Raw genomic sequence first — 51,991 nt, forward strand, 5'->3', positions numbered from 1 at the left:
GCACTGAAGAATTTATTTTCGGGAAAGCATGGACTGGTTTCTTGCAATCCAAAAAGCAGCTGCGGAGCCTCACGAGTGGCTCTCAAGACTAGAGCCGTTGTGTATGTTGCGGGAATTTTAAGCTGACGAAGCCAGTCTCGTGCTGGCTGACCACGACAGTGTCGTATGTATATAGCGTTATGTGTATTTTTGTTGTGCAATGTCATGAGCCAAAGCCAGGCAAGAGAAAAAAAAATGAAAGGCGAGAAAACAATAAAGCGGCGTAGGCAAAACTGAAACCGAAACAGAGTTGGTTCCGGATTCTCTTTGCATCACCGTTACAAGTCGGTTTTTGGGTGCCCCCGCATCGAAACAGAACTATAGTGCCTGGAATATATATCCTAGGCATATATTCTAGGCACTATAACAGAACAGGAAGCAGTGGAAATTTGGGCCGTGGTTTTAGGAACGGAACAAATGGCGCTGCACTGTAAATATTTGTGCTGCGGTTGTTTGATGGGAATATATTTTAACGAGAGTATATGCTAGCTTGCTATTAGCGTCTTTTCGACGCCTGCAGGCGAATCTTGGCTTCTGATCTCGAAAAAAGCCGTTGTCTGAGTGTCTGAGTGCGCGGCTCTCGCGCGCTGTGTATTGCACGTCGTCGACTTCATCAATTAACTTCTGTCCGGATGTATCCAGAGCATACCACTGTCGCAGCTGCAGCTAGTGCCCTTTTAAAGTGCGCGTTACGTGGTTCTAAAATTTTACAGTGCGTTACCACTGAGGCCCTAATTCACTGATTTCGCCGATAAAAGCATAGCCTCGACCTGACAGCGAAATGAAACGTGACTTGCTATCGCACATCGTTTAGCCAATTATTATTGGAACTTGGATCGACAGCAATTTTTTTTGCTCTCCCTCTCATCGGTGATGAAGGCTTGATCAAGCCCATGACGGGAAGTGTTCCGAGAAATATTGTTCAGTATTTCAGTCGGTGTTGCAGGTACGCGGCCGGGTGGTACAGATCTAGAAATAAGCATATATTTCTAGACACTACAGCACGTCTGTTGTCATTGATGTACATATTCCGCGAATTCGAACTTTATGCCTCAGCAGCATGTGGCATATATATTGAATTCAAAAGGAATTGGGAGCGCTGATTGTCGCGTGTGTGCGTGTGCGTGTGTGTGCGTGTGTGTGTGTGTGTAATATGCACACACTTATGAGAGCACTCAGGCAGGCCCGTATGCACGCCACACCTCGCTTATTGGCAATATGGTTTAAATTGCCAAATTGGTTTCTTGAGGAAGGGAATGGCGCAGTATATGTCTCACTTTATCTCGGTGGACACCTGAACCGCGCCGTAAGGGAAGGGAGGAAGTTGGGAGTGAAAGACGAAAGAGAGAAAGAGGTGCCGTAGTGGAGGTCTCTGGAATAATTTCGGCCACCTGGGGATCTTTAACGTCCACTGCCATAACGCATAGCACATGGGCGCCTTTTGCGCTAGCCTCCATCGAAACGCGGCCCGCCGCGGTCGGGTTCGAACTCGGGTACTCCTGATCGGTAGACGAGCGCTTTAACCACTCAGCCACCGCGGCGGCTTGATAAGATTCAAGTAGGAGATTTTGGGGCATGCCTCGAGCTCATAGCCAGGACCTGCATCGCCCAGTGATTTTTGCTCCTTTGTTCATCCGAATATATAACAGCCAAATAAATAACGAACAATCGACTGCACGTGCATATATCCGCCAAATATATATTTCTTTCTGATAAACGCGCGGATTCCAGAAAAATAAATCGGTGTTCGTGTGAATCCATCTTTTACAAGAGAGCACTTCTAATTGAACTGTCAGCATCAACTAAATTGTCTTCGAATGTGTTTGAATACGAAAAGGTGTCACATGTAGTGACGAAGCGTTCTTACATGGGCCTCTACTGCCAATAACACTGCGGTTTTTAAATGAGAAGGGAGACCCACTAGAAATACAAGACACTATGATAGACCATGTGAGAACTTATAAGTATCTAGGTGTATGGCTAAGTGAAGGAAAAAAATATCTGGAAGAGCACGAGAGGATTCTGAAAGATAAAGGAAAAAGGAATTCAGACATTATGAAGCATAGAGCACTATGGAACTATAATAGGTATGAGGTGGTTAGAGGCCTGGGGTATGGAAGGGAATCATAGTACCGGACCTCACATTTGGAAATGCAGTCCTGTGCATGAAATCAGAAGTACAGTCAGGACTAGAGGTCAGACAAAGAAGTGTAGGAAGGCTAGCCTTGGGAGCCCATGGGAACACGAACGAGGGAGTCCAGGGAGATATGGGTTGGGCGTCGTTCAAGGTTCGGGAGGCCATCAGCAAACTGAAATATGATCAGAGACTAACTCAAATGGAGGAAACAAGGTGGGCAAAAAAGGTGTACAAGTATCTGTACATGAAAAGTATTAACACAAAATGGACTAATAGAACCCGAAAGCTAAGAACGAAGTATTTATACGGGTGAGGGATGGGACGCAACAAAAGACTAACGTGAAAGCGGAGGTAAAGGAGACGGAAAGAAAGATGTGGAAAGAAAGAATGCAGGAAAAATGGGCGCTAGGCATATATATATAGGACACGAAAACAGGACATCAAAAAAGAGCGATTATTCGATAATTTGCGGGGCAGTTCACTGCTTTTTGAGGCTAGGACAGGGACTCTGAGAACAAAAACGTATAGGTCCAAATTTGAAGAAGTGGATATTTTGTGCTCTGCTTGTAAAACGGAAACGGAGACCATAGAACACTTGGTTCTGAGGTGCGCAGAACTCCGCCCAGCCCTCCCAGAAGGGGCAGCAACGACCATAGAGATAGCGCTGGGATTTACTGGGGAGGACGGGCGAGTGGATGGGAAAAGCGTGACATTGACGAAGGGGAGGTTGGAGGATTGGTGGCGGAAATCAAGGGAGGCGTGAATTTCGAGGGGAAAAGGATAGACAGATTAGATATTGTAAGAGCGAAAGGGAAAAGAAAATTAAATTAACAATGGGGGAAGTATAGGCTAGGTGGCGAAAGCTAACGCCCGGTACAAAGGGTAAATCCATTATTATTTATCCACCTATCTATCCATCCATCCATCCATTCATCCATCCATACGAGCGTCGTTTCGTACCAAGGAGGATATTCGTATTCGTCTCGGACGATCACACCAAAACCGAAACAACATCAATTATTTAGCGGTCTCATACATTTTAATGTCTTATGCATTATTACAAAGAAAACAACATGCAAACAAATGCATATGTGTACCGTCCTTTTAATAAAACAACATCAGCACTAGCACGCAAGAAGAGAACTCCACGACAGCGACAAGCATGGCGCCATGCTACGCCGCACGGCAGCCGTCTCGCGACAAAGCTGTAGCCGAATCGCAATCCAGGCGGGAAAGTGGTCAAAGTGGTCATTGCGTTGGCGTCTGCGAACGTGTTGCTCGGTGCTACGATGCTAGCATACGTGAAGTATGAGGACAAATTTCGGGCCGTATTGCCCGTTAATTTGATTAAAGTTTTCGAACCGATTAATGTTGAGGATTTTGATCCCAGCAAAAAAGTGGAGGCTTTCTGGTGCTCAGAAGACCGGAGCGTTCAAGGGTATTACCCGGCCTTTGTTCACGCCCTGGCAGGTAAGTTGCGGTAAAAACATTTCTCTTTTGGCAGTTTTCATTCTGCCGGCAGTCGGGATAATTTCTGGGCTGAAGTTCTCCCGGCACTCGCCTCTGACTGGTTACGAGAGGCGCTGTGAGTACGTTTTATTCACTTTTCAAAGTTCCGATCCTCCCACCAGCACAGCACATTTTAGCTAACGCTGCCAGCAGAAATACGGACTGACACGGCTCTTGCCATTGATCTATTACAGCTTGACAGTAGTCCCTTTGTTATATCTTGCGTCTCTTCTTGGCTACTGAATGCATTTGGGTGCTGTGGTACTGAAGTGAAAACGAGAATACCGCGGGCTCTGTCTCTGTCTGCTCGCGCGCCAACAGTGCTGAGCATAAAAGATCAGTGCTGCTCGAAACAACCGAAATCGGGCGTAATGAATAATGGTTAGCTCCAAGGGCGACAAAAAGTAGAGCTAAGCTTCATAGAGTTCCGCACCTCCAGCGCAGGTGCAGGTCTGACGCTCGCTAACTGAACCCTCTAAATTACGGTTTCGCGTAACCATGGTGAACGTTGCCCGTGTGCAAGGGTCAAATGGTACACATTATTGTCCTCCATCTTTTAGTCTTTTTGCTTTTAATATTATTATTTCCTTGAGTACGCACTCGGTAAACTGCGCTTCTTTCGACTTTCAGTGCGCTAGAATTCCTCTCCGCGAATGCTGGTTATTATCCGGCTCACATGGTCTGTCTCAAAAAGCAAAGATACGTGGCTGCCTGCAGGCGCTCGAGACCCAAGAAGCAATGAAGTCTCTTTCGCTGAAAATTAGCTGTTGTGACGCAAGACCTACCTGTCTAGAGCGCTTTCTTTCCTGAACGACGACCGCGAAAGTGTCAAGTATCTGTTTTCGTGGTGAAGGGTCTCCCGGTTCCCTGTACCCAATCAGAGGTGAGCGCGGGGACAATTTCAGAAGGTGAATTGTCCAGGCTGCTGGTAGAATAGATACTTCCTTTCCTTTAAGCTTACATACGTGGGACCTTAAGCAACTGAGGGGGCCTGGTACACTTTTTATTTAAAGCGCTCCTGCTGCATGCACCACAGTGTTAGCGCTAAACGTGAATGCTGCTTAGATACCATGCGACTGGAAGCAACTTACGTATCTGGGTGATAGTTTTGAGGTAACCCACATTTATGTGTGCCAGATATGATCTAGCGCACCGGGGCGATGACTTCGTGGCATTTGATTTTGGCCCATCAAAAATGAACTAAGCGCACTCCATTGCGAGGTTAGCAAGCGTAAGAAGACTAAAGGAGCAGAAGAAAAGCATTGTAGGCGGGTTCACCAGGAATCGAACTCAACACTTGACAGCAGGTCGGTGTGGTCAGCACATCACTATGGAGCTTATCATTTTCTGCCATCTTAACAGAGCTTGGCTTACCCTTTTTTGCTGCCCTTGGCCCAAACTATCATTCATTGCTTCCGCTTTTGGCTGTGTCCGGCAGCTTGGATTCAGATATTTTGCTTTAGACTCTGGTGTTGTTGCTAGCTGAGAGGGGGCCACATAAAATAACAAAGGGACTGCTATCAAGCTTACAGTGCTTAAGCTGTATCAAAAGTAAGTACTTGACTTTGATGGGGACAAAATGAACAGTACCAGGAGGATTGGTGCCAGGAAAAAATGGTAAAATTCATCTTGTGTCACCCTAAGTACCCATTCAGAGGTGAGTGACAGGGGAATTTCACCCTGGAACCGTGAAAATTCTGCCAGCTGCTGGTAGAATAAACGCTGCCATTCATTTATGGAGTTCAGAAAACTTGAGCATGGAGTCATGTTATGATGGCAGGTTTATTAATGTGCAGTGATATACATGGGTTGTTTTCTGCTATAGGACCTGCTATTTAATGCACTCATTGTGTTGCTGTTTTCTATCATGTTCATTTCTGCTAATGCAAAGTGCCGTGTTTTGTGGTTGTCCTCCAGATGATCTGCAACTCATGCATGTAAAGCTAAAGAACATGCGGGAGCCATTTCCGACACTAATTGATGTTGATTTAGAGCGCGGCAGCAAGTGTGTCGGCAAGAGAGGGGTGAGTTGTTTCACATATGGTTTAGCATTCTAGTTGATTATGGTTTTTAAAAGTACTTTGGCATGATAAGCGGCATAATAATGGCTTGGAAGATATTACATGTGAATTCATTCTTTTTTCCTTCGCAGAAAGTGCGTAATGACAAAGAGGCAAAACGATGCAAAGCTATGGCTGTGGATCTCATAAATGAGGAGATTATAGAGCACAGCGAATTGGAGGTATGAGTCTTTTGAATGAGTATCGCTGTGCTTTGAGGGGGTATTCGCACGGGGGAGCTCATTGGGGAAGGATTTGAAATACGTAGCTGGCCGTCCTCCTCCCCTTCGGTGTCAGAGCCAAGAGGGGACCAGATGACTGTGGCTTGGTGCACTCACGGAGACTGCTGCAGCTGAGTTGTATTAGCTTGTGCACCCAGTTTCTTGGTTTGCCTTTTCTGCCAGCCAAAACACACTAGGAAATACTGCTTAGATGAAGGCTGTCTGCCAAAGTAATGAGCATTTGTGCTGGCCGAGCAAAAGCTGTACACTCCTGGGGAGGTTGGTGTTGCCGTACTTCCACCCAAAGTCATCACGTTTTTGTGATACAGTGCGCTCCTGTGGCAGTGGCGTGGGGTTCTCCCCGCTCTCAATACCCTATTATTGCTGAGCTTATGCCTATCCTATAGTAAATGTGTCCTTTCGACTGAACTCATTGCCTATTATGTATTTTATGCTTAGGGTCACGGATATGGTGAACAGAGGATAGAGAAATTGCAAAGAAAACTTTCATTGGAAAACCAGACATAAAACACATGCGCACCTTTGCATGCATGAGCAGTTGAGGCAGACTGGGCTTTTTGAAAACAGTGCATAAAGCTGCCTTTGCAGGGCACAGTGGTTGTGCAGGGTACCTTTCTTGTGTAGAAGGTTTTCATGAGCTTGCAAGCCTTGCAGTGAAGAGCAAAATTTGCACTGCTACCTTCACGTTTTCAGTGTGCTTCCAGTCTATTGTTCATGTAACATCTTATCCGGCTTTTGTGCAATTCGCTGCATGTGTAGAGAATTCACAAACCAGTTTGTTTGTTTCTTCAGGCATCTAGGTGATATGTGAGGACACAGCTGTGCAAGCTTGCTCGGTGTTGAAAGAACTGCATATTATTCTGATTAGTCACCTTTTTGAAGTTACCCACTACGGTGGCTTTGGTGTTTTATCCCAAGATCGCTAGTTTGATGCTGCAGTGACTGTATTATTGATATTTTGATGGAGGTGAAATACAAAAATAACTATTTTGCTATGTCAGTGCACATTAAAGAACCCCAGATGGTCTAAATTAATCTGGAACCCTCCACTACAGTGTCCCTCATAGCCCATTTGTTGCTTTGGGACGTTAACCCCCGCGACTTAGTTTTGTTTTGCCTTTCTGATGCTTTGGGTAATGCTGTGAATATGCAGCTCTAGCCTGGCATTACCCTTTACAGTCCTTGCTGCTTTGTTGCTTGTGCCAATGTTTCCCTCCATGAGACGGATGCTCTTGTGTGTTGATAGGCGATTGATCTGGCTATCTGCAGCTAGTTTCTGTGAATTTGCCATGGCAGAAGCACATGTTAAGCCAAAGACAGATACGGGCAATAAAGCGGTAAGGGCTGTGAAAGAATCAAGTTAATTAGAATCAAGGTATATATTAGAATCAAGTTGATAATTAATTAGAATCAAGTTAAGGTCTGATCGAGGTTAAGCTGATCTGATGTGTTCGTTCCGAAGGTGTAAGCTGATAAAGACGACGGTGTACAATGCACGCAGCGCAATAGTGTGTTACATTTTAGTTTTTTCCTGTTTGGGTCTGCACGCAACCCTGGCCAATTTCCCACCGTGGTTATGTGCGATCGTTTTTGAGGCAACAATAACAAGAACACGAGGCGTGATCGGCGGCTGCGATAACACGGTGCTCTCGTGCAGTGGCCAGCGAAGCTGATCCGATTGCGCTGCCGGGGGTTTGAAATTTCCAGTCGCGGCAATATTTATTTTATTTCGGCACCTTTAAATTCAGGGACGCCACAAGATTCTTGGCTAGGTTTGACCCCGTGGAGTGGTGCGAAAGCACCAGCACCACTCCACGCTGTTTGAAACAGCCTGGGTACAGCTGTTTGAAACGCAACATCGTCACAGACTCGTGCCCAAGTACGCTGGTAGGCATTTGAATATCCGTAGGACAGCGCCTGGCCTGACTTTCAGCTTCTCGTGTTGCGGCGACACTGCTTCTCCGTTGATCACAAACTCGTGAGACCAGAGCCGTAGGGAAAAATGCCTCTCGCCGACACGGACGTGCTTGGAGTCGAAGCTAAATCCACCGCTTTCCTGTCGGGGTATAGCCTGCTTCCATATTTTACGCTGCTTGACGTCGCTCGGCAGACAGAATAGCGAGGCCTTTTCCTGCGTACCTCCATAGCCAGAGCGGCAACCTGTCATGCAGCAAGTATTCGGCATCACAGGCTTGCGCGTTACGTGCACTGTACTTATTTTGCAAACGAAGGCAAAGTGAGAAGAGAAAATTGTTGCCGCACCGCCGGTGTCCCATTCCACCCGTAGACTTCCGGCTGTAGAGGTGCTCGTTTCCTCACGCCGTTGCCTCCACATGACTCTTAGCGCCGCCTCGTGGAAGGCGCGGTTAACATATGAAGCTCTCCCATAGCGTTACGGAGAAGTTTCATGACCCTAAAAGCATTGAAGGACTATGGTATACCGTACCAGTTCTCCCAGCCTGAAGCAAGCGTGCAGAGCTGTGCCCTCATGTCTTTTGAAGAAACAAAAGCTGAGATGCCTGAAGACACATGCTAAGTGGTTTTGTAATTGTGTTGTGCATGTCATGCATGAAATTTTATAAAACTGAAGCTATAATTGCAGAAGGCCAGATTGGACGCTATGTTGATGACCAACTGGGAAGCGCACGGAAGGCAGCAGTGCAAATTTTGCTGTGGTCATCCTGGGCATAAAAATGGACCAGGCAGGTATCAAGCTCATAGAGGCCTTTTACACTAAGGTGGTGGTCAACTGCATAAATGATAAATTGTGCTTTCTGGTGCAGAAATGCGGGTCTGTTTGCATCCGTTTCAATAGGTGCTATTTTTTTAGGCTTCTGGATGCCATGTAAAGCTGCGGAAATGCTAGTGTGCGTTCATGACCTTTCTTTCTGGCTTTCTAATAAACAGTTAAGAGAAGCATTTGTGTCACCTCCTTTTGATTGCCTGTATTGTTGTGCTATAACTATAGTCCTAAATGCATGGTGTTTCAGCAGAATGAGGCGGTACAACAAAATAAGGGGGGTGAACTTCAAGAGGCTTTAAGCCGCAAAGAAAAGGAAGTGAAAAGGCTGCGGAAGGAGCTCCGAGAAGCCAACGCATTAAACCAGCGCCTTACAAGAGCCCTTCTGGATAAGATCGGTGAGCATGCACTCGTTTATTTTTTTTTTATGTACAAGTAGCATAGTAATATTTGCTCGGCTCAGATTTTAGGCATCAAGTGCAGATTACTGAGCCTGATACACTGGTTGTACCACGTAACTTTACTCAAAGATCAAAAATATCCAATGCGAATAATGCAACCTGGACTGCGGGAAAATGTTTTTGCCATTCTATGCCACTTTTGCCAAGCTACTGAGGCTATGAGGGACGCCGTAGTGAAGGGCTCTGGAAATTTTCTCTTGGTGGTCTAAACTTGTAGCTCTGAAGTGAATGGTGCATTGTACTGTTCACGAAGCGACCTGCAGTATCTTTCTGAGTGCAGTCCACGCCCCCACATAGGGAAAAAAATTAAGCTTCTTTGTTCCCGTGTTTTGAAAACTTCTGTGAGAACATACACATTTAGTGCAGGTTGCATTCTGTTTATTCTCCCGTCTGACACTACAGCACTGGCTCGATGAATCAACCGAAATACAAAAGACAAAGACGAATTTGATTTGCCATGGCCATTGCTTTTTGCGAGGCAGTAGTTTGCAGCAGCGCAAACAGCTTGTAGCAAAAGAACTCGTGTATTTTTTCTGGGCAGGTGAAGCATCTGTGTTTTGATTAGCTGTGGTACTTGAGAATAAATTCCTAGCAGTGAAGTGTACTGCAGATTTGCACCGGTGGCGACAGAATGTATACTAAACTGCGCCTTCACCACCCACTCTTACTTCTACTGCGTATCTGTCGGTTCATAATTGGAGAATTTTCGGCTGTACACGGCTCGATTGGTATGCTGAGGCACCAACGCATTCTTCTCCATGTCTCTAGGGAGAAAAGAGAATGAGCACATGCAGCTGACCTAGCGAGAAGCACCCTTATGCTGCCGTCTGGTTGCCTGCAGTACCCTCTTTCTGGCACCTCGTGCTCTCACCGCCAGGTGGTGATACAATCTACAGACATTGCGAAAAGTTACAGCAGTGGCTTAGTAGTGTCGAAATCTTTTTCATGCCCAAGCATGTTTAATGTCTGTGCATTGGGGTGAAAGCACTTGGGATTTTACTATTGTGTGCACTAATGTCTTGACTTAAGTAATAATGGTGTTCATTTCTGACTTTCTTAAAGAGGTTGCACGAGATACAACTCAACAAGGAGGCACTATCGTTGCTGAAGTTGTTATGGCTTCTTCTTTGGATGCGGGTAAGGCTTTTATGCCTCTGCATTTGTTCATGTTGAAATACAGTGGTAATATAGCTTATTATGGCTTGCTTGCAGGTAGTGGCCTTCCACAGGAAATGGTGCCAGGTGTACCCAGTAACACAGGTATGTTCCTGAATGGAACTTTGAGACGGGGGCTTCTTGCACACCTGGAACCTGGTTGAGCTATATTAGCTGTCTTTCTTGGAACAGTGAATAGCAAGGTGTTTGTGATGGGCAGAAGATTAGTCACAGATTAAATTGCTCACATGTCTGCTGTCCTTGCAGGGAGTAACGCCACATCATGGCACAGTGGGTTGAGTACCATTGCCAGAGATGTGGAGGGGGCTCAACATAGCGGTAAGTGTGAAGCATGCTTTTGGGTGCTGTGAGGCTGCTTGCTGCTGAACATGACAGTACGTATGAAAGACGTTCTCGATTGTTCTGTATTGCTTGAGGCTGCTGGCTGCTGAATATAACAGTGTGCATGGAGCATGCTTTTGGATGCTTTGAGGCTGCCTGCTGCTGAACATGACAGTACGTATGAAAGACGTTCTCGATTATTCTGTATTGCTTGAGGCTGCTGGCTGCTGAATATAACAGTGTGCATGGAGCATGCTTTTGGATGCTTTGAGGCTGCCTGCTGCTGTAATTGCTTTTCTCCTACGTCATACTGAAAACTTTGTTGAGCTCTACTCTGACCTAGCGGTAGGGTTTCATACCACAGTCAGTGTCAAAGTGTAAAGTGCTTGAGGGCAGGCAGTAGAAAGTGAAATCGCACAACAGCTTATTGTTTTCAAGTAGGTATGTCTAGCTGTACTCCTTTCACGCACGAGGTACAAAAACACCTCTGCGACAGGATGAAGAAGGAAGGAGAAGTGCTACTAAGAACTGAAAGATTATTGGAAAAGGAATTTTACAACCAGCAGCGCATTCAAAGATATATCAGCTAGCCCAACTTTCGATTTGATACATGATGTAGAACGCTATAAAATGTACGGAAGCGGGCCACTTGAAAAGTAGGTTTTACTCTGCGCTCTTTTTGTGGTTGAGTGGTCAGGGGCATAACATTAGAGGAGGCAACAGCGTAACTTTGAAGAAAGCAACAGCGCATTTGGAGTTCGTAGGTTTGAATCTGCCTTGCAATAATTTTTTTTTGCATTTTTTCGGCATTTTTATTTATTGTCATTTCATTTTAAAATCGCTTTGTTCAAAGAAGAGTTGATTGTAACAGTATGCAGAAGTGAACTGCATGTATTAGTTTCTTTCACGCATATTGTATCCATATGTCTAAATTGAAGCGCTGCATATGTACTTTGAATGTACTTTCTATGTCGTAGAGAGGCAGAATCGCCCTTAACTGCATGCTGTGCCCTGTGATACGCAAGTAAAAACGTCCCTCTCATAACGCAGTGTTAAGGATTATCACAATCACACTGCAGGTGCTGTAACAGAACAAAAAAAGCCTATTTTATAACCTTATAACTTTTTTAAATGCTACCTCTACGTAGAAGGTAGCAATTCTTTTCATTATATATGGAATTTAGTGCTTAAATGCTAAACACTACCTCCACATACATTTAAAAAGAAAGCTGCTACAGAAACCTTTTTGAAGGTTGAGCTGCTGCAGGCGTGGCTTTCAGACAGGGAAGATGTGATACTAAATAAGCAAGACTTCCTTTAACCCTTTGCAATAGCTTAGGACGAGGAAAATGTACCGTATCATATATGGTACACTATGCATTCAGTTGTCAAGGAAGCATGTGTGAATCTTTGCTCTTAAACATTAAGTAGTACTTTGGTCTGTTTTCACTTACCGATATTGCATGGATTGCCTAGTAATCTGCATGTAGATTTCTCTCAGATCTTGAAAGATTGCTTGTCTTGTATCACAGCCTGGAGTATGTGTCATTTGTTGTGAATCTTCTGGAATTATGATTATTTCTCACTGTGGTGTCCTAGTGAACACATTCTACTAGAATAGCATGTTCTTGAGCTATGAAATATGACAACAGCCCAGCACAACAGAAAGCTGGGCTGGTTGGAGGCTGTTCACGATGTATTTTATGGGTGCAAACTTTACAAAGATGCAGAGGGAAGGAAGGAAGGCACTGTGAGTCCTGTGTCTTCCTTCTGTGTCTTTGTAAAGTATGCACCTACAAATACATCATGATTTCAATTCTTGTCTGAGTGTGCGCACTTTGCAGAGGACAGCCATGGAACCGAGACTGCTGGACCGTCTCTTGATGAAGGCAATAGGGAGGTGATTGAGAAGCCTGTGGCCTTGTTTGAAGCTGTGGATGGCCAGGTGACGTAGGACAGTACTTTATTTAGTGGTATGGTACATGGGCCGTAATGTCTCGAGGTGACACAATCTGTGAGATGCGTAGTGGAGAACTCCAGATAAACTTAGACCGCCTGGAACGCTATGTGCACTGGTGATGCATAACACAGTTGCTTTTGCATTTCACTGCCATTGAAATGTGGCCCCACCTGCCAGGATTCAGTCACGCATCGTTCTGCTCGTCATCTGGATGTCATAGCCACCATAGCTGCTGGTGTTTTATAAAGCTTGTGCGTGTTGCAAACAATTTTAACAAGTGCCACTGTTGAGCACATAGTAGTCTGCATTTCACAGCTGTTGATGAACTTCGGAACATGAAAATTGTGGCAGGTATCTTCCTGGTTGGGGGAAAATGACAGAGGAAACACTGTGACATGCTCTGACCAGTCTCATGAGAGAGCCGATGCTTCAGTGCCAACGTGCCATCTTCAGGGTTGACTGGGTGAAAGCAAGAGAGACACTTTTAATCTTTGGCCCACTGCCATCACCACTGTGTGATTTGACCTGGGGTACAAACAAGCCGTGTTCGTGGGGCGATGGGGTGTGGATTATGTGGCGTTGCGAAGGCCATGCACATATGCTGGTGTAATGGAGCCTTGGGGAAGATTTATGCTTCTGGGGGTGCCTTTTATATGTGCAAGGATTCTATAAGCTGCCGCTTGAGTAAGTTGGGTTCAGTGTCAGCTACTCTGGTGTGCTCGGCTGATGTGATGGTTCAATTGCTCGTTATGCTCTACGATTGGACTGCACTTTCGTTCGAAGTTTCACACAGCATTCTTCTGCTAGTGAAGCCTTTGTGTAAAATTCTTCCTTTTGCCGATGTAGCTGGTGGAACAGTAAGTTCAGGGATTTAGTAGATGATGCGGGATGCTCGTTCGATGCGCAATCTTTCAGCAGAAGCGGGAAATGTCCAATGGTTGGTGATGCACCTGTTCCCTGGTTGCGACACAGGCAGGCTGATGTTTTATTTGTGCCTTTGCCATTCAGGATGGTGGTACGGGTTGTTGTGGCTTTGGCAATTTTTTATTTTGATTTGTGGTCAAGCTGTTGCGCGAGCTGTCAGAAGAAGTTCTTGTAGCCGTTGTGGTGGAGAGCAGTCTTAACGCTGTCCTGCTGCAGCTTGTGGTCGATGTCTGAGAAGCAGATTGTCTTGGCAGTCGTAAAGACCATGGTTGCTTTGTGGGTGGTAGGGTGATTTGAAGTGAAATTTAAGCAGCAACCAGTGCAGGTAAGTTTTCTGTTGACAGAAAGTTGTAGTTTAGCTCCTTTTCACTTCACTAGCGCGATGAGAAACAGGAGGCTGTTGCTTGTCTCACATTGCAGGGTAAACTTGAGGGCCGGCTCATCAGGCTTGAAGTGTACCAGAAACTCTTCCACCATGGACTTCTTCGGGATGGTAAAAGAGTCATCCACGCATTGAAGGGATACCTTGGGTGTGTTCGTGAACGAACACAATCAGCTCCATCACCAGGTTTGCAGGCATCACCGTGATTGGCACTCTCACTGCAGCACTGCTGGTTTGCCTGAAGAATTTTTTAGAAGTATGTGCCACCCCATGCAAAACTCCAGCAATGTGCACTATTCTGCACTGAAGCAAGTCCTTTGGGCAAATCGGCGGACTGACTTGCCTTAGCATTAGCCGAGTTATGCCAACTCCTGGAGATTTGTTTGGGTGGCATGTACTTCTCTTTTACAGGAGAATTCTTCAGGCGATCCAGCAGAACGGCAATCAGAGCACCACTCACGATGGCAGCTGCGAACCTGGCATTAGAGGTGACTGAGCAACAAGCACTGCAGTATCCATGAATGGCTCCAAGGTATTCCTTTCAAACATGGACAATTGTTTTACCATCCTGAAGAAGTCCACGGCAGCAGAATTTCTGGTGTACTTCTACCTTACTGGACCGGCCATCAAGTTCAACGTGGAATGCAAAACAAGCAAAAGCCTCTTGTTTCTTGACGGGCTATTGATGTGAAAAAGACTCCACAAAAAACCATCCTCAAGGGACTGCTTAAATTTCTTTTCAAATGAGCCTACAACTCACAAAGCAACCATGGGCTCCACTCTCCTGTCTAAAGCCAAGACAATCTGCTCCTTATACATCGAGCACAAGCTGGAGGAGGGAAGCATCATGAATGATCTCCACCCCAATGGCTGCACGAAACAGTTTTTCCAACGGGTAGTCTCACGAGAAACCGAAATGACAGAAGGCAACCGAAGCCACCAAGCAGCCCACATCACCATCCCGCATGTGAAAGTACAAGTGAAATGCTGGCCCACCTGTTTTGTAAGCAGGGAATAGGTGTGTCACCAACCACCACCAACCAGTGGGCACTTCATGCCTCAGCCAAAAGACTGCACATTGAAGGAATTTGCACAGCATTGCTTACAAAACCCCCGTACTGGTTGTACCACCAACCACATTAGCAAAAGGAAGAATTTTGCACAAAAGGTTCACGAGCTCAAGAATGGTGTCTGAAACTTTGACCAAGAGCGCAGTGCAATTGCAGAGCATTCTTAGGACTTGGTTTATGTATAGACTGATCATGCCAGAGTAGTTGACACTGAACCCTACCCAACCTATTCAAGCAACAGCTTATAGAATTCTGCCATACACAAAACACACCTAGAAATATTTACCAGTCCCAAGGCTCCTTTCCTCAGCGTACATACATGGCCTTCGCGATGTCATAAGGTCCGCACCCCACAAACACATTGTTCTTGCATTAGCTAATGTCACTCACACTGTGGTGATGGCATTAGGCCAAAAGGTTAGAAGCACATCCCTTGCTCCCACCCATTTCACCCCGAGGAAAGTACCGAGTCTGCGTAGAAATGTTGGTTCTCTCCATGAACTGAATTGCATGAGTGAAGTACACAGAATAAGCTAGCATTCTTTTTACTCCATATCTTTATGTAGCCTGCTGCAAAAATCTGTAAAGTGAGAACAGCTGATGATAGCAGGAGTGCCATTTCAGGGGGCAGTGGCTCCTCTTGTCCTCGTCACTGCAGTTTTTTGGTAACGCAGTGAGGCACTTTTTTTTCTCTATTTTTTTACAAGTCTAGAAGAGTGTGGTGAGGGGCTAGTTGGTATGACATTATGAGAACAAAAAGTAACTGCGCAAAAGGACGGGACAAGAGAAAGAGAACCACACGGGACAAACGCAGACTGACAACTGATTTATTCCACCAACTCCTCTTTCCTTCAGCAGCAAAGCGCATGCGCACCAACCCCCAAAAACAAAAGCCATGCTCATCTCGTGGAATCAAGGAACTCGAACTCCTTGTGGTACAGGTGTACTTAAGCATCGCTAACACACTTGTCAGGCCCTAATCTCGCGATTTCCAAGGCCTCGATAGTTTTCCCTTCTTTCTTATCCCTCGAGCGTCCGATAATCTTAGTCCTATTGAAAAGCGGATTACAATTTTTGTCATCATGCTTGCAAGTGTGACAATGCTTTGGCAGATGCTGCCCCCTTGAATCATCTACGGAATTTGCGTGCTCTAATAATCTAATGTTGACGCAGCGGCCAGTTTGCCCTGTGTAGAACCTACCACAACTCAGGGGAATCTGATAAATTACATTGCATGTACACTGTACGAACTTATTCCTGTGGTTGATGCCACACACAACCTTCTTTTGCTTATCTTTTCTCGCCAAATTGCACAAACGCGACAACTTGCAAGGTGCAGAAAAAATGACCTCAACGCCGAATTTTCCGGCGACCCTCTTCAGGCCGTGCGAGACCCTCTAAACATAGGGCATAACTTCATACTTCCGCCTCTCCTGTGCATCCGCCCCCCGAGGTTTTGAGTTTGGGCGGAAGGACTTCAACAGGGACTCAGAGACAGCCTGAAGAAGGGCCAGCGGAAAACCAGCAGACCTAAGGCGATCAACTTGAGCCTCAAAGCTAACCTGAACCTTATGTGGACAGGACTTGGCTAATGAAGCCCTGAGGCAAGTTGATACAATACCCCTCTTGACCAGCTTCGAATGGCACGAGTTAAAGGGCAGAAGTGCCTTTTTCGACCTAGGCATGTGTGTGTCAGCCTCTTGAAGTGTGTCAGTCTGGGTTTGTCCCGTGTGGTTCTCTTTCTCTTGTCCCGTCCTTTTGCGCAGTTACTTTTTGTTTTCATAATGTTTACAAGTACCTGAAACAGTTTAGCCCATGCCTGTTTTTGTTTTTATTTGATGTGAGGGGCATTGCGATGAGACGTAATGGCTACCCAAAGTATAAACCACCTTCTTCCTCATCATGAATGATCTCCACCGCAATGTAAGTTCATTGATGAGTGCTAAGCTTTTCCTACAGTTCTCGAAATTAGGAAGTGTGCTGTTGACAAATCGGATCTTATCATTTGCCAGATTACGTCCACTGGAGAACAAAGGCCTTTCCTAATGCTTTTCATCCCAGTTTTCTGGGATTACCTCTCCACGTGGCTTTTGGATGCCTCTGGCTGCATTTCCTTTCATGGAGTTTGCTGTATTACCCCCGTGAGCATTGCTTATCTGTTCCATGCATTTCAAGTTCTCCCCCAGTCCATCTTTTCTGTTGTGCTTGGTCAATAATTGCCGTGGTGGCTCAATGGTTATGGTGCTCGACTGCTGGCCTGAATCAAGCGGGTGTGATCCTGGCCACGATGGTGGCATTTCGATGGAGGCGAAATGCTAGAGGCCCCTGTACTGTGCGATGTCAGTGCACGTTAAAGAGCCTTAGGTGGTCGAAATTTCTGGAGCTCTCCACTGTGGCGACCCTCATAGCCTGAGTTGCTCTGGGACATTAAATCCTGTGAACCCAACCTTGGTCCCAAATTGTGCTCGCAGTGCTATTGGTACTTTTATCGAATGGTGCAGGTGCTAATAGGGCCACAGCTGTGGATGCCCACCGAAAAGTGGGCGTATGTAATGAAAAACACCAGCGACGCAAGGTGTTGCTTGGAGCTGTCACGGCATTTGTGGTCACCGATTGAAGCTGCCGAGCGCAGCCTTACTGGGCAGCAGTGCCGCTCCATGGCTACTGCAGGCAGAAAGCTTCCAGCCACTCCGGAGAAGGTGGAGGTGATAAAGAGTAAGTAAATCGAGGCTGCTCACTACTATTTTTTCACTTACAAGTTGCCCTATATTTCACCCAGTAGTTGTGGGATGCTGCATTGTTGTGTTAAACCTGGTACACGCTGCTACAAATTGGTGGTTTTTGATGAAATTGTGCTAAGGCTGCACCAAAGTACTTTTCGAGCAACTAAGAGCTGTGACAAATGCGAAGACGTGGAGGCTACCGCCTGTGTAGACAAACATGACCCTGGCTGCTTCTACCAACATGCAACGTGAAAGGTGGCCTGCAGAATCCAGTGCTGTCCCATTTTGTTTCCTAGCCCTTAACTGCCTACTATTTATATGCACATGGTATGCTCACGTTTTGCACATCTGTTTCGGTGGTCTTGCCAACACTGTCCAAAGTGAAGATGGCGAATGAACATGCAAAGAAAGAATTGCTTTGAGAAGGCTCAAGCAATGCCAAATTTGGATCCTGCTAGATTTCTCTAGCTTTTGTGGAGCACTGTTGTGTGTATGTTAACTGTAGGACTGTATGAAACGTTTGCGAACGGATGACTCTACGGACCTCATTTATGCTCGCTGTTACAGCATCGTAGGCATCCGAGCTTCTGGTTTGTTTTTATAGTGGAACCGCATTCCAAATTTCAGCATTAGAAAGTTGGTTCATATAAATAGGAATTCTAACTAAACTGAGCCACTGCTAATGATAGGGTGGCATTCTCCGTGGGTTAGCATACGATGACCAGATCCCTGTGATCTCGCATGCCCATATGCTTGCTTGATCACTAGCTTGTGTTTTCTGCCACGTGAGCTTGAATTGTTACGGTGCGAGGAAGGTCGAGCACAGTTTCTTCATCAGAGACTTCAGGAATCATAGACGTATGTTGGAAGCACACGGCAACACCGGACCCCTCAGTGGAGAAAAATAGTAGTGCTCCTTGAGAAGACGGCTTCAAGGAACCTAGGCTATGCCACGATACAGAGACAGTGCAGTCACACTCCTGGTGCAGCATTATCTCTCTTAAAGGAGCATGGACACCCATCTTTCAATTGATGTGTTATACATTACAATATTGGTTCACCTCATGGTATTCACCTTCGACTGCTAAATACCGAAGGGGCTTTGATTTGAATTTTTACAGCTTTTCGGGACGTGCATGACTCTCATATTTTGCAGAGGTTATCTTTGATGCGTCATCTGTGCAGCGGGTTTGTTTGTCTAAAATGTCCAGACCCCTGGTCAGTGGCCCTTGAAGAGATGGAATGACAGCAAACGACATATCAGTGGTTATATTGCAGTTTTTTCATACCTCACGTGGACTAAACACTTTAAATGCATCACAGCCATTGTTCGGTTAATGAAACTGAAGCAGCAGTGGTCCTAGGCAAATACAACGGGGTGAAATTTGTATTCTTATGTCTGATGCATCGTTTGAAAGAAGAAAACATGCAACTAAATTTAATATCTGTGGTCCTTCAATGAAGTAGTGAGCGCTCTAATCCGGGAACTACCTCTGTAACCAGTGGTCTGTTTATTCATCCTTGCTTTCTTTCCTATACTGACCCTTCAATCGGTGTGCATTTGAGAACATTGAAATGAATGAGTGCGGTCACACGCTAATACTTAAATCCCTCCCTGTCCTAGGTTTAAAAAGAAACCATGCAAGCTAAAGTGGTATTGAAGAGGCTGAAGCGATAGTGAAGAAGACAACTAAATCTGTTTGAAGACATTCCCTGCTACTTTTGCTGAAAAAATTTGTGCTTTTGGGTGCATTTAAAAAAGTGTATGCACACCTGCCCAATACGTCTATCCTGCACTGTTCAAATCTGTGCAACATGTCATTTTTTAAACCATGCTACAAGTTTGGTTGAAATTCCCTCTCCTGTGTATTCGAACTTTTACCTTCCTTTAATTCTCACTGGTAGAAAGCATGAGGTAGTTGCTCCAGATTGAATGTTCACCTGCTAGAAATTTCCAAGTTGCAAAATCCTTTTGGCTATTCTCACCTGAGCACTGAGTGAAACTGATTAAATTCTCTTAATTTTTCAGATTGCCTGTCTCATTTTGTTGAGAAACACCCTCTGCCGGAACCGCCGAAGGACCATCGAGTGGCTGCCGTGCGGAAGCACCTGCGAAACTTCTTCACTGAGGCAGGCCGCCAAGGCAAGAGGGTGCGAGGTGCTGCTGCACAGAAGCCCCAGCCAAACCCAGCCGAACCAGCTGTTGCACAGGAACCCCAGCCGAACCAATCAACTGAGGCAGGCCGCCAAGCAGAGTGTAACTTAGAATAAACACTCTGCTACCATTCAACCTGAGGTTTTAGGCATTTACTGCAAACATGGCATTATAGTGCCAGTTTGCCATGATGCATTCATACTGCACGTACTACATGCCGTAATTCTGCTGTGGGCTCCAGTCATAAATTAGCTTTCGATTGCAGACACATCAGTCATGTCCAAGTGGTTATGCCTTTGCCTAATTTTGTTGTAACCTGTGCATGATTTATACTCTATACTGGGCGTGCATGCTCATCATTAAGCAAGCCCGCTACCCTGCACACCTGTTACCCTGCATGCCCACCACCCTGCATGCCCACCACCCTGCATGCCCACCACCCTGCATGCCCACTACCCAGCATGCCCAATACCCTGCATGCCCACTGCCCGGCATGCCCACTGCCCAGCATGCCCACTACCCGGCATGCCCACTGCCCAGCATGCCCACTACCCGGCATGCCCACTACCCGGAATGCCCACTACCCGGCATGCCCACCACCCGGCATACCCACTGCCCAGCATGCCCACTGCCCAGCATGCCCACTACCCGGCATGCCCACTACCCGGCATGCCCACCACCCGGCATGCCCACCACCTGGCATGCCCACCACCCGCCATGCCCACTGCCCAGCATGCCAGTACCCAGCTTTCCCATCACCATAATCCACTATGATGCTGGATGCCGGGTTCCAGTATGCCCAGTATAGTCATTTTTCCAATAGGGTTGGCTGAAGTGGAAAAGCTCCTGCCGGAAGCACTGGCGTCTGTAAGCCAGGAAATGTGGTAAAACTGTTGTGTTCATGTGGAGCAAGTTGAGGCTAAAGCATGGCAACGCGATTTGATTGTTGACGCTGAAAGTGAACCGGCTGTCTTCCGCATTTCTGACTCGTGCAACTCCTCCTCTGATGAGTCGAGCACTGATTTTAGTGATGAAGATTTAAGTGGCATCGAGGAATTTGTCTGACTTGAAATTTATGTGTAATACACATGCTACAGAGGAAAGAGAGAGGACTCATCGGCATGCTGTGATCACCTTTGTGCGTGTGTGGGTGGAAATGTGAAATATCTGTGCATGTGAGTGTGTGTGTGTGTTGACCAGTCTTCCGAGGAAATTGTAAGATTTCCACCAAAAATTGTAACATTTCCATCAAATCATTGCATCAAATTCTATCGGGCAGTAACTTGTAGTGTAGGTGGTGAGGAGGTCGAGTTAATAGTGTCTGTATAGAAGTAGAATTTGTAAGGGAGTGCAAATAGTACTTTTTCCAATTAGAACATGAATACTGGTACACGTCGTCAATGTGTGCCGTTTTTGGAAGATTCATTGCAGAAAAATACGGTGGAGCTTAATCAAGCGTTGTGCCAATTATTCGAAAAGTATCTGAAATTTTAGAGCAAATTGGATTCATTTAAAATAATTTTGAACATGTACTCTTTGATTCGTTCAACTAACTGAACAGAAATTTATTCAATGTGCTGTCCAAAAAGTTCGAACATTCGCAAACCCCTAGGAATGGGCCCCATTTTGTGTGTGAGGGTTGTAAATGGTATGTAGGGGTGTCTGATCTTGATGTCCTGAAAAGGGAGTCCTGGTTTGGCGTTGTTTTGCATTACTGTCAATCTCTGGTCGTTATGACATGTTATGCCGTACCAGTGTTGAGGTAGCCAGTACTGTGTGTTTTGTTCTTAATTTTTCTGAAGTGTGAATAATTTAAAGCTGGCTCTTGCTCAGTTCAGTGTGAATTTGTTTCTTTCGAGTCATGTCTTTGTTAATACCTTGGTCAGGTTTTCGTTTTATCAAATTGTGTTGTTCGATGGCTGCACATTTTTTTCCCATTTTGGAGCACTTCACTCATTGTGTGTTCGTGTACATCCACTGCACGTGTCCTTTAATTTGTATACACTGTGATCCATGCCAGTGGCTGTTTCCAGAATAAACCATTTGTCACAAACACTGCGAGGTCAGCATTCTTTATTGTCCTGTCTCATTTATTGTTTGCTCTTTCGAAATATTTTTTCCTGGTGTTGTGCAACTTTTTCTGCATTCTTATTTGACGCTCCTACAGCTTGGAACTCTTTTTACCTGGCTGCAGGAAAATCCTGCCTGAGCAGCTTCTGCTCTTCTAAGAGAGCAGGGAAATCGAGACAAGCTGACTTACCTCTGTATTGCCTTCATATACATTTGTGCACGACAACAAATCTGTAACTCTTAAAGGGCAGCTGCACCACTTTTTTGACAATCTCGCGATATTCAAGGATTCAAATCTATATAGGATGTAGGTAAAGCATGCCAAGTGTTTTTGCACTAGCATTTAAAATAGTGATGTAATCGACGATTGAAATTTGCGCTTCTCCTCAATGCACCGGAGGAGTGCAGGAAAACTCAGCGTGACGTCACGGAAGGTATGATTTCAAATTACCGCTGTCATCAGCCACACCTTGCCCTCACACGTTAGACGCTGCCAAACAACTCTCAGCAGGGTTCGCCTTCGGTGGCGTTGGTTTTTTTTCTTCAAAGCAGGTGTTTGTCCGTTGGAAATGTACCGATACCTTCGATGACGTCATCATGCGCCCCCCACTTGGCATTGCGTGCTGCGCAGAAGCTTGAAGGGCGTCCGGATTTTAATCGGCGATTACTTCACTATTTCAAGTGCTAGCCCAAAAAGACTTCGCATGCTTTACCTCCAAGTTTCACACATTCGACCCTCTTAAGCTCGTTGATTTCTAAAACCTATGATGTTTCCCTTTAAGGCAGTACTGTTTTCTCTCACTGTGTGAATCAACACTATGTTCTAAATTTAACACAACACAGGAAAGAGGCCATATCGAGGTGGTGTGTGTAAAAATATTTTGACCGATCAGTTTAAATATACTGCTCTTTTTCCGCATATATTAGCCAAGTTATATAGCTATCTTCAATGACAAAGGAAACCGCGCTTTGCTTAAAAACGAGATACCTTTACAAAAACATAAGAATTGCAGATATGCACAAGAATGTTACGCATACACAGTCAGAAAATAGGCGATTAAGAAGTCTAGATTATGTTTTCTGCGCTCCTGTATTCTAAATTCTAAACCAGCATTCTAAATTAACAGACATCTTGCTTCTCAACTTTGCGATCAGTAAAAAATAACTGCTCTCGCCAAGTTCTTCGGGCAACTCTACAGCACAGTGCCAAAGTCGGTCCCAGACTCTTTTGGCGAAGACTGGATCAGCCGCTAACCGGTTGCTCAGAACAATTCATAACATGCCAGATACCTTAAGAGAGGCCAACAAAAGAGTGGGCTCCTCGGCAACGGCGAAATCGAAAGTTGCAGACGGCCACTTGTTAATCGGGCCACGGCGGAGCACTCACCAGTGTGCTAATTAATTAAACCCGAAGAATGAACGTCATCTTTCGCATAAACCTCTCGCTTGCATCTAAAAAGTATAGTCACAATGCTGCAGAATCGGGAAGAAAACCGCCACTGCTGACCAAAAGCCGGTGGGAGCTCATTGACAACGAATTTCGGACAGCTAACATTACCGCGGTATGCATCAAATGAACAGATGCATGCAGTTCATTTCAGAACACGGCATAATATTCAAGCGATTCTGAACAAAACGAGTTTTCTCATTCAAGTCACGCGAAATTCAGCTTGCGATGACAAAAAAATGTGCGAAAGAAAAAAGTTCCACCATGCGGGATTTGAACCCACGCACCGTCATCGCCTGTCGACACTCCGGAGCGACGCTTTAGACCACACGGCCACCGAGCAGCGCGAAGTGATACACCTCTCTTTATTTTTTTTGCGGACTATTTCCGTAGCCCTCACAGCGTTGCACATGATGTATGAAACGGAGTATATAGCTGCGGCGTCTCTAAGCCTAAAAAGCTCCGCCGTTTTCAAATGGATTGCGTTGGATTGGATTCGGCAGAGCCGTCCTAACCATCGGCCTGCTACGAATTGCCTGCTCCTGGCCGACGTGGAAAAAAAAAACAAAACAAAATAATACATTTCCTTATTTAGTCACCAGTAGTCGTTATTGCGTTTTGCGAAGTGCCGGTAGATAGATAGAAAGTGCCGGTAGTTAGAGTGGAAATCGCATGAGCACTTTTAGTTTATCGTATGCCGACCCAAACGCAACGATAACGCAGGCCGCAGTAGCGCCGTCTGGTGTTAAGATGTCATAATATTTTGCGACATGTTTTTCGCACTTAGCCAAGGTTATCCAATTCACATCGCGTAGATATCCAGTTCCATGGCCAGTTCAGTCGGGCCAGGGTCTAATTTCTGTTAGATAATAGAACCGAGCAAGGTTTTTAATAACATCATGTCTAGTTCTTTCGGACCTCTCTTTCTACCGCCGAAGCGGCTACCTTTTTGGCAAGACCATGACTACCTCGGCGTAAAAATCCAAATAAAGCCAATCCACAGTCGGCGGTGTCTTGTTAGGGTTAAGAACGGCAGAATCGTTGCACAGAATTGAAAATATGGCAATTTTATCCCTCATTCGTTCTATTTAAACGCAATGAATATGCCTAGAAACCCAAAACATTGATGAATTCCCTCCGAAGCGGGTGACGTGGGCGCCGCCATGTTGACAACGCTATTTTTCCTAGCGTAAGCACGAGCACGCGCACTAAATTTGAAAAACAGCGTACGTAACGCGAACGTACGTTAAACATTGATTTGGAATAGCGTTTGGCGCATGGGCAGTACGAAGGACGCTATTTTATAGCGTTCGCTATGCCTTTGCGTAAGACTGCGTACGCTCTACTAAAAGCCTCTATGGGCATAGACATAGAGGAAAAAAAACTAGGAGGGAGCGTGACGTCAGAATCCGCAGCGTTCTGTGGGTTCCGCCATTTTCTTGCGACGGTGGCGCCGTGGTGCGAGCATTGGCAGTGGACTGCGGGAACCGCGGATCGTTGCACTGGCGGAAGCAGGAGCGGTGGCAATGGCTTGTTCTCCAGGCTGTCCGTTGACGATAAAAATCGGTAAGCCGTTGTTTTTTTTTCACTATTGCATTATGTACGCATGACAAACGCAGTAGAACATTCATATGATCGATATATTGCTTGGTTTTTAGTAAAGTTTTGTGTTATCGCGACAGCAATGATGCCGGCGCATTTGGTATACATTGGTTTCCGCGCGTCATAAAGTGAAACGTTTTAATAGAGTAAGCGTCCTGGCAAGTTCCCAGTGAGCAAGATACAGCTGCATACAACGTCGATGTGCGCTGTTACCACGACATGGCACTGTGCAGCGACGCACCTTTTGTTATTGCTTCAAGTAAATATCTACCTGCTTATCGCTAAAAGGTACCGGTTTTTAAATACCTTTCTCTGTGCCCCTTAAGATCGGATCAAACGGGTAATGCTATGAAGATTGTTTCTCTTTTTGTTTATCGCCTTTGGAAGCTTGTCTTATCGCCTTGTTGGCTGCACGAGACGTGAAGAGGACGCACTGCTGTTAGGGATTAAGGATCGGATCGAGCGAAGAATATTGCTGTGAAGCTCATTTGTGTTTGTTTTTCGTTTACCGTCTTCGGAAGCTTGTCTTATCGTTTTGTTGGCTGGGCGAGACCTGAACGGGGCACGCGTCTGCTTATTGTCTGAGATGCTTCTCAGTATTTTAAGCACCTTGCACAAAAGTTGGCTGCTAAATTGAGTCCAGCCGAGAGCGAAAGTCATTCTTCACCGATGACCGTGCAGTGCACTTGCTGCTATCGCGCCGCCATCCTGTTAATGTCTGTTTGTGGGCACATGCTCGGCCAATAAGCAGTTTGTCGTCAAAGCTTTGTTCTATCTATCTGCGTGTTTCCATGTATAATATTGCAGTTAACTTTGCGCGTATTTTCTTGTTTTGCTTCCACACCGTAGGCGACCGGGTTCTGCCTCATCCCCTCTCCATCGCGGCCAACGAATGGAAAGAAGATATGAAACTCTGGCCTTCCCTGCAAGAAAACCACATTACATATTACCTGCTCAAAACAAAAGCCTGCGATCTGGAAGACGTCCAAGCCATCAAGAGTTTAGACTCTTATAACTTTGTAATAAGTGGGAAAGTGGGTCAGCTTCTCATTTACCAAGCTGACAAAGAGACTTGTTTCATTAAAGGGACAGTCTCACCTTCGCAAGCTGACTCTGACCGACCGTACCAAACATGGGTTTGCATTACAAGTGATTGCCGCGTTTTATCCGGGTCCTACTCCTGCAAAGTCGGCTTGACTGCCGTGTGCAGCCACGTCGGTAAGTGCAGTCATCGGCATTATTAATGCGTCAGCGTTACAGCAGACGTTCGAAGGAAAAGATTGAGTGTTGTCACTAACGCGGAACTTTGAGCTAGTTGGTTCACGTGTTGTCACTAGTTCAGGATTGGCCTAGAGGGTTGTCACATCACAAGTTGACCTGTGGAATGATAGTGGCTAAATGTCTAGTTAAATTGTGACTATGAGGCCGTAACATGACTGAAATGTCAATACGACATGAAACAGTATAAGGTAAATTAATTATGCTGAAAAGATAATTGGGGTAATAGTTGGGAATCGAGCCCGTGACCCATGGGTTGAGTCAGACACACTACTCCTATGCCATTGTGCATGCCCCTCCTACACTTAAAGGGGACATCGTGTGTCTTGTGGTGCCTAGCAGGACTGCTGATGTATGGTAATGAGTGTAATTAGAGGTACTAACTAAGAAGGTACCAAATAACCATTAAAGCTATTGCATTATACATAGCCTTAAGGGGGAGCTTAAATGTCCTCTTAATTTTTGCACTCCCTCCTGTTCCTAGAGATAGCTTAAACTACTTGTCTCATAGCTGTAGCTTGTTGTGTCAACCACAATTTTGTGATCGAAATAAACTGTAGATCATTTATAACCTGCATGTGGTGCATGCAACCTCTCAGCTACCTCAGCAAACGACACTAAACCATCGTCATGCATTCTTGTTGCAGCTGCTTCCATTTATTAGCAATACTTTCTTCATACAGCTGTTTTGTTGAAAAATGACTCCTAACTGCACAAATTTGTCTGAGTAACATGCTATGCACATTTATGCTTTTCTGCATGTGTAAACAAGCTGTGTGGCCTCTACCTTCATGAAAAACTATGCAGGCTGTACATCTGCACCTATTACGTGAAAAAAGAAAAGAAGGTTGTGCAGAAGTGAGTGAGCCTTATTATGGACTCATCATCATCATTATTTATTGTCCCTTAAGGGCCCTGGGTAGGGAATTACATAAGGGGGGAAGCAAGAAAGTATGTTAATGGTCACATTTTGATACAAATGAAAGTAAACAAAAATGCATGGTAATGTTACACATCACTAGGAACCATACATAATGAAAGTACAATGTCAAAAGCAAATGAGCGACAAGAACACTCGTGATTCATGTCCGTATACGCTTACAAAACAGTTTTACAAGCACAATATGCACAAAATAGTATATAAGCGCAGAACAAAAGGTAGTTTATAAATTACACTAAAAGGCAGCATCAAGGCAGCACATCCTATAAAGGCTTCTTTGCCTCTCAAACAGTGATCCTCGTGTTTGCTCTCTGGGCTTTGTCTTGGGTCCGACAACTATGAACTCACTTTCACATGCAGTAGCATTATTCATTGTAGCCACTGGTTCCTTTCAATTTTTTTCTATCTGCTTTTTTTTCATATAACAAGGTGCAGTCCTGTGGAAGGTGGAGTTTGCCAGCCGAAAAGGCCTGACCGGACAGAGCTGCACTGACAAGAGTGCCATGTGGAACCAGGGCACAAAGAAAAATGTTAAGCCATCACAAATAGATGCCATGGATTTTAAGATGCGAAAGGAATGCGAAGACATGCAGCATAAAAGGCAGGAGGTTAATACAAAACATTATGAGACCCATGAGCAATATGTGAGAGAGATGCAGCAGTCTCTAATAGCACCCCTTCTTGACATAAAAGGGAGCCTCCTGCATCAGACTGTTGTTGCAAAAGTGTCGCCCACTGTGCTGGCTAAAAATATTTTAAGGAATACAGCCCCTGAGCTCACTCATGGTCGACATGATGATGACGAGCTATTGGCGTGCGACACCTGCTCAGACTTTTATAGTAAATGGGTATGTATTAAAGAGCAAATCAGGTTAAGTCTCATGGAGCTCACGCGCCAGCAGACTGGGAAGCTTTGGGAAGCTAGCCGCAAGCTGCGTCTCACAGCTTCTAATGTGTCAAAGGTTCCACGGAAGAAAGAAACGCCACCAGATAAGTTTGTCACATCATGCCTTTTCAGCCAGTTTCGGGGCAACAAGGCAACAAGTCATGGACAAAGGTTTGAGCCTGTTGCCAGGCGGATGTTTGAGAACCATCGTGGTGTCCATGTTGAACGTTGTGGCACAGTTGTTAGTGCCACGCATCCATTTTTATCGGCAAGCCCTGATGGCTTAGTTGGCACAGAGAGCATCCTAGAAATTAAATGCCCGTATGTAGATGACTGTCGGCCGCTTGTAGACTCCAACAAGTATGATGTCAAGAAGGACTCGAATGGAGTCCACTTTCTTGATATGAAAGGAAAAAATGGTTACTACTATCAGGTGCAGTTTATTATGTTCTGCACAGAGCGTATACACTGCTACTTCTATGTGTGGTCAGCCATGAACTCTATTTTAGTTTAAGTGCCCTATGATGTAGATTTTGTTTGCCTTCATATTTCAAGGCTGTCAGAATTCTACTTCAGGCACTACTTGCCCAGGCTTGTTGATGCTGTTCACAGCAACAGCTTAGACATATCTGAATACAAGGCTATCGCTACACCAGCAGAACAGACTGAACAATAAACACTGAATGACCCGAGTTTTACTTTTTGTGTTTTGAGTTTTATTATTACTGCTTGAGACGTTGATGCAAAAGAAATATCGCTGCAGCAATCAGTGTATATCTATATACGAAATCCTGCAAATATGACCTGTAGCACTCATGTCCGTGTGCTTGAATACACAAAAACAAAGTTCCAGAGCATTACTTCTCAAGCACTTGAAAGACCAAACAACACAGTGTGTAACCTTTAAAGAGGTACAGACACAAAATTTTCCCACATAGTAGCGAATGATTTGTTTCATGGGTGCAAGGAGATGCCTTCTAGCAAGTTTCGCTCGCAGGCGTTGAGTGGAACATACGATTTTGAATGGTGTCTGATGAGCCATTCGGCCTTTCCACTCGTATCCAGTGACATCAAGGTGCACTTGCCCAATTACTGAGACGTTACCAAACCTCGTAGTAGTTCACAGGAGCAACCAGTGCTTGCCAGCGACACAGTCGTCATCAGTAATATAGTAGCACAGGTTGCCCAGTCGACTTGTACGTCAAGCTGCAGTTCAGTGCTGGCACTAACAGAAACAGAAGCTGCAGGTACAAAATTGTTTGTAATTATAAACTCTGTGCACAAGAGTTTTGAGCTCATTTTCACGATTACTGGGCCCATATGCGTCTTTCTAGGAAAAAAAAACAGATACTCGAAAACTTTGTGTCTGTACCCCTTTAACATGATGTAATAAAGTGGAACAAAATGGTGTACAATACTCAGACAATCCATCCAGTCTCCTTTCACAGCATCAAAAATTTTAAGTGTGCCCTAATGCTTGTCATGGAGCAATGGTGCCTTGGATGTCGCCCATTTCATTCTCACTGTCATTTTCCTTCTCTTCCTCTTCGCCGTTCGGATCAACTATTAGTGGCCCTTTCAGATTGTACAACCCCGCACAAACTAGAACAATGCTGTTCATCAACTTCTTGTGATGAATAGGCAACGAATTCTTTAGAATTCTGTACACCTTAATACGATTAATTGCACGTTCAACATGAATTCTAAGGTGTGAGATCCGTCTGGACACCGTAGCTTCTGCTTCAGGAAACTGAAGCCTGCCTTTTGAGAAAGCTGGAGTGTTTAGTTTCACGCCCTTTTCCTTCATGGCATTGGTCAAACTAAATCCTCTGTCAGCCATGATTACGTGGCCTTCAGACAAGTTGTCAATAAATCCAGATTATTCAACTATGAACTTATCTGAAGCCCGTCCACCATAGGTGCCAGAAACAAACATTACGAAGCCACTCGGTGCAACTGCGACGAGAAACTTGATAGTGTTACAGCCCTTGTAGGAGCTGTATGTCTGCCCTATTGGGTAAAGTTTCTTCGGCCGCTGCGTATACACTTCAGTGCAGTCTACAATAACAGTAGTGTCAGCATATTGGCTCTTGGCAAACTGTTGTGGCATTGTTGCGAAGATTGTATCAATTGGCAGCCATGCAACAACATTTGTCATAATGCCATGCAAAATTCCTATCATTTTACGAAATATTCTCCCTGTTTGTGCCACAGATGTGCCAAATCTCAGGGCCAAGTCAAAGTACAGGAGTCCCAATCGCAGTCGCATGAGAGTTAGCAAGACTTGGTCGCCAATGGTCATGTTTCCACAAACCTTACCAAGACCAGCCACTGTTGTCAGGAGTTTCCTAAAGCCATCGAGGCCAAGGCCTGTGTAAAAATTGCACACTGCCTCAGAAAGGTCCTCAGAAGCTGGTCTTGGTATGGTTTGTGTTCCTGAGCACTGAAATTTGGTTTCCGTAGCTCCATATGAGTGCTCAGCATGTATGAAGGAATATGGGTCTTCCCACTGAACACCAACACTGCAAACATGCGCCTCTGCTTGGCAACTCTTGTTACACTTTTGACTTGCTATTTCTTCTTGAGTCGAAGCAGAACCACGGTAGCTGAGATCAAGGACACTGTTCTCGGACTCATCTGAGTCTGGAGTCTGCTGCGAATGGTCTGCTGTGTCCCAGGTTGAACTTGAGTTAGAAGATGTGGCTTGTGCAGGTGCCACTGCTGAGACAGGATGCTCTGTGGCCTGCACATAAAAATAAAACAAAGCATTGAAGGAAATACCAGACGACATATAATGCGTTCATGCTCTCAAGCCTCCACTTAACGACACATTTTTTTTTCATGGTATGGAAATTACAATTTATACCACATTTAGGTGAGTTGATTATGTTTGAGTGAGACAGCTTGACTACTTGGATGAAGACAAAGCAGAGACATTACCTGGCTATCCATTATTTGCACTGATGAAGGATTGGCCTCTGGCTGAAGGGTTCTCAGGATTGGCCTCCTTCGACGTGTCACCTATGTAAATGCACAGAGATGGTTCATGAGAACCGCCAAGCTCGAAAAAATGGTAACAATCCGGCACTTTTCTTATTTTCTCAGTATCCAACGTGTACATTCTTTACCAATTTTCAGATGTGGCTTGTTAATTGCAACCACATGTTTTGAACCCCAACATGTTAGTAACTCTTCTACAATTACAGCACAAAAAGCCACCGCGGTGTCTCAGTGTTTATGGTGCTCGGCTGCTGGCCTGAAAGACGCGGGTCCGATCCCGGCCGCAGCGGCCGAATTTCGACGGAGGCGAAATTCTAGAGGCCCGTGTAGTGTGCAATGCCAGTGCTCGTTACAGAACCCCAGGTGGTCGAAATTTCCGGAGCCCTTCGCTACAGCGTCCCTCATAGCCTGAGTCGCTTCGGTACATTAAACGCCCATAAAAAAACACAATTACAGCACACTAAAAAAAAGTCTGTGTGTGTTGTGTCTGTGACGTAGCGCAAGTCGTACGCGGTGTCATACGCATTTGAGCTTGCCTGTCACTGGGCGAAAAGCTATGCAGGAATCTCGAATGCGTCAACGCCAGCGCTTGCCGCGCCCATATCTAAGTACAGCGCACCCGGTATCTGTTTGACGTCGGTTATCGCTGCGTTCTAGCTCCGTAACGCGCACGCCTGTAATGGGTTGATAACGCCAATGGGCGTATGGTTCAACGGCAAGACAGGCATCGGCAGCCTTGAGCTACCAGTTAATTTCTCGCTCTGTACGACCACGACTTCCAGCACTCGGTACGAGGCGTTCTTGGCACAGCAAGATCGGTTGCGGGTAAACGCGAGGCCCACACGCATCTCGTGTAAGAGCGCATTCATCACGATTTCAAAACAGCCATTTCCACCTCATGAAAGCATGAAAGCTGATCTTCACGACGTACTCACCTTTTTCGCGTAGCCAAGTTCAAGCATTGGGCACGGATTTAGGGCGGTAGGTTTGCCGTCAATAAAATGAACGGAACAGACCTGTAATAAACGAAAAAAAACGTGCAACGGCATCAGTGGCGCGGTGTCTCTCAGCAGAATGTTCACTACCACAAGTGGGATAACACTTACACGTGCAAGTTTGCTTGGCTTGAAGTTTTTGCGGTTGAGGGCGATTTCCCATTCCCTACACTTCTCAGGCGCAGCCGGAAACCTGTGCAACGAGTACACGCCGCACATACACACGCGCCTCTCGCACTGATGCTCGGAGCAGTTTTCGTCCATCAGAAGCTTGCGTTTACGTTGGTTGTTCTTGCAGTCAACGACGGCACAGTGCCGCCCCGACGAGTAGCTCTTGTACATCGTAGCTACTCACTCAAACCACTAATTAAAGACACAATCAAACGCCACGCAGAGTAAACACGAACATTCGCCTGTACCACACCGCTTATCCCGCAGTCCACGTCGAGAGGCGTCCTCTGGTGTCGAGAGTAGGAGCGCGCCTGCAGCCTGCGTGCGAGGCTAAAAGAATCTGGTCTATAGACCTTTGCAATGAGGCGCTCAAGGGAGCCGCCATATTTGGACTACTGGCGCCGTCTAGCGTCTGCTTGGCGGCGGCACCATGTTGGACTGTCGTTGCTCATCCTGGCTCAGCGCCAACAGCCGGCTCAGCGCCGCTGTTGTTACTGTATCGCTGTTTTCTGCATCTTCCGTGTTCACAGCGTCGTCTTGCAACTTTTGTGCTAGCCTCACCAGTGTCGATAACCATCGCCGACACGTCGAGAGACACTTTCTGGCTACCAGCGTCCGTGCGACTGCCGGATCGCGTCGGCGCCGGCAAGCGTTGGCTCAGCGCTGCTGTTGCGGTTTGCATTTACGTTTCCCTGTGTCGTCTTTCTCCGCAGCGTCGTTGTTTAGCTTCAGTGCTAGACCTGCCAGTGTTGAGAGGTGTCGGCTTACGCTTCGAGGCCAACACTTTCTTGTTGTGGCCGCCTGAGGCTGCGAATCCGTCCGCGCGGCTGCCGGATGGCGTCGGCCTGAGCCAGTGTCGGCTTGCCGCCGGACTCCGAGGCACCCGTCGATATCGGAGGTAAGTCATAGTTTAAGCCATCCAACGATTGCTACGTGTGCGGCATTGACGTTGAATATAATCAACACCGTTCTGTACAGTGGTACCGTTTTTGACATGCGGATAGTGCATCGAGGGTCGTGGTTGTGTAAATTCCTGCCAGGCAGTAACGACGGAGAACTTGTGGGGCTAGTTCGTTCATAACAGATTCAAAGAAAGAACTGCGTGAACGAGACATGGATGGTGAAGGGAACTACGCTTTTGTTTGCCTCTTCACCGTTCATGTCCGTCTTGTTCGCACAGTTTACTTTGAATCAGTAACATCTGGCTTTCGAAGCATTGTGTCACTGCACGATATGCACCGCAAGGAGCTACTGGGATCTATGATCATGCTCGCACAGTGCAGTTGGGATCCAGATTCACCGACTATGTGTGACGCTCTGCCGTCTAGAGCAAAGCGCTGCCGCAAAGCAAAGCGCGGAGGCCACACGATCGCTGTTTCCCTTTAACAGCGGACTGTACTGTACTTCGTGTAGGCTACAAACACATCTAAAACACGCTTAATGTTTTCGGCCGTCCCTTCTCAAGTTACGTGAAGATAGCACGCGGAAATGCATTCAGATCAGTGTTTGCGCGTACGCCGCGGCTGAACCTGACCTCCCGACTACCGCTGCCAGGTCAGCATACGCGTTCACTCAGAATAAATTGCCAAATCGAGGGAAACTGTCGAGTGCAATAATCTGGCGCGTATTCCGTTCCTTCCTTACAAAGCATGAATTCCCGACACTTTTAACAGCAGGCAGATGAGATTCTTAAATGTTATTGCCATCGCATATGCAATCTGCCCTGCTACATTCAATACTCAATTTTGTTTTTTCTGTGTGTGCGCATGCAGGCCAACTTACACCCAAATTTGCTTCACTTATGAGTATTTTTCTGTCTTTTTGTATGAAAGATTGAAACTGATTAACATTGGAGGCATTTTTTTGTTTGTTTCAGACAACCGCACATACAGTCACCCTGATGCAGTCACTGCGTGGTCAGAGGACATTCGTGACTGGCCATGTGTGAATGCTGCAGACATCATCTTCTATCTTGTGGACTCGAAAGCATGCGATTTACAACAGATGAAGAACTTTCGGTCTCTTGAGTCATACAACTACTTTCAGAGTGGATGGGTGGGGAAAGTTGTTACACACAAGATATCCAGTGATCTGTGTTACGTGAAAGGCACAGTAAGCCCATCTCAATCTGTGAGTGCAACACCAAGGACTGCTTGGGCGTCTGTGAAACAACAAGGTGAAATCGTAACGGCTGGTTGTACTTGCATGGCAGGAAAAGGGAAAGCATGCAGCCATGTCGGTGCAGTATTGTGGAAAATCGAAATGGCTGTTTCGAAAGGCTTAACCACAACATCTTGCACTGACTAGGGCTGCATTGTGGAACAGTGGCACAAAACGCAACGTCCAACCAGCCATGCTTGATGACATAACTTTCAAGGTGCAAAGACAGGTTGTAGATGATCCTCCCTCAAAGCGCCAACGACCATCATTTATGCCAATGACCCGGGAAGAGATCCGCAAATTTCATGCGGAGTCACCGTTCCCCTACCTGTTTGATACCCCAGGTAATTAGAATTGACAATATCCTAAATAGCTTTAACACTTTCTAAATTTATTGTCAGTATCTGACTTGTCTCTACACGGACTTGTCTCTACACGGCCTTGCAATTAAAAAGCTCGAGCACTGCTGAGTGATACCAAAAAGCACAAGTGCAAGCATTTGTCCTTTCTTGTTCTTCTTTTGATATCTCTGGCCGTCATAGAAACTGAACTCTGCATGATAAATTTTGTAATAGTTGCTGGTTGAGGTCTCGACAACTTTGTTGTATGAAAACAAGAGTGCTTTTTTGAGAACTGGTATGTAAATAAAATATATCCTGTAGTTTCATGATCACGTAATACAGCAGGAAAAACATTCACCCCACTTAAGGCTAAGGGGTATAAAGCGCCATAAGAACAGTATCTAAAATTGATGTGAATTGCACCTCAAGAGTTGCTCCACTAAAAATTATTGGGAAACGACACTCAAACTGGTTCCTTGACATATGCCTTGACGGACAAGGTGGAGAGGAAGTGAAGTGGTAGGCTGCTGTATAATTTCAACCACATAGATAATTTTATGTGCACTAACACTGCACAGCACACGGTGCCTTTCTGCAGTCTGACTCACCACAAACTAGTTTTAGGGCATGTTTTAAGGCTTAATCTACAAGAGGATGAAACTAGTTGCATGTAGCTAAGTCTCCCATATTGACGATTGCTTGCCTGTTTGAGAGGAAGTCTTTAACGTAGTTGTATGCTCTTTTGCCCGGTTTGATAGCCTGTAACTCCGCTAGCATGGCTTCGTTTTCTAAATTGTCGAAGGCTTTGGTCAGATCCGACCGCTCTAGTGTCTTTAGCCGGGAGTATTGGGGACCAGAATGTGTTCTTTGAGCTGCAGCATGACGTCCTGCGTAGATAGATTGGGTCTGAAGCCTACCATGGTTGCTGGTAGAAGCTCGTTTCCCTCTATGTGCTTTGTGAGCCTGTTTAACACGCAGACGACATTAAGCTATGGATAAAGAAAGGCAGCGACGCGGAGGTAGAAGAAGCGTTAAAAGCATTGGCCAACATAGTAACCGAAGTTGCTAAAAAAAGCTGGACTGGCCTGCTCTCCTTCCAAATCCGAGCTGCTCATCATCCCCCCCCCCCCCCCCCTGGGCAGGGAAAGTCATCAAAACATCAAACTAAAGATAGACAACCTTGGCATACGAATGGTCAAAGAAGTCAGGATCTTGGGAATGCGACTGCAAAGCAATAGGCAAAACTCTACCTTCATCAGAAATATGACTAACAACGTTGACCAAACAGCTAGGCTCATCAAGAGGGTCACCAGCAAAAACAAAGGACTAAAAGAAAAAAGAAACGATAATGTTAGTGCAAGCCTTTGTGCTCAGCCGCATATGCTATGCACTCCCATATCTCAGACTCACGCAAAAGGAAAGAAATAGGATAGACGCTCTAATACGCCGGGCATACAAAACGCCTTTGAGACTACCACCCAACACCCCAACAGCTAGGCTCATGGGTCTAGGTGTAATAAATACGGCGGAAGAACTCATTGAGGCGCACTTGACAGGGCAGATAACACGACTCTCCAAAACTGCAGCCGTCAGAAAAATTCTAGAAAGTGTCAACGTGAAATGCAGGCCGAACTCACCTCAAATCATGGATCTCGATGGGGAAATAAGGGAACGTATTATAATACCACCCCTTCCAAAAACATGCATCCCTCTCACAACAGCACAAGGAAAGCCCGTGCGGCAAATATGCACAATAAACTTAAAAGACGACAGGTCAGCGCTGTATGTCGACGCTGCCGAGTACAGGCACAAATGGCATATGTTGGCATATGTTGGCATATGTTGGCAAATGGCATATGTTGTGGCTATAGCTGACCACAAAGGAGACTGCATAGCAGCTGCGACCATACCAGCGAAATGTCCGGAGAAAGCAGAAGTAGCAATAGCATATGCCATGTGCATAAAAGTCTCGCCGGAAAAGACCATAATAAGCGACTCAAAAACTGCGATAAATAACTTCATAAAAGGCAGAGTACATTCCCCAGCCGCAAAACTAATTAGCAAATACCGCCCAAAAACTCGAGTCAAAATAATATGGGCCCCCGCACATTCAGGCCTCCCAGGAAACGAAAAGGTCAACAACATAGCCTGAGAACTAACTATCCGGGCAGGACCAGACGCGTTCTCAAACCACGGGGCTAGCTCAGCCAGGGACCATCCACTCACTTTTAGGGAAATCACGACTTTCTATCAAAGAAGCAGATTGGAATATCCCCCTCCCAACCCCACGCAAGAGCAAGCAACCACTCTCAGGCAGCTCCAAACGCACACATTCCCATGCCCCGCAATATTAGCCATAATTTATCCAGATACATGGTCTGTTCTGAAAGTAGTAGGACTCATTTTTTAAAACAAAATTTATTCAAGAGAATAGTACAAACGATTACAATTTTTCAAGGTAGCACCCTTCCGCACCTACACGCTGCTGCCAATGCGTTTTACAGTTTTCGTACGCCTCCAGGAACGCCTGGACCGGTATGCTGTTTAGCTCCCTCGTCACGGCCTGTTGAACCACCTCAACCGATTCGTGATGTTTCCCCTCGAGCGTCGATTTTATTTTCGGGAATAGAAAAAAGTCTGGCGGGGCCAAGTCGAGGTTGCAAGGGGGCTGAGGCAGCGTTGCCGCCTTGTGCTGGGCAAAAAATCGGGGTCCTCATTCACATGAAGAAGATCCTACCGGTTGGCCTTTTCCTCCTCTGACAACACTCCCGGCACCAACTTCGCGCAAGCTTTCCTCATGGATAAGTTTTCTGTCACGATCTCAAAAACTTGGGTTTGAGGAATGCTCAAGTCATCAGCAATCATTCTGATACTCATCCTACGATCACTGTTAAGTAAATGTTTCACTCGCTACACATTTTCTTTGGTCTTGCTGGTCGAAGGGCGTCTGGAGCGGTCGTCTTCCTCCACTCTTTCCTTACCTTCTCGGAAAAGCTTGTGCCACTAAAAAACACCTGATCTACCCATGGAAGCGTCACCGTAGGCCTCCTTAATCATGTTGTGAGTCTCTTTGCCCGTTTTACCAAAATTTACTCAAAATTTGAACGCGTATCGCTGATCCAGTAAACTCTCGACGATTCTGCGTGACGAGACGTTTCGACAGGGGTTCACAGTACAAGCGACCTCCTCTCTTCAACGGCCGAGAGCCGACTGCCGATTTTCCCCAGCATTCCCAATATCCCCCTTCAACGATCCTGCACGCGCAGACCACCTCTCGTCCGCCCGTTCGCCCAGGAAAAAATCAGTCCTACTACTTTCAGAACAGACCCTGTATATACTCTGCAGAATGCAGAAGCTGCGGAGAGTATGCTACCCTTAACCACATCATGTGGGCCTGCAGTAAAAACCCTTTAAGCGGAATAACCACAGAGGAGCAGTGGAAGACCGCGCTGCGCAGCTCGGGCCTGTGGCAGCAAAAGTTACTCACAGCGAGAGCTGATCAGGTCGCCGAGATCCAAGAGATCAAGGCCACTAAGCGACAGTATAGCCCGCCTGCGCCAGAAGAGAGCCTTCCTCTTCAAACAATATAGATAAAGTTTATTCTTCTCTCTCTAGTTGCATGTAATTGATTTGTGATGTCTTGTATTTTATGCAGGCACTCTTACGTACGAGACATTTCCTCCACAAGTACAGGAGCAAGCGCCTCCACCACCAGCCAGTGATGGAATTGAACATGGGGATCACGGTAGCGAAAGCTGCACGGTGTGCAATGATTTCTATAAAAAGTATGTGGTGCTGTCACCCCGTGGTGCTGAGGTGCTACAGACAGAAACTGCTACACAAGCAACGCCGCTGCGGTTTTTTTCCCGCAAGCTGCGTTTAACTGCGTCCAATGTCAGCAAAGTTCCGAAAAGGGAAAGCACAGGATGCGAGAAGGCAGCAATGAGGATGCTTTCGCCCAGTTTTTCTGGCAATGCTGCCACCAAGTATGGCAAGCAGATGGAGCCTGTTGCCCGTAAACAGTTTTCAGAAAAGACTGGGCTGATTGTAAAACAAACAGGGACTGTGGTGAACACTGAGCTGCCGTGGCTTTCTGCCAGTCCTGATGGAGTTATTGAAGGCATGGATGCCATTCTTGAAATCAAATGTCCCAACATGAATGACTGCGTACCACTAATCAGCAGTGGCAAGTATGTACGTCTCAACAAAGAGGCAGAACTTGTGCTCCAAGACAGTGGGCCAAATGGCTATTACAGCCAGGTCCAGTTTCAGATGTTTTGTACAAAGACCCGGGTATGCTTTTTTTATGTATGGAGCGTTGAAAATGACGTTATTGTTGAAGTGCCTTTTGATAACAAGTACATAACACAGACTTTACCACGGCTGAAAAAATTTTATTTTTCAGAGCTCCTTCCTCGATTGTCAGATTTGCACGCCAGTGGTAGAATGGATGTACTTCATCGGTACAACCATATTTGCTCACTCTAGTTAAATGCATACATCTACACCCTTTTTAAGGAATACATGGCCCAAGGGGTTTGCTTCTAACCCATGTTTTGGGCTGTCTAGCACATTAAGGCATTCCAGGTTCTTGGTTTGGTTTATGGTGGTTTAACATCCCAAAGCAACTCTGGCTTTGTGGGACGCCATAGTGAAGGGCTCAGGAAATTTCAACCACCTGGGGGTTCTTTAACATGCACTGACATTGCACAGTACATGGGCCTCTAGAATTTCACCACCATCGAAATTCGAACAGTGCAGCCGGGATTAAACCCACGTCTTTTGGATCCAGAGCTGAGGGCCATAACCACTGAGCCACCGCGGAGGGCCAACCTCTTGAGGGGCGACGACAAGAGCTCCTCTCCCATTTGAGCGATTTGTACCTCTGTCAACGCAAAACAAGTCATGTTGCAATGTGCAGAAGCAAATATATTTTGGGCCGTGTTTTTTTTTCTTGAGTACTGTGCATGGCCTTAGCAACTGTAATAATTTTTAGATCCGCCGGTCTGCTTTGCTTCTCTAGGTTGTCAGTTGTGTTGTGCAGTCCATCTCCACTGTTAGCATGCTTTTGAATCAAAAGGTTGGATTGGAAGTGCTAACATTACCAAATGAGATGCAAACACCAGAATAATGGCTACTGGTGAACCAATAGATACTAGTTTTGTTAGCAATTCTGTGTGTTGGTCTATGTGTTGTGAAACTGATAACAAATACTCTGCTTATTCAGTCTGTCTGAAACGAAATATTGTTTCACTGTTTGCACTTCAGTTGTTGAGCCCTTTACTAAGCGGCACCATGACAGTTCACTCCGCAGTTTATTTCCTTCAGTACCAGCTCATGAGCTGGCTCACAGATATGAAAAATAAGTGTGTTTACATCTCGATGTAAACAAATGTAATTTAGGAAATAAAGGAATTTCCATTAGACAGCATGCACTAAAATTATGCTAGCCTGCAGAGCATTGGAAGAGTGTGCAGCATACGGTCAATGCACACCTGGTATGACGTCTTGTCTACCCTAATTTAGAAACTGCCACTGTCAATGCGATCAAGCAGGCTGATAAGAACCGAATAAAATCAAACAGCAATAATTTTTTCAAGTTGATTCTATAATCACTATATGCTTTTTGTCTACTGCTTGCAAGGAGACTTAAAAGGCCTAGTCATTTACTGATGAAAATGCGCAGAGAGGGCTATCACATTCTTGCTTCTAATGTGTACACACTATCAGACGTCTTGGCTCATATTTAAAGCAGATGGTGGTTCCACAGTGGATTCCTTGAGGCCGCCGCTCTAGTTCCTTACGGTGCTCACTTTGATGAGAGTCTAAATTAGGGTAGACAAGACGTCATGCCAGATGTGCATTGACCGCATGCTGCGCACTTTTCAATGCTCTACAGGCCAGCATAATTTTAGTCCATGCTGTCTAATGGCAATTCCTTTATTTCCTAAATATTGTTACGGGGAAATACTATTTACATTTATTTACAAGCCGTAGGTGAATAGTTCCTAGCAGGGAGCACCAACGCGAACAAGAAGCACCATCAACCTCTTCTTCTTCGTTCGACCCTTTCGCGCGCGAGTTCACTTCGTCTTCCACTTCCACTTCGTCGTAACATGACCCCCGGCGGCACAAGCGCCGTCCCGGCGCTAGGTCGATGATAGAAGAGCTGCGTGGTAGGGCTTGAGGCGCGTAACGTGAACAATATCGGTGGATGGTCTACATGATGAGGATGCAGGTGTATGAGGAGCAACTTCATACGTGACGTCGGTGACCTGACGCACAACACGATAAGGACCATGGTGGGGGGACAAAGGTTTCTCAGAAAGACCGACGCGGCGGGAAGGGGACCACAGAAGAATGAGCGACCCCGGTTCGTACGTGACATGGCGATGGTGATTATCATACAGAGACTTCTGTGCTTGCTGGGACGCTTGTAGCCGAGTACGGGCGATTTGGCGAGCGTCTGCAGCTTGAGCAATGGCGTCACGGGCATAGGCGGTGACTGGACGGTCAGCAGATGGGACGAGTGTATCCAAAGGCAGGACGGCGTGTCTCCCGTATAAGAGATAGAAAGGAGAGTAACCAGTTGTGTCATGCCGCGAGGTGTTGTAAGCGAACGTGACGTAGGGCAAGGCGAGATCCCAGTCTTTGTGGTCGGGGGAGACGTACATAGACAACATGTCTGTCAATGTTCGGTTCAAACGCTCGGTTAGCCCGTTGGTCTGCGGGTGGTATGCTGTGGCAATCTTATGCTTGGTGGAACATGAACGCAGGATGTCGTCAACAACTCTGGACAGGAAATAGCGTCCGCGGTCTGTGAGTAGATGACGAGGGGCACCATGTTGCAGAATGAGATTGTGCAAAAGAAAGTCTGCCACATCGGTCGCGCAGCTCGTAGTCAATGCACGGGTGATCGCATACCGAGTGGTATAGTCTATGGCTACTGCCACCCACCTATTTCCGGATGCCGAGGTCGGGAATGGTCCAAGGAGGTCGAGCCCTACACGGTGGAACGGTTCCACAGGCACGTCTATAGGATGCAGGAGACCAGGAGGTGGTGCCGAAGGCTTCTTCCTGCGCTGACAGAGGTCGCAAGTGGTGACGTAATGCCGCACTGTACGGTATAATCCTCGCCAAAAGAAGCGGCGCCGTATCCGGTCGTAAGTTCGTGCCACACCAAGGTGGCCAGCGGCAGGCAGGTCATGGAGTTCTGCAATTATAGAAGACCGCAGCTGCTGGGGATGACTAGAAGGAGGGAGGGCCCGTCAGGACTGAAGTTGCGGCGATAGGGGATGTCCTTTTCGGTAACTAAGAGCTCAAGGGACCGCTTCGAGCTTCCAGATCTGAGGCCCTCGATGATGGTTTGCAAATAAGGGTCTTTGCGCTGCTCCTCGGAGATGTTGTGTAGATCAGAAATACCAAACAGGGAAGGAATATCGTCAGTGTCACTGAGAGCAGGTGGCTCGACAGGGTACCGAGACAGGCAATCAGCGTCTTGATGGAGACGTCCGGACTTGTACACGACAGTGTACGAATACTCCTGAAGGCGTAGCGCCCAGCGGCCAAGACGCCCGGAAGGGTCTTTCAGCGAGGACAGCCAGCAAAGGGCATGATGGTCCGTGACAACAGAAAAAGCACGCCCGAACAAGTATGGCCGGAATTTAGCAACAGCCCAAACCAGGGCGAGGCACTCACGTTCGGTAATGGAGTAATTTCGCTCGGCAGGTGACAGCAGGCGGCTAGCATACGCAACCACGCGGTGTGGGCCCCGGGAGCGTTGAGCCAGCACGGCTCCGATCCCGTAGCCACAGGCGTCCGTGCGGAGTTCAGTAGAGGCCGCGGGATCAAAATGTGCCAGAATTGGGGATGATGTCAGCAGGCGGATAAGCGTGGAAAACGCGTGTTGTTGATCAGTGCCCCAGGTAAAGTCTGTTTCGGTCTTCAGGAGGTCAGTGAGGGGACGAGCGATAAGAGCAAAATCCTGAATAAAACGGCGAAAGTAGGAACACAGCCCAAGAAACCTGCGCACGTCTTTCTGGGAATGTGGACTAGGGAAGTGTTGCACCACTGCAATTTTTGCTGGATCAGGACGTACACCGGAGGCGCCGACGAGATGTCCAAGAATGGTGAGTTACCGGTGGCCGAAGTGGCATGTGGACGAGTTGAGCTGTAGCCCAGCCGTACGAAAGACAGTCAGGATACTCCTGAGACGGTCAAGGTGCGAGGAAAATGTGGGCGAGAAGACAACAACATCGTCAAGGTAGCACATACATGTAGTCCACTTAAATCCGCGAAGTAGTGAGTCCATCATCCGTTCGAAAGTAGCTGGTGCATTACAAAGTCCGAACGGCATGACTTTGAACTGGCATAAACCGTCAGGTGTGACAAAAGCTGTTTTTTCACGGTCCTGCTCGTCAACGGTGATTTGCCAAAAACCGGAACGAAGATCAATGGAAGAAAAGTATTGAGTTCCGTGGAGGCAGTCGAGAGCGTCATCGATCCTAGGGAGTGGGTACACGTCTCTTCTTGTGATGCGGTTCAGGTGGCGATAGTCGACGCAGAAACGCCAACTGCCGTCTTTCTTTTTAACAAGGACGACCGGAGAGGCCCAAGGACTGGACGACGGTTCGATGATGTCCTTAGCGAGCATCTTTTCGACTTCCTGTTGTATCACTTGGCGTTCGGAACTGGACACCCTATAAGGCCGGCGGTGCAGAGAAGCGGCGTCACCGGTGCTGATACGATGCTTCACAATAGTCGTACGAGCCAAAGGGCGGTCATTGAAATCAAATATGTCCTGAAAAGATGCCAGAAGATGGGTAAGCGCCTCTGCTTGGTCGGAAGAGAGATCGCAAGCGGTCATATTGGCAAAGTGGTCAGGTCTCGAAAGAGCTGTGACATGATTGGCCGGAGAGGGCGATACACAGTTTGTGATTGCGGAGATCACGTAGTCGTCGGTGGGGGACACCGTGGCGAGGCACATGCCTTGAGGAAGCGTCTGGACGTGCGTACTGAAGTTGAGAACAGGCAGACATGCGCTGTTTGCCGAGACTGTGACAACTGTATGGGCAAGGGCAACATTCTTTGTGACGGGCAAATCAAGGACAGGAGTGATGATATACTGGCCATTAGGAAGAGGTGGAACAGATTTAAACAATACGTAAGTAGCGGCTTCAGGTGGCAAGCGCATGAGCTCGGCAGTACAGAGACGGTGCACAACTGGGGCAGGTGGGTCTGAGAGGAACGGTAGGTCCAACTCAACAACACTTGTAGCACAGTCAATAAGGGCTGCGTGCTCACCAAGGAAATCAAGGCCGAGTATGATGTCATGAGGGCACTGATTCAGAACGGTAAAGAGCACGGTGGTTTGTCGGTCAAAAATCGTCACACGAGCAGCACACAGGCCGAGGACTGGGGATGTTGTGCCATCGGCAACTCGAACAACGGCTGTAGCAGCAGGCGTCAGTACTTTGCGAAGGCGGCGTCGTAGGTCGGAACTCATCATAGAAATGTCGGCGCCCGTGTCAACCAGAGCAGAGACGGCAACGCCATCGACTTGTACGGTCAGTAAATTGCGCGGGGCACGAAGAACTAAGCGAGGATTTTGGGCCCGGGTCGTCACTGCAGCATCACCTCTAGACGCTGCAGAAACTAGTTTTCCGCCTGTGATCGTCCGTAGGGGCCTGGAGAGGAAGCGCGTGGTCGTTGCGGCGAACGGGACTGGCGGCGCTGTGGGGATGGTGAGCGGCTGAAGCGGGGCGGCGAGACGTCGGTGGTGGAGCTTGATGGGTCCAGGGGTCGCGAGAAAGAGCTTGAGTCTGCAGCGTCGGGGCGATAAGGTGGGGTCGAGTAACGGGTCCGCTGGGAGAAATACCATCGACTACGGCAATGACGGGCGATGTGGCCGACACGGGAACAGTTGAAACAGATGGGCCTGTCGTCAGGCGTACGCCACTCGGAGGGGTTGCGCGGTCCAGGAGCGGTGTAAATGGGCCGGACAGGGTAGAGAGGAGGGACTTCGGGTACTTGGGAGGGATGAAGAGCGGCGACAGAGTTTAAACCTAAGTTAGCGATTTCCTGGCGCACGGCGGCTTGAATAAGTGGAAGGTTCAGGGGCTGGTTGGCTACGGGTGTTGGTAAGGGAGCCGGAGCAATGGCTTCCAGTTCACTGCGCACAATACGGGTCACGGTCTCAGGTGAGATCGGCTGGTTACGAGAACAAAGATCTTGGCAGGACGAAGACGCAGCCGTGTTGGGCAGGCGTGCGATATGCTGACTGATCCGTCGGCTTTTGGCGTCCTCGAAGCGGTGGCATTCTTTTATGATGTCTGCAATCTTGTCACAGTTTTTGTAAACCAGCAGATTGAAGGCGTCGTCTGCGATGCCCTTGAGCACATGTCCAACTTTGTCAGCCTCACTCATCTCTGTATCTACCGTGTAGCACAGAGCCAACACATCCTGAATATAGGAGACGTAGGACTCCGTGGATGACTGAGCGCGACTTGCGAGATCTCGTTTTGCGGCAAGCTGCCGGCCGAGCGGTTTGCCGAAAAGGTCGATACGTTTCTGTTTAAAGTCATCCCAACTGGCCAATGTCTCTTCGTTGGTATCGTACCACTTGAGCGCCGTGCCCTTAAGGTAAAAAACGGCGTTCGAAAGCATGAAAGTTTGGTCCCACCGGTTGTTAGCGCTGCAGCGTTCATACTTGCGAAGCCAAGTCTCGATGTCAGCGTCGTCGTCCCCAGAGAAGGGTCCAGGATCACGAGGGTGAGTGAGGACGACGGAGGACAACGATGCTGCCGAATCTGGAGGAGTTGTTTCCGTCATTGTCGGCCGTGGAAGGTAGGTCGGGGGTGGAAGGTAGCGTCCACTGCGTAGTTCCGTCTTGTCGCACCTCCACCAAAGATGTTACGGGGAAATACTACTTACATTTTATTTATAAGCCGTAGGTGAATAGTTCCTAGCAGGGAGCACCAACACGAACAAGAAGCACCATCAACCTCTTCTTCTTCGTTCGACCCTTTCGCGCGCGAGTTCACTTCGTCTTCCACTTACACTTCGTCGTAACAATATGCAAATTTTCCTCTATTTTAGGTCTACAGGTCGCTAGACACCCTGTTTAATGAGAGCAGGCTTAAGATTGCACAGCCCTGCGCAAACAAAAACCATATCACTAATTGTTTTTTGTTTATGTGATTGGGAGCGCCTGTTTAAAGATGCTGTAGTTCTTGATCCTGTTGATTGCACGCTCCACATGAATGCGGACAGATGCAATGCGTCTTGTGGCGGTAACTTCCTTCTCGCTAAACTGTTTTTTTTCCTGCAAAACAAACAAAATGTGGCATTGTATTTGCTGAAAACTCTACCATGTTGCATGAACACATACCTTTTGTGAAGGCTGGCGTGTTTAGCCGGACTCCTTGCACAAGTAGCTCGTCATCAAGGGAGAAACCTCTGTCCGCCATGATTTCATCTCCTTTCATGAAGTAATCTCCAATGTCACTCTCCCTTGTGATGAGCTTGTCCGAAGCACGTCCGCCATAAGCCTTCGAAACAAACATTATGTGCCCATTAGGGGCAATAGCCACGAGGAACTTGATGGTGTTGTGTGCTTTATAGCTACTGAATGTCTGTGCTCTGGCCATTAGTTTCTTTGGACGCTGCAACATGACTTCAGTGCAATCAAGAATGCATGTTGTGGAACCATACCCACTCTCCACAAAGGATGCTGGCATGCTATCCTTGATGTCTTCTGTTGGCAACCAGGTGACAACCCACTTAATCACTCTTCACAGCACTTGAAGCATGTAGCGGACATTGTTCCCTACAGCAGAAACTGACATCTGGAAGATTCGTCCCAAGTGTCCATACAGGAGGCCGAGACGAAGCCTCATAAGGCACATCAGCAGCTGGTCAGCACGTGGCGATGTGCTCGTCTTCTTTGCCAATGCCGACACTGCTTTCACAAGGTTGTTGAATGCTGTTTGGGAAATTCCTGTATAAAACAAAATGTCTTCAGCAGAAAGCCTCTGCACAAATGATGGCCTGTGTAACCCAATCATGGGCAGTTGTGCATAGCAATGGTCCTCATAGGTCACATTCTCCCACTGTGTCGACTTGCTGTGTTTTGGAACCTGAATAAAGAAAGGCAGGATGTCAGAATCAAGGCACCAAGCCGCCAAGATTGGTGTTTTGAGCTGCAGCTGAACCATGCTCTGAACAGCTGTGTCCAAGTGATTAGCATTTTTGTAGATATCAAACCATTGCTTGTTTGAAATACATGCACCTGTGCACCAAGCCATGTTTACTCTTAATGTGATAGCTCATACTATGATCCAGAGTAAATCAATTGTTCAAATGGCTGAACACATGTGGTGTATTATGGTTTGTTTCTCCTCTTCAATCTTTTGAAGCAGTCAATCCCACAACTTGAAAGTTTTCAACTGATTGCTAAGCGCAAATAAAAATGGTACGCGAATGTTACAGCAACTTTTTGACAAAAGTTGTATGTGCTGTTGTGCACCACATTACTGTTAAAAGTAAAGTGTAATAGCAAACGGTTGTGAAGGCACTGTATTTTCTTAGTGATGCCAGATAAATGTGGAAAGTGATGTTTCACCCACACTGCTTGTACACTGTACTTGAGGTCTTTTTGTGACATTGAAGTCAGCAGCAGCCACGGTCTGTGTTGCCTGAAAATGTATTTTGGTCATGGATGCTGAACTACCATTACAAGACTCAAGAAAAATATGAGCAAAATGGTGCAGTATGCCTTTACCTTGTCTTTGTGAGTTGTTGGCAATCCTACTTTCGCTTTACTGCTGGTGACATCTGTTTGTACCATCTGAAAGAAGAAAAAAAAAGCCAGTTTGTTTTCCATCTGTTGGCACAGAGAACTTCTAATTACTCTCACAGCACAGAAATATGTCTGCATTCCCAAATTTGTGAGTTTAGAAGGATTCATGCCGCCATTACTGAACTCACCTTGACAGTCTTGAAGCATGCTTTTACCTGCAGCATAAGACAACAGGACTGTCCTGTTGTGTAACCCATGGAAGCAATCGACATGATGTAAGACCTTCCAAGTGAAAAACGGCTTTTCGTAGTATAGTCTAAGGATGTGGAGTCCTTTCTTCGGGTTGTTGACTGCTATGCTGGCACTCGGCACTCGTATGTTGCATGTTAAGCTTTGCATACTCAGGAGCTTATATGGTTGGACGAAATACTGTATGACTGCATACTGCCAGAATGCAACGAAGCCATGCAGAGAGGCGTGCCTAACTGCAGCTGCTGTCATTAACTGTTCTGACCGTGGTTGCTATTCTGTTCTTTCTACCCGTCTTCATACTTCTGTGAAGTATAATGCTAATAAGCATGTTTTTATTTTTTACCACCTGAGAATACATTTTCTGCCCTTGTTCAATCACCATCATTATCATAGCTTTCCAAGCTACACTCAACGTAGAGCAAAGGCTTTTTCCATTTCTCCCCATTTAATGCTGTCGTCAGCCAGCTGTGGCAACCTTGTCCCCATAAACTTGGCAGTTTCATTAGCTCACATGACTTTTTGGCACCCCTGCTGTGCATGCCTTGGTTTCCTGGAACCCAAAGCTTGGCCCTTAATGACGAATAGTTTCTTGCCTTCATATTACATGCCCTGCCCATGCCCATTTTTTCATCTTGATTTTCAATGGGGTGATAATAACTTCCATTTGTCCTTGGCCCACTTTTCTCTCATCCTGTCGCTTAAGATTTTATGTATCATTATCCTTGCCACAGCTCGCAGCATTGTCCTCAATTTAAGTGCAACCCATTTTTTTATCGTCTGTGTTACTGCGCTGTAGGTGAGCACCGGTAAAAGAAAGTTGTACAATTTCATCTTGTGCCATTCGTGACCTAATACCTGCTATATGCACTCGAGCCCATTTGGATCTCAAGTCAGCAGGCCCTAATTAAACGTACTCCTTAACACTCCCAATGTTTCGATGTGCATTGTAAACTGTCGTTGACTCCTGAGAATGTTGAACATTACTTTTTCTGCATGTTTAGACCCTTCATTTTGCTTTGCATGTATGTTCTCGATCACACTTTGCAGTTCATCTCCTGCATTACTTAACAGGGCAATGTCATCAGCAGTATCGCTGATTACTAAAGCATTCTCCATTAACCATATACATAATCCAGATATTTAAACACCTCTTGAGATATGCAGTGAAAAATACGAGGTTGTCAGCCTTCGTCCCTAATACCCTTCTTTTTTGGGATTTTGTTACTTTCTTTGTGAAGGACTACGGTGACTACTTGTGCAGCTGCTGTGGATGCTTTCCAGTACTTTTACACATGCCTCTTTTAAACTGTAGTTCCCTACTGTTTGCATGACTACAGAGGTTTCGAGTGGAAATGCGTTGTCAACAATTCTTTGCAAAAGTTGCCAACACAGGCCTCAAGAATGGAACGTCCCCCTGTACACGTTAAAATCACAAAATTATTGCACTCACCGCATCAGCGTGTGCCACTTTGTAGCCTATGTCAGGGTCAAAGGCAGCTTCTGCTGTCTGTGTTGTCTGCAACAAAATGATAATGCAACTCTATTTACATGACAAAAGTGCCTTTCGATCCTGCACAAATGCGATAGGCTGTAAATGTACCCAGTTCTAGGTTACAGCTGTCTACTTACTGTGTCTCTGTGCTCAAGTTCGAGGATTTTCATGGCAGCTTTCATGCCATCATCATCCTGTGACACCTGCAAGAAAAGTGTTTTATTTACCAGCACTGCACAAATGCTCTTTTCTGGGCACACGGCCAGTTTGGGGTGACAAATGTCCTCATACTGTGTCTGTCTGCTGCAACTCCAGCATTGCCATGGCAGCCTCCATAGCGCGATCATGCTGTGATGTCTGTGATAGAACAGAAGATGCTATGTTATTTTTTCCCACACTAGTTACAATTTTTTATGCCATGGTAAAAAAATACACAGCACTTACTAATGATGAAAAGTTCCTGCTTTGAAACAGAAAGTTCAATATAGCTTTGAAGCACAGAATGCGAGCCAATTATTGAATGGGTTCATTGGTCGTCATTTTTTAGACATATTATTGTAGCTGACCGATCTACAAGCTGCAGTGCAGACACACCAACATCATCGGCAGTTTTATCTACAGTTACAAAAAAATCACTGCAGCACAAGTCAATGTCATTAATGTCTCTAGAACTGAAATAAACAGTGCATGAGGTCAGATAATGGGTGTTGAATCTGGCAAGTTATAATTTAGCTAGGGCGTTAACTTTTCATCCCATTTCAAATTCGAGTGCCTGATAACTTTGGCCTGCCTTGTTTCGGAAAGTTACCGGTGCAGGCAGCAGCACAGATGTTCTTATGGGTGGTTTAACATCCCAAAACTGCGCATGGGTTGCGAGAGATGCCGCAGCGGGGGGCAGGGGGCTGAGGGGGGTGCGGGGGGTGGGGGGGGTCCGGATTATTTTGCACCATACGGCATTTCATAGCACTCGCCTCCTTCGGTTCGCGGCCGCGATTCGATTCCGAATCCTCAGACACCGCAGCCAAAACGACATGGCCGGTAAATTGCCGCGGCGGGCCCAGCAGCACAGAAACCGTTTGAAAGACCGCATCAAATTTTACACCATTATTAATGAGCCGTGGGCACATACCTTCGGAAAATCAGCAGAGCAAAGGACTTGCAAGCCAGCATCGTGACTGGAATTGCAGTGCTGTGACTGCGAAAAACGCATTTTGTTAGGTGAAACACTTGGCGATAAACATAAATGAGCATTAAACGTGCGGAGCGTGTTTCGAGAAATCAGTTTGACAATTGAGCTTACATTCGTCAGATGAGGACTTAGAGACCGGGCTTGTGGTGCAAGGTTTTCTTTTGCTCTCTGGAAATGAACGAGGAGCGCTTATTTCCGATGTCACCGCGCCAACACATGTAAACCTACCTTCTTCGGTACTCCAATCTCGTGTTTCGTGATAAGGGAGTAATTACTCATTGGCATCCACACAAGCGCAGCCATACGGCTACAAAGGAAAGCTATACAGCTTTCTCAGAAACTTCGTAGTTAAAGAAAAATTGGTCCTGGTCCGGGGTTCGAACTCGGGACCACCGCTACACCGGGGCAGTCGCTCTACCAATTGAGCTAACTGGGACGGCAAGCTTATGGTAGGGCGAGAGCGAATTGATCAGTAACTCAAAGTGGGAAGTATGTTGGTCAAATGTTTAGGGGAATCCCCCAAGGTGGAGTAGATTTGTAATAAGGGAATAATTACTCATTGGCATCCACCCAAGCGCAGCCATACGGCTACAAAGGAAAGCTATACAGCTTTCTCAGAAACTTCGTAGTTAAAGAAAAATTGGTCCTGGTCCGGGGTTCGAACTCGGGACCACCGCTACACCGGGGCAGTCGCTCTACCAATTGAGCTAACTGGGACGGCAAGCTTATGGTAGGGCGAGAGCGAATTGATCAGTAACTCAAAGTGGGAAGTATGTTGGTCAAATGTTTAGGGGAATCCCCCAAGGTGGAGTAGATTTGTAATAAGGGAATAATTACTCATTGGCATCCACCCAAGCGCAGCCATACGGCTACAAAGGAAAGCTATACAGCTTTCTCAGAAACTTCGTAGTTAAAGAAAAATTCGTCCTGGTCCGGGGTTCGAACCCGGGACCACCGCTACACCGGAGCAGTCGCTCTACCAATTGAGCTAACTGGGACGGCAAGCTTATGGTAGGGCGAGAGCGAATTGATCAGTAACTCAAAGTGGGAAGTATGTTGGTCAAATGTTTAGGGGAATCCCCCAAGGTGGAGTAGATTTGTAATAAGGGAATAATTACTCATTGGCATCCACCCAAGCGCAGCCATACGGCTACAAAGGAAAGCTATACAGCTTTCTCAGAAACTTCGTAGTTAAAGAAAAATTCGTCCTGGTCCGGGGTTCGAACCCGGGACCACCGCTACACCGGAGCAGTCGCTCTACCAATTGAGCTAACTGGGACGGCAAGCTTATGGTAGGGCGAGAGCGAATTGATCAGTAACTCGAAGTGGGAAGTATGTTGGTCAAATGTTTAGGGGAATCCCCCAAGGTGGAGTAGATTTGTAATAAGGGAGTAATTACTCATTGGCATCCACCCAAGCGCAGCCATACGGCTACAAAGGAAAGCTATACAGCTTTCTCAGAAACTTCGT

The 51,991-nt window shown here is 46.5% G+C and overlaps 1 protein-coding gene and 2 pseudogenes across 1 annotated transcript; 1 reads left to right on the forward strand and 2 right to left on the reverse strand.

Annotated features, from left to right (window-relative positions):
• Positions 1 to 3,412: 3,412 nt before the first annotated feature.
• Positions 3,413 to 20,010, forward strand: LOC149355254 (uncharacterized; annotated as a pseudogene).
• A 9,592-nt stretch (positions 20,011 to 29,602) lies between these two features.
• Positions 29,603 to 32,459, reverse strand: LOC149355255 (uncharacterized). Its single transcript, XM_089576095.1, has 5 exons — positions 32,229 to 32,459; positions 32,058 to 32,138; positions 31,063 to 31,143; positions 30,442 to 30,865; positions 29,603 to 29,697 (listed from the first exon to the last, which is right to left on the reverse strand). Exons 1-5 carry the CDS (start codon positions 32,457 to 32,459, stop codon positions 29,603 to 29,605), a joined length of 912 nt encoding a protein of 303 aa, XP_089432221.1.
• Positions 32,460 to 46,095: 13,636 nt separating this feature from the next.
• On the reverse strand, positions 46,096 to 49,668 carry LOC149355256 (uncharacterized; annotated as a pseudogene).
• Positions 49,669 to 51,991: the final 2,323 nt, after the last annotated feature.

This window comes from Amblyomma mixtum, chromosome 3, assembly GCF_055824585.1.
Source record: "Amblyomma mixtum isolate Tamu chromosome 3, ASM5582458v1, whole genome shotgun sequence".
Taxonomy (NCBI): domain Eukaryota; kingdom Metazoa; phylum Arthropoda; class Arachnida; order Ixodida; family Ixodidae; genus Amblyomma; species Amblyomma mixtum.

Coding starts and splice junctions, on each gene's coding strand:
- LOC149355255 (XM_089576095.1), bottom strand. CDS start 32,459: ATGTACAAGAGCTACTCGTCGGGGCGGCACTGTGCCGTCGTTGACTGC. Junction 32,139..32,228: donor AGCCAAGCAAACTTGCACGT/GTAAGTGTTATC, acceptor CGTTTATTACAG/GTCTGTTCCGTTCATTTTAT. Junction 31,144..32,057: donor AACTTGGCTACGCGAAAAAG/GTGAGTACGTCG, acceptor GCATTTACATAG/GTGACACGTCGAAGGAGGCC.